We start from the raw sequence: 71778 nt of genomic DNA on the forward strand, positions 1-71778 counted from the left end.
GGCGTCATATGGCGGTATAATGTGTGTGGTATCACAGGATAAAGCCCGACCGGCTAATGACCTGACGGCACCGCATCCATAATGTGTCAGGCAGCACTCGCAGCTGTGCTGTGCTATGGCTTCTGGGCGCTGCGTGGCATCGTTTCCCTGTATGGGGCAGGAGTATGGAATCACATAGGGCAGGCGCCACGATGCCAGCATATACGGCAGTCAACCGATAGGCGGCAGCGGTCACAGGATCAGTAGGGAAGGAAGCAATGAATTCTGCAATCTTACTCCATTTACTGCTATTTCTCTTAGCCCCATTGGGGGGGGGGGGGGGGAGACTGCGCTCACCAACGGGGGAGGGGGGGTCTGGGTTCTCCGGACTATTGGGGAGGGGGGGCGCTCGCCGGGCTCTGCGGACGGTTTGGGGGGCGCTCGCCGAGTTCTCCGGATGGTTGAGGGATGGCGTTCGCCATTGAGGGTAGGAGGGCGCTTTCCGGAATGTCAGGGGGGCACTGTCCGGAGGCAGGGGGCGCTCTCTGGACTGTCGGAGGCGGGGGGGGGGGGGCGCTCTCTGGACTGTCGGAGGCGGGGGGGGCGCTCTCTGGACTGTCGGAGGCGGGGGGGGGCGCGCTCTCTGGACTGTCGGAGGCGGGGCGGGCGCTCTCTGGACTGTCGGAGGCGGGGGGGCGCGCTCTCTGAACTGTCGGAGGCGGGGGGGCGCGCTCTCTGGACTGTCGGAGGCGGGGGCGGGCGCTCTCTGGACTGTCGGAGGCGGGGGGGCGCGCTCTCTGGACTGTCGGAGGCGGGGGGGCGCGCTCTCTGGACTGTCGGAGGCGGGGGGGCGCGCTCTCTGGACTGTCGGAGGCGGGGGGGCGCGCTCTCTGGACTGTCGGAGGCGGGGGGCGCGCTCTCTGGACTGTCGGAGGCGGGGGGCGCGCTCTCTGGACTGTCGGAGGCGGGGGGCGCGCTCTCTGGACTGTCGGAGGCGGGGGGCGCGCTCTCTGGACTGTCGGAGGGGCGCGCTCTCTGGACTGTCGGAGGGCGCGCTCTCTGGACTGTCGGAGGGCGCGCTCTCTGGACTGTCGGAGGGCGCGCTCTCTGGACTGTCGGAGGGCGCGCTCTCTGGACTGTCGGAGGGCGCGCTCTCTGGACTGTCGGAGGGCGCGCTCTCTGGACTGTCGGAGGGCGCGCTCTCTGGACTGTCGGAGGGCGCGCTCTCTGGACTGTCGGAGGGCGCGCTCTCTGGACTGTCGGAGGGCGCGCGCTCTCTGGACTGTCGGAGGGCGCGCTCTCTGGACTGTCGGAGGGCGCGCTCTCTGGACTGTCGGAGGGCGCGCTCTCTGGACTGTCGGAGGGCGCGCTCTCTGGACTGTCGGAGGGCGCGCTCTCTGGACTGTCGGAGGGCGCGCTCTCTGGACTGTCGGAGGGCGCGCTCTCTGGACTGTCGGAGGGCGCGCTCTCTGGACTGTCGGAGGGCGCGCTCTCTGGACTGTCGGAGGGCGCGCTCTCTGGACTGTCGGAGGGCGCGCTCTCTGGACTGTCGGAGGGCGCGCTCTCTGGACTGTCGGAGGGCGCGCTCTCTGGACTGTCGGAGGGCGCGCTCTCTGGACTGTCGGAGGGCGCGCTCTCTGGACTGTCGGAGGGCGCGCTCTCTGGACTGTCGGAGGGCGCGCTCTCTGGACTGTCGGAGGGCGCGCTCTCTGGACTGTCGGAGGGCGCGCTCTCTGGACTGTCGGAGGGCGCGCTCTCTGGACTGTCGGAGGGCGCGCTCTCTGGACTGTCGGAGGGCGCGCTCTCTGGACTGTCGGAGGGCGCGCTCTCTGGACTGTCGGAGGGCGCGCTCTCTGGACTGTCGGAGGGCGCGCTCTCTGGACTGTCGGAGGGCGCGCTCTCTGGACTGTCGGAGGGCGCGCTCTCTGGACTGTCGGAGGGCGCGCTCTCTGGACTGTCGGAGGGCGCGCTCTCTGGACTGTCGGAGGGCGCGCTCTCTGGACTGTCGGAGGGCGCGCTCTCTGGACTGTCGGAGGGCGCGCTCTCTGGACTGTCGGAGGGCGCGCTCTCTGGACTGTCGGAGGGCGCGCTCTCTGGACTGTCGGGGGGCGCGCTCTCTGGACTGTCGGGGGGCGCGCTCTCTGGACTGTCGGGGGGCGCGCTCTCTGGACTGTCGGGGGGCGCGCTCTCTGGACTGTCGGGGGGCGCGCTCTGGACTGTCGGGGGGCGCGCTCTCTGGACTGTCGGGAGGGCGCGCTCTCTGGACTGTCGGGGGGCGCGCTCTCTGGACTGTCGGGGGGCGCGCTCTCTGGACTGTCGGGGGGCGCGCTCTCTGGACTGTCGGGGGGCGCGCTCTCTGGACTGTCGGGGGGCGCGCTCTCTGGACTGTCGGGGGGCGCGCTCTCTGGACTGTCGGGGGGCGCGCTCCTCTGGACTGTCGGGGGCGCGCTCTCTGGACTGTCGGGGGGCGCGCTCTCTGGACTGTCGGGGGGCGCGCTCTCTGGACTGTCGGGGGGCGCGCTCTCTGGACTGTCGGGGGGGCGCGCTCTCTGGACTGTCGGGGGGGCGCGCTCTCTGGACTGTCGGGGGGCGCGCTCTCTGGACTGTCGGGGGGCGCGCTCTCTGGACTGTCGGGGGGCGCGCTCTCTGGACTGTCGGGGGGCGCGCTCTCTGGACTGTCGGCCGCGAGGGGGGCGCTCTCTGGACTGTCGGGGGGCGCGCTCTCTGGACTGTCGGGGGGCGCGCTCTCTGGACTGTCGGGGGGCGCGCTCTCTGGACTGTCGGGGGGCGCGCTCTCTGGACTGTCGGGGGGCGCGCTCTCTGGACTGTCGGGGGGCGCGCTCTCTGGACTGTCGGGGGGCGCGCTCTCTGGACTGTCGGGGGGCGCGCTCTCTGGACTGTCGGGGGGGCGCGCTCTCTGGACTGTCGGGGGGCGCGCTCTCTGGACTGTCGGGGGCCGCGCTCTCTGGACTGTCGGGGGGCGCGCTCTCTGGACTGTCGGGGGGGCGCGCTCTCTGGACTGTCGGGGGGCGCGCTCTCTGGACTGTCGGGGGGGCGCGCTCTCTGGACTGTCGGGGGGCGCGCTCTCTGGACTGTCGGGGGGCGCGCTCTCTGGACTGTCGGGGGGCGCGCTCTCTGGACTGTCGGGGGGCGCGCTCTCTGGACTGTCGGGGGGCGCGCTCTCTGGACTGTCGGGGGGCGCGCTCTCTGGACTGTCGGGGGGCGCGCTCTCTGGACTGTCGGGGGGCGCGCTCTCTGGACTGTCGGGGGGCGCGCTCTCTGGACTGTCGGGGGGGCGCGCTCTCTGGACTGTCGGGGGGCGCGCTCTCTGGACTGTCGGGGGGGCGCGCTCTCTGGACTGTCGGGGGGGGGCGCGCTCTCTGGACTGTCGGGCGGGGGGCGCGCTCTCTGGACTGTCGGAGGCGGGGGGCGCGCTCTCTGGACTGTCGGAGGCGGGGGGGCGCGCTCTCTGGACTGTCGGAGGCGGGGGGCGCGCTCTCTGGACTGTCGGAGGCGGGGGGGCGCGCTCTCTGGACTGTCGGAGGCGGGGGGCGCGCTCTCTGGACTGTCGGAGGCGGGGGGCGCGCTCTCTGGACTGTCGGAGGCGGGGGGCGCGCTCTCTGGACTGTCGGAGGCGGGGGGGCGCGCTCTCTGGACTGTCGGAGGCGGGGGGCGCGCTCTCTGGACTGTCGGAGGCGGGGGGCGCGCTCTCTGGACTGTCGGAGGCGGGGGGCGCGCTCTCTGGACTGTCGGAGGCGGGGGGGCGCGCTCTCTGGACTGTCGGAGGCGGGGGGCGCGCTCTCTGGACTGTCGGGGGGAGGCGGGGGGCGCGCTCTCTGGACTGTCGGGGGAGGCGGGGGGCGCGCTCTCTGGACTGTCGGGGGGAGGCGGGGGGCGCGCTCTCTGGACTGTCGGGGGGAGGCGGGGGGCGCGCTCTCTGGACTGTCGGGGGGAGGCGGGGGGCGCGCTCTCTGGACTGTCGGGGGGAGGCGGGGGGCGCGCTCTCTGGACTGTCGGGGGGAGGCGGGGGGCGCGCTCTCTGGACTGTCGGGGGGAGGCGGGGGGCGCGCTCTCTGGACTGTCGGGGGGAGGCGGGGGGGCGCGCTCTCTGGACTGTCGGGGGGGAGGCGGGGGCGCGCTCTCTGGACTGTCGGGGGGAGGCGGGGGGCGCGCTCTCTGGACTGTCGGGGGGAGGCGGGGGGGCGCGCTCTCTGGACTGTCGGGGGGAGGCGGGGGGGCGCGCTCTCTGGACTGTCGGGGGGAGGCGGGGGGCGCGCTCTCTGGACTGTCGGGGGGAGGCGGGGGGCGCGCTCTCTGGACTGTCGGGGGGAGGCGGGGGGGCGCGCTCTCTGGACTGTCGGGGGGAGGCGGGGGGCGCGCTCTCTGGACTGTCGGGGGGAGGCGGGGGGCGCGCTCTCTGGACTGTCGGGGGGAGGCGGGGGGGCGCGCTCTCTGGACTGTCGGGGGGAGGCGGGGGGCGCGCTCTCTGGACTGTCGGGGGGAGGCGGGGGGGCGCGCTCTCTGGACTGTCGGGGGGAGGCGGGGGGGCGCGCTCTCTGGACTGTCGGGGGGAGGCGGGGGGGCGCGCTCTCTGGACTGTCGGGGGGAGGCGGGGGGCGCGCTCTCTGGACTGTCGGGGGGAGGCGGGGGGCGCGCTCTCTGGACTGTCGGGGGGAGGCGGGGGGCGCGCTCTCTGGACTGTCGGGGGGAGGCGGGGGGCGCGCTCTCTGGACTGTCGGGGGGAGGCGGGGGGGCGCGCTCTCTGGACTGTCGGGGGGGAGCGGGGGGGCGCGCTCTCTGGACTGTCGGGGGGGAGGCGGGGGGCGCGCTCTCTGGACTGTCGGGGGGAGGCGGGGGGCGCGCTCTCTGGACTGTCGGGGGGAGGCGGGGGGCGCGCTCTCTGGACTGTCGGGGGGAGGCGGGGGGCGCGCTCTCTGGACTGTCGGGGGGGAGGCGGGGGGCGCGCTCTCTGGACTGTCGGGGGGAGGCGGGGGGCGCGCTCTCTGGACTGTCGGGGGGAGGCGGGGGGCGCGCTCTCTGGACTGTCGGGGGGAGGCGGGGGGCGCGCTCTCTGGACTGTCGGGGGGAGGCGGGGGGCGCGCTCTCTGGACTGTCGGGGGGAGGCGGGGGGCGCGCTCTCTGGACTGTCGGGGGGAGGCGGGGGGGCGCGCTCTCTGGACTGTCGGGGGGAGGCGGGGGGCGCGCTCTCTGGACTGTCGGGGGGAGGCGGGGGGGCGCGCTCTCTGGACTGTCGGGGGGAGGCGGGGGGCGCGCTCTCTGGACTGTCGGGGGGAGGCGGGGGGCGCGCTCTCTGGACTGTCGGGGGGAGGCGGGGGGCGCGCTCTCTGGACTGTCGGGGGGAGGCGGGGGGCGCGCTCTCTGGACTGTCGGGGGGGAGGCGGGGGGCGCGCTCTCTGGACTGTCGGGGGGAGGCGGGGGGCGCGCTCTCTGGACTGTCGGGGGGAGGCGGGGGGCGCGCTCTCTGGACTGTCGGGGGGAGGCGGGGGGCGCGCTCTCTGGACTGTCGGGGGGAGGCGGGGGGCGCGCTCTCTGGACTGTCGGGGGGAGGCGGGGGGGCGCGCTCTCTGGACTGTCGGGGGGAGGCGGGGGGGGGGGCGCGCTCTCTGGACTGTCGGGGGGAGGCGGGGGGCGCGCTCTCTGGACTGTCGGGGGAGGCGGGGGGCGCGCTCTCCGGACTGTCGGAGGCGGGGGGGCGCGCTCTCCGGACTGTCGGAGGGCGGGGGCGCGCTCTCCGGACTGTCGGAGGCGGGGGGCGCGCTCTCCGGACTGTCGGAGGCGGGGGGGCGCGCTCTCTGGACTGTCGGAGGCGGGGGGCGCGCTCTCTGGACTGTCGGAGGCGGGGGGCGCGCTCTCTGGACTGTCGGAGGCGGGGGGGCGCGCTCTCTGGACTGTCGGAGGCGGGGGGGCGCGCTCTCTGGACTGTCGGAGGCGGGGGGCGCGCTCTCTGGACTGTCGGAGGCGGGGGGGCGCGCTCTCTGGACTGTCGGAGGCGGGGGGCGCGCTCTCTGGACTGTCGGAGGCGGGGGGCGCGCTCTCTGGACTGTCGGAGGCGGGGGGCGCGCTCTCTGGACTGTCGGAGGCGGGGGGGCGCGCTCTCTGGACTGTCGGAGGCGGGGGGGCGCGCTCTCTGGACTGTCGGAGGCGGGGGGGGCGCGCTCTCTGGACTGTCGGAGGCGGGGGGCGCGCTCTCTGGACTGTCGGAGGCGGGGGGCGCGCTCTCTGGACTGTCGGAGGCGGGGGGCGCGCTCTCTGGACTGTCGGAGGCGGGGGGCGCGCTCTCTGGACTGTCGGAGGCGGGGGGGCGCGCTCTCTGGACTGTCGGAGGCGGGGGGGCGCGCTCTCTGGACTGTCGGAGGCGGGGGGGCGCGCTCTCTGGACTGTCGGAGGCGGGGGGGCGCGCTCTCTGGACTGTCGGAGGCGGGGGGGCGCGCTCTCTGGACTGTCGGAGGCGGGGGGGCGCGCTCTCTGGACTGTCGGAGGCGGGGGGCGCGCTCTCTGGACTGTCGGAGGCGGGGGGCGCGCTCTCTGGACTGTCGGAGGCGGGGGGGGCGCGCTCTCTGGACTGTCGGAGGCGGGGGGCTGCTCTTCGGACTGTCGGAGGCGGGGGGGCGCGCTCTCTGGACTGTTGGAGGCGGGGGGGGCGCGCTCTCTGGACTGTCGGAGGCGGGGGGGCGCGCTCTCTGGACTGTCGGAGGCGGGGGGGGCGCGCTCTCTGGACTGTCGGAGGCGGGGGGCGCGCTCTCTGGACTGTCGGAGGCGGGGGGGGCGCGCTCTCTGGACTGTCGGAGGCGGGGGGGCGCGCTCTCTGGACTGTCGGAGGCGGGGGGCGCGCTCTCTGGACTGTCGGAGGCGGGGGGCGCGCTCTCTGGACTGTCGGAGGCGGGTGGGAGCTCTCTGGACTGTCGGAGGCGGGGTGGGAGCTCTCTGGACTGTCGGGGGGAGGCGGGGGCTGCTCTTCGGACTGTCAGCAGGGGGCGCTCTTCAGTCTTTTTTTTTTTTTACAGATTTAATAAGAACAGGTGACAGTGCACCGCGCAGCAGCTGGGGGGCTGCACCTGATCGCTGCTCACACCCGCGGACCCCGTGACGCCATTTTCGGCCACGGTCGTCAGTCGCCTCCGGCCGCTCCGCGTGTTTCCATCATTTCTGCTTAATAAACTTGTAAAAAGAAAAAAAAAGTTAAAGTGGATAAGAAAGGAAGAACTGACTTCAGCCTGGTGAATCGCTGAGGTGGAACTACAAGTCGCAGAGGGTGTGGCGAGACATGCTTGGCCTTGTAGTGCCACAGGCTTCCATCACATGAGGACTATGGCTGTGGACGATCAGTCACCTCCCTCCGGGCCCGCGGTAACGGATGGAGGCGGGGGGAGGGGGGTAACGGAGCACTCTACATGTACGGACTTACTACTTCCGGTGTCCTTCAGAAAACGAAACCCCAGAACATTAGTTCCTAAAGGATTCACGTTTCTTTCCTTCGCATGAACGTTGTTGTCCTTTTCTGCTTCCGCCTTCAGCCCCGTAGGTATTTTGGTGCTGACATCCCGGGAGCTATGGCAGTACTTGTGGTCCTTCCCAGTCCGCACAGAACAGCAGGTATGGCTGCGCCCACAGTAAAGATGGCGGCGCCAAGTCGGCGTCTGTTCCCTTCCGCACACGATAAGCGCATGCGTAGTGACACAGTAACGCTTCACTTCACCTTACATGGTGAGTGACAGGACTATGGACCAATCAGAGGCGGGCAGTGTCTGACATTGGGCGGGGTTAAGCAGTCTGTCACAGGAGGAGCCCGTGCCCCAATCCTCGGCTCGTGCGGAGACTCCGGACCGGGCCGGGCCCGAGCGGGGCCTCACAGCGGCGGCGGCGGCCGGAGCAGCTCCCGGAGCCAGGGGTGTGAGCCGAGCCCGCACACGGCGGCGGAACTACGAGTCCCAGCACGGCGTGCAGCCACGGTCAGTCTGCAGGTGCATGGACCGTAACGGAGAGCAGCTCTGCCCGTGTGCGACATCGTGTGCGACGGTCTGTGCGGGCTGCAGTCACCTCCGGAGCTGCGCTCCTTGTTATATCGTGTCTTATGCTGCAGTCACCTCCAGAGCTGCACTCCTTGTTATATCGTGTCTTATACTCCAGTCACCTCCGGAGCTGCGCTCCTTGTTATATCGTGTCTTATACTCCAGTCACCTCCGGAGCTGCGCTCCTTGTTATATCGTGTCTTATACTCCAGTCACCTCCGGAGCTGCGCTCCTTGTTATATCGTGTCTTATACTCCAGTCACCTCCGGAGCTGCGCTCCTTGTTATATCGTGTCTTATACTCCAGTCACTTCCAGAGCTGCGCTCCTTGTTATATCGTGTCTTATGCTGCAGTCACCTCCAGAGCTGCGCTCCTTGTTATATCGTGTCTTATGCTCCAGTCACCTCCAGAGCTGCGCTCCTTGTTATATCGTGTCTTATGCTGCAGTCACCTCCAGAGCTGCGCTCCTTGTTATATCGTGTCTTATGCTGCAGTCACCTCCAGAGCTGCGCTCCTTGTTATATCGTGTCTTATGCTCCAGTCACCTCCAGAGCTGCGCTCCTTGTTATATCGTGTCTTATGCTGCAGTCACCTCCAGAGCTGCACTCCTTGTTATATCGTGTCTTATGCTGCAGTCACCTCCGGAGCTGTGCTCCTTGTTATATCGTGTCTTATGCTGCAGTCACCTCCGGAGCTGCGCTCCTTGTTATATCGTGTCTTATGCTGCAGTCACCTCCAGAGCTGCACTCCTTGTTATATCGTGTCTTATGCTGCAGTCACCTCCTGAGCTGCGCTCCTTGTTATATCGTGTCTTATGCTGCAGTCACCTCCAGAGCTGCGCTCCTTGTTATATCGTGTCTTATGCTGCAGTCACCTCCAGAGCTGCACTCCTTGTTATATCGTGTCTTATGCTGCAGTCACCTCCTGAGCTGCGCTCCTTGTTATATCGTGTCTTATGCTGCAGTCACCTCCGGAGCTGCGCTCCTTGTTATATCGTGTCTTATGCTGCAGTCACCTCCTGAGCTGCGCTCCTTGTTATATCGTGTCTTATGCTGCAGTCACCTCCTGAGCTGCGCTCCTTGTTATATCGTGTCTTATGCTGCAGTCACCTCCTGAGCTGCGCTCCTTGTTATATCGTGTCTTATGCTCCAGTCACCTCCTGAGCTGCGCTCCTTGTTATATCGTGTCTTATGCTCCAGTCACCTCCAGAGCTGCGCTCCTTGTTATATCGTGTCTTATGCTGCAGTCACCTCCAGAGCTGCGCTCCTTGTTATATCGTGTCTTATGCTGCAGTCACCTCCTGAGCTGCGCTCCTTGTTATATCGTGTCTTATGCTGCAGTCACCTCCGGAGCTGCGCTCCTTGTTATATCGTGTCTTATGCTGCAGTCACCTCCGGAGCTGCGCTCCTTGTTATATCGTGTCTTATGCTGCAGTCACCTCCGGAGCTGCGCTCCTTGTTATATCGTGTCTTATGCTGCAGTCACCTCCGGAGCTGCGCTCCTTGTTATATCGTGTCTTATGCTGCAGTCACCTCCGGAGCTGCGCTCCTTGTTATATCGTGTCTTATACTCCAGTCACCTCCAGAGCTGCGCTCATTGTTATATCGTGTCTTATACTCCAGTCACCTCCAGAGCTGCGCTCCTTGTTATATCGTGTCTTATGCTGCAGTCACCTCCAGAGCTGCGCTCCTTGTTATATCGTGTCTTATGCTGCAGTCACCTCCAGAGCTGCGCTCAGTGTTATATCGTGTCTTATACTCCAGTCACCTCCAGAGCTGCACTCATTGTTATATCCTGTCTTATGCTCCAGTCACCTCCGGAGCTGCGCTCCTTGTTATATCGTGTCTTATGCTGCAGTCACCTCCGGAGCTGCGCTCCTTCTAATATCGTGTCTTATGCTGCAGTCACCTCCGGAGCTGCACTCCTTGTTATATCGTGTCTTATGCTGCAGTCACCTCCGGAGCTGCGCTCCTTGTTATATCGTGTCTTATGCTGCAGTCACCTCCGGAGCTGCGCTCCTTGTTATATCGTGTCTTATGCTGCAGTCACCTCCGGAGCTGCGCTCCTTGTTATATCGTGTCTTATGCTGCAGTCACCTCCGGAGCTGCGCTCCTTGTTATATCGTGTCTTATGCTCCAGTCACCTCCAGAGCTGTGCTCCTTGTTATATCGTGTCTTATGCTCCAGTCACCTCCAGAGCTGTGCTCCTTGTTATATCGTGTCTTATGCTGCAGTCACCTCCGGAGCTGCGCTCCTTCTAATATCGTGTCTTATGCTGCAGTCACCTCCGGAGCTGCGCTCCTTGTTATATCGTGTCTTATGCTGCAGTCACCTCCGGAGCTGTGCTCCTTGTTATATCGTGTCTTATGCTCCAGTCACCTCCAGAGCTGTGCTCCTTGTTATATCGTGTCTTAGGCCGGTTTCACACTAGCGCATTTTCAGCGCGCGCACGGCCGGGGTAGCTCCGCCCCCGATCCGGCTCTCTGCCCGGCGTGCCCGCCCCTTCCTTGTAGCGCCGCCTCCTAGCGGACAGCGGCGCCTGCGATCGGCGCACCCTATCTTTAGCATAGGGTGCGCCGATCGTGCGCTAGTTGCGCTTTGACCTGCGCTGCGCACTTTTGACGGTGCGCCGTGCGCGCCAAAATCAAACTTTTCGGATTTTGGCGCGCACGGCGCACCGTCAAAAGTGCGCAGCGCAGGTCAAAGCGCAACTAGCTGTCCGCTAGGAGGCGGCGCTACAAGGAAGGGGCGGGCACGCCGGGCAGAGAGCCGGATCGGGGGCGGAGCTACCCCCGGCCGTGCGCGCGCTGAAAATGCGCTAGTGTGAAACCAGCCTTATGCTGCAGTCACCTCCGGAGCTGCACTCCTTGTTATATCGTGTCTTGTGCTCCAGTCACCTCCAGAGCTGCACTCCTTGTTATATCGTGTCTTATACTCCAGTAACCTCCGGAGCTGCGCTCAGTGTTATATCGTGTCTTATACTCCAGTAACCTCCAGAGCTGTGCTCCTTGTTATATCCTGTCTTATGCTCCAGTCACCCCCAGAGCTGCGCTCCTTGTTATATCGTGTCTTATACTCCAGTAACCTCCAGAGCTGTGCTCCTTGTTATATCCTGTCTTATACTCCAGTCACCTCCAGAGCTGCGCTCAGTGTTATATCGTGTCTTATACTCCAGTCACCTCCAGAGCTGCGCTCAGTGTTATATCGTGTCTTATACTCCAGTAACCTCCAGAGCTGCACTCCTTGTTATATCCTGTCTTATACTCCAGTCACCTCCAGAGCTGCGCTCAGTGTTATATCGTGTCTTATACTCCAGTCACCTCCAGAGCTGCGCTCCTTGTTATATCCTGTCTTATACTCCAGTCACCTCCAGAGCTGCACTCCTTGTTATATCCTGTCTTATACTCCAGTCACCTCCAGAGCTGCGCTCCTTGTTATATCCTGTCTTATACTCCAGTCACCTCCAGAGCTGCACTCCTTGTTATATCGTGTCTTATACTCCAGTCACCTCCAGAGCTGCACTCCTTGTTATATCCTGTCTTATACTGCAGTCACCTCCAGAGCTGCGCTCAGTGTTATATCGTGTCATTCTCCAGTCACCTCCAGAGCTGCGCTCCTTGTTATATCGTGTCTTATACTCCAGTCACCTCCAGAGCTGCACTCCTTGTTATATCCTGTCTTATACTCCAGTCACCTCCAGAGCTGCACTCCTTGTTATATCCTGTCTTATGCTCCAGTCACCTCCAGAGCTGCACTTTGTTATATCGTCTTATACTCCAGAGCTGCACTCCTTGTTATATCGCGTCTTATACTCCAGTCACCTCCAGAGCTGCACTCCTTGCTATATCGTGTCTTATACTCCAGTCACCTCTAGAACCGCACTCACTCTGTATCACGTGTTATACTCCAGTCACCTCCAGAGCTGCGCTCCTTGTTATATCGTGTCTTATACTCCAGTCACCTCCAGAGCTGCGCTCCTTGTTATATCCTGTCTTATACTCCAGTCACCTCCAGAGCTGCGCTCAGTGTTATATCGTGTCTTATTCTCCAGTCACCTCCAGAGCTGCGCTCCTTGTTATATCGTGTCTTATGCTCCAGTCACCTCCAGAGCTGCGCTCCTTGTTATATCGTGTCTTATACTCCAGTCACCTCCAGAGCTGCACTCCTTGTTATATCCTGTCTTATACTCCAGTCACCTCCAGAGCTGCGCTCAGTGTTATATCGTGTCTTATACTCCAGTCACCTCCAGAGCTGCGCTCCTTGTTATATCGTGTCTTATACTCCAGTCACCTCCAGAGCTGCACTCCTTGTTATATCGTGTCTTATGCTCCAGTCACCTCCAGAGCTGCACTTTGTTATATCGTCTTATACTCCAGAGCTGCACTCCTTGTTATATCGCGTCTTATACTCCAGTCACCTCCAGAGCTGCACTCCTTGCTATATCGTGTCTTATACTCCAGTCACCTCTAGAACCGCACTCACTCTGTATCACGTGTTATACTCCAGTCACCTCCAGAGCTGCGCTCCTTGTTATATCGTGTCTTATGCTCCAGTCACCTCCGGAGCTGCGCTCCTTGTTATATCGTGTCTTATGCTCCAGTCACCTCCTGAGCTGCACTCCTTGTTATATGGTGTCTTATGCTCCAGTCACCTCCTGAGTTGCACTCCTTGTTCTATCGTGTCTTATGCTCCAGTCACCTCCTGAGCTGCACTCCTTGTTATATCGTGTCTTATGCTCCAGTCACCTCCTGAGTTGCACTCCTTGTTATATCGTGTCCAGTCACCTCCAGAGCTGCACTCCTTGCTATAACGTGTCTTATACTCCAGTTACCTCCTGAGCTGCACTCCTTGTTATATCGTGTCTTAGACTCCAGTCACCTCGAGAGCTGCACTCCTTGCTATATCGTGTCTTATGCTCCAGTCACCTCCAGAGCTGCACTTTGTTATATCGTCTTATACTCCAGAGCTGCACTCCTTGTTATATCGCGTCTTATACTCCAGTCACCTCCAGAGCTGCACTCCTTGCTATAACGTGTCTTATACTCCAGTTACCTCCTGAGCTGCACTCCTTGCTATAACGTGTCTTATACTCCAGTTACCTCCTGAGCTGCACTCCTTGCTATAACGTGTCTTATACTCCAGTTACCTCCTGAGCTGCACTCCTTGCTATAACGTGTCTTATGCTCCAGTCACCTCCTGATCTGCGCTCCTTGTTATATCGTGGCTTATGCTCCAGTCACCTCCAGAGCTGCGCTCCTTGTTATATCGTGTCTTATGCTCCAGTCACCTCCTGAGCTGCGCTCCTTGTTATATCCAGGGCTGTGGAGTCGGAGTTAGTTTTGGTTGGAGTCGGAGTCGGTAGAAATGTACCGACTCCAACTCCAGCTTTAAAAAAAATGTATTAATATTTCATAATTGAACTTTCATATGAATTTTATAAATGTTACTCAAATATATATGTTCTATCAAACTATGAACAACAGTGATAAGCAGTTCTGCTGGAGATAGATATTTCTTACTTCTTGTGTGTCACTGTTCTCCACTGCCCTTATCTAATCTTATACTTGGTTAACCTCATGCTGCCCCAACCCCCCTACTTACAATGTATGAAACTGAAAGTGAAAATGTGTTGCAAATTCTTAGTAGTAAAGCTCCTCCTCTAGACTAGATCATACTAGGTGTGCGTCTTCCAAGCATCTCACAGCTGCCTGCTACTCAGAAGAGGAAGACTGTAAGAAGTATTGTCCTTTCAACAAACTTTGCATCAGTTAACTGTGAGTACATGAGGAATAATAACAGTATTACTGACCACTATATCAGTTGCACGACCTGGCAATAATTTTGTACAATTGTTTTTAGGAAAAACAATTGTCATTTGGATTGTGAATGCAGAATTAAAAACCTGAGAATGTCAAAGAAGCATCACATTAAATCAGCTGTATTTGAACATTTCACCATCACTCAAGATAGAAAACATTATGTCTGTCAGTGTATGACAAATGATCCAGACGAAAACAAATGCTGTGAAGCCAAGATGAGTGCATATTCAGGCAAAGATAAAAATGCTCCTACCAGAGCTTCTAATCTAAAGAGACATTTACAGCGCTTTCATCCAGAAGTGCTGAAAGCAGTGGATGAGAAAGACTGCATCCAAACCAATGAACCAGTGCCCAGCTCTTCCAGCCAAACAAAGGAGCAGAGAACTTTGCAGCCATCAGTTGCAAGATATTTTGTCAGCGACAAAGTTACTGTGACAATGACAGTAGATACATTTAAAAAACATCATAGAGCTTGTTGTAAAGGATAGTGTGCCTATTTCATTATTTTCACGACCAGCTTTTATGTGTCTGAATGGGGAAATGGCCCGCAAGCTTGGTGTTTCTCTGGAGAGAGTATTAGAAAATTAGTAATCGAAGAAGCTTTTAAACAAAAGGAAGAACTTAAAAAAACTCTCAAGGGACGCTTTCTGTTTCTTAAAATGGATGCCTGCACACGTCACAGAGTGAACTATTTTGCCATCAATGTCCGATTTGTTTGTGACAAAAATGAAATAGTTACCAAGACATTGGCAGTAAAAGACACCAAAGCTCATCACACCAGTGAGTTTCTCCAGGTCTTGGTGGAAAAGGTTCTGCAAGACTATGAACTGAAAAAAGAGCAAGTTCTTTCTGTCGTAACTGACAATGCTTCAAATATGATAAGTCCTATTAAGCTAATGAATGAGAGTAATGATGGTGACCAGCAGCTAGAAGAACATTCTGGGTCCACAGACACAGAAATGTTTGAAATAGAGGAACACAGTATTGTAACTGAGGAGCAAACTGAAGTTGCTTCAGATGAACAGCAACATGATAGTTTAGATGATCTTGTTGAAACTGTGTCAATATGTTCTTTCATCACATGCGCTGTGTTGTGCATACGCTACAGCTGGCTATAAGAGACAGTCTGCAAGAAGGACATGCTGCTGCACTGATTGGCAAGGTGAGAAAATTGGCTACTGTTGCCAGAACCCCTAAAGTTGACTCAATTTTGAAGAGACGTGCTGGAAAAGGGGCAATTATTGATCAAGCCACACGATGGGGCAGTACTTACTTAATGATTCAGCGCTTGGTTGAACTGAAAACCTTTCTTGTAGACATGGCTAACCCTCAACTGACGCTAAATGAAAGTCAGTGGAATCAGGTGACTGAGCTGGAAAAATTGCTAGAGCACCCATTTACAGTGACTAAAAAATTACAAGCAGAGGACTTAACTCCAGGTATTTTCTTAAAGGAGTGGAAGAACCTGATGTTTCGCCTGTCCCAAAGAGGAGGGTTAATTGCAAGTGGCATTGCTACATCAATGAAACGGAGAGAGGAGCTACTATTACAAAATAACATTCTTTTGGCAGCTGTTTATGTAGACCCAATGCATCGGATTCTTCTAGATGATCAACAGCTAAGTAAAGGAAAAGAAGCTCTGTTTGAAATAGCAGTAAGGATGAAAGGGTTGCAGAACAGTCAGGAGGAACAAGAAGAATTTGGTCGTCCTGCCACATCTTCACCCTCATCATCAACTGATGAAGAATTTAATTTCGAAAAATATTTGGATCACAAGGACCGTGCAAAGCGTTCCCGCATAGAAGAAGAGTCATCCCCATCAAGGAACACAGCCAGTACATTTCAGCAGAATTTTTCATGTGCACTAAAAGAAATTGAGAAATTTGACCGTTCATCAAAAATAACAGTGCAACAAGCGATTCCTCTGTATCCTGACCTTGTCAGAGATGTTGCCCGAGTGGTTACTGCTTTGCCACCAACACAAGTTAGTGTAGAGAGGTTGTTCTCTGCTCTCAGAATAATTAGATCAGATTTGAGGGCATCCATGAAGGAGGATCTGACAGAGGCAATACTTTTTCTGAGGACAAATTTATAGATTTCTTCTTATTAACTGCATAAAAGTGTTTATTGCATATTTACTTACAGTTTAGAAAAGTTTATAAAAGTTATTTGCTATATTCTAATTGTATTCTAATAAATGTAGTTTTTGCTCTAAGTGGTCTGATTACTTATATGATGGTGAGAAACTGAATAAGCACGATGTTTAATATTTTACAACAGTAAATTTGTTGTTATGAATTGGCCATTTATGAAGGAGTCGGAGCCGGAGTCGGAGCCTGATAAAATCCAGGAGTCGGAGTCGCAACTGTGGCTTACCGACTCCACAGCCCTGGTTATATCGTGTCTTAGGCCTCTTTCACACTTCAGTTTTTTGCATCAGTTCAAATCCGCCAAAAACTCAGACAAGCGGATCCGTTGTCAACTGATGTGAACGGATGGCACAGGATACGTTTTTGGACGGATCCTGAAAATGAGGAAATTTAATTTTTTTTTTGTCCGGCACCCAGAAAGAATTTCGGGTTAAATGAGTGTCTGGAGGATCCGCCAGAGAAAAAAACGTTACAAGCTCCGTTTTGAAATCTTTGAGGATGGTGACGGACAACAATGTTTGGCGGATCCTCAAAAAAACCGGATGCAACGGACAGCAATCCGTCACAATCCGCCATTAATGCAAGTCAATGGGGAAAAAAAACGGATCATCAAAAAAAAATTGAGGATCCGTTTTTTTAAAAACCTGGCGGATTGTGACTGATTGTAAAAAACTGAAGTGTGAAAGAGGCCTTATGCTCCAGTCACCTCCGGAGCTGCGCTCCTTGTTATATCGTGGCTTATGCTCCAGTCACCTCCAGAGCTGCACTCCTTGTTATATCGTGTCTTATGCTCCAGTCACCTCCAGAGCTGCGCTCCTTGTTATATCGTCTTATACTCCAGAGCTGCACTCCTTGCTATATCGCGTCTTATACTCCGGTCACCTCCAGAGCTGCACTCGTTATATCGTGTGTCTATACTCCAGTCACCTCCTGAGCTGCGCTCCTTGTTATATCGTGTCTTATGCTCCAGTTACCTCCGGAGCTGCGCTCCTTGTTATATCGTGTCTTATGCTCCAGTCACCTCCAGAGCTGCGCTCCTTGTTATATCGTGTCTTATGCTCCAGTCACCTCCAGAGCTGCGCTCCTTGTTATATCGTGTCTTATGCTCCAGTCACCTCCTGAGCTGCGCTCCTTGTTATATCGTGTCTTATGCTCCAGTCACCTCCTGAGCTGCGCTCCTTGTTATATCGTGTCTTATGCTCCAGTCACCTCCTGAGTTGCGCTCCTTGTTATATCGTGTCCAGTCACCTCCAGAGCTGCACTCCTTGCTATAACGTGTCTTATGCTCCAGTCACCTCCAGAGCTGCACTCCTTGCTATATCGTGTCTTATGCTCCAGTCACCTCCAGAGCTGCACTCCTTGCTATAACGTGTCTTATACTCCAGTTACCTCCTGAGCTGCGCTCCTTGTTATATCGTGTCTTATGCTCCAGTCACCTCCAGAGCTGCACTCCTTGTTATATCGTGTCTTAGGCTCCAGTCACCTCCTGAGCTGCACTCCTTGTTATATCGTGTCTTATGCTCCAGTCACCTCCTGAGCTGCACTCCTTGTTATATCACGTCTTATGCTCCAGTCACCTCCTGAGCTGCACTCCTTGCTATATCGTGTCTTATACTCCAGTCACCTCTAGAACCGCACTCACTCTGTATCACGTGTTATACTCCAGTCACCTCCAGAGCTGCGCTCCTTGTTATATCGTGTCTTATGCTCCAGTCACCTCCGGAGCTGCGCTCCTTGTTATATCGTGTCTTACGCTCCAGTCACCTCCAGAGCTGTGCTCCTTGTTATATCGTGTCTTACGCTCCAGTCACCTCCAGAACTGCGCTCCTTGTTATATCGTGTCTTACGCTCCAGTCACCTCCAGAGCTGCGCTCCTTGTTATATCGTGTCTTACGCTCCAGTCACCTCCAGAGCTGCGCTCCTTGTTATATCGTGTCTTACGCTCCAGTCACCTCCAGAGCTGCGCTCCTTGTTATATCGTGTCTTACGCTCCAGTCACCTCCAGAGCTGCACTCCTTGTTATATTGTGTCTTATGCTCCAGTCACCTCCAGAGCTGCACTCCTTGCTATATCGTGTCTTATGCTCCAGAGAGAGAGAGGAGGAGGCGGCAGCGGCGGCACGGGGGGGATGCGGGAGAGGAGGAGGAGGCGGTGGTACGGGGGGGGGGGGGGGGGGGCGGGATGCGCGGGAGGAGGCGGTGGTACGGGGGGGGGGGCGGGATGCGCGGGAGGAGGCGGCGGTGGTACGGGGCGGGATGCGCGGGAGGAGGCGGCGGAGGTACGGGGGGGGTGCGCGAGAGGAGGAGGCGGCGGAACGGGGGGGGTGCGTGAGAGGAGGAGGCGGCGGCACGGGGGGGGGATGCGCGAGAGGCGGCGGCACGGGGTGGGGGGGATGCACGAGAGGAGGAGGAGGAGGCGGCACGGGGTGGGGGGGATGCACGAGAGGAGGAGGAGGCGGCACGGGGTGGGGGGGATGCACGAGAGGAGGAGGAGGAGGCGGCACGGGGTGGGGGGGATGCACGAGAGGAGGAGGAGGAGGAGGAGGCGGCACGGGGTGGGGGGATGCACGAGAGGAGGAGGCGGCGGCACGGGGGGGATGCGCGGGAGGAGGAGGCGGCGGCACGGGGTGGGGGGGATGCACGAGAGGAGGAGGAGGAGGAGGAGGAGGAGGCGGCGGCACGGGGTGGGGGGGGATGCACGGGAGGAGGCGGCGGCACGGGGTGGGGGGGATGCACGGGAGGAGGAGGAGGAGGAGGCGGCGGCACGGGGTGGGGGGGATGCACGAGAGGAGGAGGCGGCGGCACGGGGGGGATGCGCGGGAGGCGGCGGCAGGGGGGGGGGGATGCGCGGGAGGAGGAGGCGGCGGCACGGGGATGCGCGGGAGGAGGCGGCGGCACGGGGGGGGGATGCGCGAGAGGAGGAGGCGGCGGCGGCACGGGGGGGTGCGCGAGAGGAGGAGGAGGCGGCGGCACGGGGGGTGCGCGAGAGGAGGAGGAGGCGGCGGCGCGGGAGGAGGAGGCGGCGGCGGTGGCACGGGGTGGGGGGATGCGCGGGAGGAGGCGGCGGCGGCACGGGGGGATGCGCGAGAAGAGGCGGCGGCACGGGGGGATGTGCGAGAGGAGGCGGCGGCACGTGGGGGGGATGCGCGAGAGGAGGCGGCACGTGGGGGGGATGCGCGAGAGGAGGCGGCACGTGGGGGGGATGCGCGAGAGGCGGTGGCGGCGGCACGGGGTGGGGGATGCGCAGGAGGAGGAGGCGGTACGGGGTGGGGGGGATGCGCGGGAGGAGGAGGCGGTACGGGGTGGGGGGGATGCGCGGGAGGAGGCGGCGGTACGGGGTGGGGGGGATGCGCGGGAGGAGGAGGCGGCACGGGGTGGGGGGGATGCGCGGGAGGAGGAGGAGGCGGCGGCACGGGGGGGTGCGCGAGAGGAGGAGGCGGCGGCACGGGGTGGGGGGATGCGCGGGAGGAGGCGGCGGCACGGGGTGGGGGGATGCGCGGGAGGAGGCGGCGGCGGCGGCACGGGGGGGATGCGCGAGAAGAGGCGGCGGCACGGGGGGATGCGCGAGAGGAGGCGGCGGCACGTGGGGGGGGATGCGCGGGAGGAGGCGGCACGTGGGGGGGATGCGCGAGAGGAGGCGGCACGGGGGGGATGCGCGAGAGGAGGAGGCGGCGGTGGCACGGGGGTGCGCGAGAGGAGGAGGCGGCGGCGGCACGGGGTGGGGGGGATGCACGAGAGGAGGAGGCGGCGGCACAGGGGGGGGGATGCACGAGAGGAGGAGGCGGCGGCACGGGGGGATGCGCGAGAGGAGGAGGAGGCGGCGGCGGCACAGGGGGGGGGATGCGCGATAGGAGGAGGAGGCGGCGGCACGGGGGGGGATGCGCGAGAGGAGGAGGCGGCACGGGGGGGGGATGCGCGAGAGGAGGAGGCGGCACGGTGGAGGGGAGGATGTGAAACCATTTATTTTAGAGTTGAGTGACTTTGGTCGGATCGGGTTTCGTGAAACAAAATTTGTCTCAGATGAAACTGTTCCGACCAGGGCAAAAAAAGTCGGCACTTCGTCCGAAACCCGACCCCAATGCAAGTCAATGGGGAATAAAAGTCGGCAGTGAGCGGATGACTGTCCGTGTGCACATCGCCTTATACTTCACACCCCTCCACAGCTGCAGTCCGGAGTCTGCTGGTTTCCTGTCGGCTCTGCTCGCTGCTTGGAGCTGCTGGGTCTGTGCTCTGGGGGATCTGATGCATTCATTTTGTGTCTCTTGGTACAGTGCAGCGACAGAACCATGAATGCAGCTCTGGATATGACTGCAGCCATGATGTAGCTCAGGATCAGTAGGAGGTAGGTAAAGCACAGTGGACATGCCTAGTAACATACTTTTATCTTTTCTCCTGCAGGTTTCCTGTGGACTGTGACTATGCTTCCTGACCCACGGTGACGACCAAACCACCATGAGCAGTAATAGCAGCCTGGTGCCCCCTCTGTATCTGGGGGTAACTACAGAGTCGGGAACTGCCACTCCCCCCTATAACAACACAAGGGGGCTCATCACCACTGGAACAACCACTGTGGGCACCTGGCTCCTGTCCCTCGGCATCGTGACTGTCATTGGACTGGCGGTAGGGATGGTATGTAATGTATGTACATAGTGACTGCACCAGCAGAATAGTGAGTGCAGCTCTGGGGTATAATACAGGAGGTAACTCAGGATCAGTAATGTAATGTATGTACACAGTGACTGCACCAGCAGAATAGTGAGTGCAGCTCTGGAGTATAATACAGGAGGTAACTCAGGATCAGTAATGTATGTACACAGTGACTGCACCAGCAGAATAGTGAGTGCAGCTCTGGGGTATAATACAGGAGGTAACTCAGGATCAGTAATGTATGTACACAGTGACTGCACCAGCAGAATAGCGAGTGCAGCTCTGGAGTATAATACAGGATGTTTCTCAGGATCAGTAATGTATGTACACAGTGACTGCACCAGCAGAATAGTGAGTGCAGCTCTGGGGCATAATACAGGAGGTAACTCAGGATCAGTAATGTAATGTATGTACACAGTGACTGCACCAGCAGAATAGTGAGTGCAGCTCTGGGGCATAATACAGGAGGTAACTCAGGATCAGTAATGTAATGTATGTACACAGTGACTGCACCAGCAGAATAGTGAGTGCAGCTCTGGGGTATAATACAGGAGGTAACTCAGGATCAGTAATGTATGTACACAGTGACTGCACCAGCAGAATAGTGAGTGCAGCTCTGGAGTATAATACAGGAGGTAACTCAGGATCAGTAATGTATGTACACAGTGACTGCACCAGCAGAATAGTGAGTGCAGCTCTGGGGTATAATACAGGAGGTAACTCAGGATCAGTAATGTATGTACACAGTGACTGCACCAGCAGAATAGCGAGTGCAGCTCTGGAGTATAATACAGGATGTTTCTCAGGATCAGTAATGTATGTACACAGTGACTGCACCAGCAGAATAGTGAGTGCAGCTCTGGGGCATAATACAGGAGGTAACTCAGGATCAGTAATGTAATGTATGTACACAGTGACTGCACCAGCAGAATAGTGAGTGCAGCTCTGGGGCATAATACAGGAGGTAACTCAGGATCAGTAATGTAATGTATGTACACAGTGACTGCACCAGCAGAATAGTGAGTGCAGCTCTGGGGTATAATACAGGAGGTAACTCAGGATCAGTAATGTATGTACACAGTGACTGCACCAGCAGAATAGTGAGTGCAGCTCTGGAGTATAATACAGGAGGTAACTCAGGATCAGTAATGTATGTACACAGTGACTGCACCAGCAGAATAGTGAGTGCAGCTCTGGGGTATAATACAGGAGGTAACTCAGGATCAGTAATGTATGTACACAGTGACTGCACCAGCAGAATAGCGAGTGCAGCTCTGGAGTATAATACAGGATGTTTCTCAGGATCAGTAATGTATGTACACAGTGACTGCACCAGCAGAATAGTGAGTGCAGCTCTGGGGCATAATACAGGAGGTAACTCAGGATCAGTAATGTAATGTATGTACACAGTGACTGCACCAGCAGAATAGTGAGTGCAGCTCTGGGGTATAATACAGGATGTAACTCAGGATCAGTAATGTAATGTATATACACAGTGACTGCACCAGCAGAATAGTGAGTGCAGCTCTGGGGCATAATACAGGAGGTAACTCAGGATCAGTAATGTAATCTATGTACACAGTGACTGCACCAGCAGAATAGTGAGTGCAGCTCTGGAGTATAATACAGGAGGTAACTCAGGATCAGTAATGTATGTACACAGTGACTGCACCGGCAGAATAGTGAGTGCAGCTCTGGGGTATAATACAGGATGTAACTCAGGATCAGTAATGTAATGTATGTACACAGTGACTGCACCAGCAGAATAGTGAGTGCAGCTCTGGGGTATAATACAGGAGGTAACTCAGGATCAGTAATGTATGTACACAGTGACTGCACCGGCAGAATAGTGAGTGCAGCTCTGGGGTATAATACAGGATGTAACTCAGGATCAGTAATGTAATGTATGTACACAGTGACTGCACCAGCAGAATAGTGAGTGCAGCTCTGGAGTATAATACAGGAGGTAACTCAGGATCAGTAATGTATGTACACAGTGACCAGTAGAATAGTGAGTGCAGCTCTGGGGTATAATACAAGGTAAGTATTGTAGAGATAATTCTGTATGATTTGATAATTTTACATATTTGAGAATTTTTAACTTTATTTCTCCAGTTTTGAGCCCAATTTTCCCACCTACTACTTTGGCTTTTGCTTATTTTAATATCCTCTCTTATGCTCCGTTCACACCCTGAGCTGCATTCATGTGACTGCGTTTCGTTGACTCACATTGTTGGAGTATTTGCAATTTATATGTGTAGACGGAACTCCCATGTTGCAGTCCTGTGGGCGCAGCTCTGGAGGTCACTGGAGTATGAGCCGTGCAGTCAGTCGGCTGTGCTGTTTGCAGACTCCTCCGCTCTCTGTTTCGCTCCGGCTCTGTCTCATCCTCAGTTTCTCTTCTTTCTCTTCCTCCGCTGCCTCCAGGTTCTGTTCATCAGGAAGCAGAAGAGGTGAGCGTCCTGCGCTGCGTCACTTATTCTTTTCTGTGATTTTTCTTCCTTTCAGAATGGACCAAATTTGTGTCTGTATTTAAAGGGAATCTGTCCCCCCTTTTTTCGAATATGAGCTGCCGACACCACCATCCGGGGCTTATCTACAGCTTTCTGTAATGCTGTAGATAAGACGTCGGCTGTTTGGGACGAAGGAATCGCTTTCTGTTAATTTACAGAATTGATTGTATCTGCAATTTATGAGTAGCTGAAATTGGTTGTATTTGCTTTGTGCAGGTATATGATGGATTGCTTCGGCTGTTCTCGACTCGGATGCTTTGCTCGCGTCTGCTCCCTTTTCGGCTCGGATGCTTTGCTCGCGTCTACTCCCTTTTCGGCTCGGATGGGTTGCTCGCGTCTGCTCCCTTTTCGCCTCGGATGGGTTGCTCGCGTCTGCTCCCTTTTCGCTTCGGATGCTTTGCTCGCGTCTGCTCCCTTTTCGCTTCGGATGGGTTGCTCGCGTCTGCTCCCTTTTCGGCTCGGATGCTTTGCTCGCGTCTGCTCCTTTTTCGGCTCGGATGGGTTGCTCGCGTCTGCTCCTTTTTCGGCTCGGATGGGTTGCTCGCGTCTGCTCCTTTTTCGGCTCGGATGGATTGCTCGCGTCTGCTCCTTTTTCGGCTCGGATGGGTTGCTCGCGTCTGCTCCCTTTTCGGCTCGGATGCTTTTCTCGCGTCTGCTCCCTTTTCGGCTCGGATGCTTTTCTCGCGTCTGCTCCCTTTTCGGCTCGGATGCTTTGCTTGCGTCTTCTCTTTTTTCGGCTCGGATGCTTTGCTCGCGTCTTCTCTCTTTTCAGCTTGGATGCTTTGCTCGCGTCTGCTCCCTTTTCGCCTCGGATGCTTTGCTCGCCTCTGCTCCCTTTTCGGCTCGGATGCTTTGCTCGCGTCTGCTCCCTTTTCGGCTCGGATGCTTTGCTCGCGTCTGCTCCCTTTTCGGCTCGGATGCTTTGCTCGCGTCTGCTCCCTTTTCGGCTCGGATGCTTTGCTCGCGTCTGCTCCCTTTTCGGCTCGGATGCTTTGCTCACGTCTGCTCCCTTTTCGGCTCGGATGCTTTGCTCGCGTCTGCTCCCTTTTCGGCTCGGATGGGTTGCTCGCGTCTGCTCCCTTTTCGGCTCGGATGCTTTGCTCGCGTCTGCTCCTTTTTCGGCTCGGATGGGTTGCTCGTGTCTGCTCCTTTTTCGGCTCGGATGGGTTGCTCGCGTCTGCTCCTTTTTCGTCTCGGATGCTTTTGCTCGCGTCTGCTCCCTTTTCCGCTCGGATGCTTTGCTCGCATCTTCTCTTTTTTCGGCTCGGATGCTTTGCTCGCGTCTTCTCTCTTTTCAGCTTGGATGCTTTGCTCGCGTCTGCTCCCTTTTCGCCTCGGATGCTTTGCTCGCGTCTGCTCCCTTTTCGGCTCGGATGCTTCGCTCGCGTCTTCTCTTTTTTCGACTCGGATGCTTTGCTCGCGTCTGCTCCCTTTTCGCCTCGGATGCTTTGCTCGCATCTTCTCTTTTTTCGTCTCGGATGCTTTGCTAGCGTCTGCTCCCTTTTCGCCTCGGATGCTTTGCTCGTGTCTGCTCCCTTTTCGCCTCGGATGCTTTGCTCGCGTCTGCTCCTTTTTCGGCTCGGATGCTTTGCTCGTGTCTGCTCCCTTTTCGGCTCGGATGCTTTTCTCGCGTCTGCTCCCTTTTCGGCTCGGATGGGTTGCTCGAGTCTGCTCCTTTTTCGTCTCGGATGCTTTGCTCGCGTCTGCTCCCTTTTCCGCTCGGATGCTTTGCTCGCATCTTCTCTTTTTTCGGCTCGGATGCTTTGCTCGCGTCTTCTCTCTTTTCAGCTTGGATGCTTTGCTCGCGTCTGCTCCCTTTTCGCCTCGGATGCTTTGCTCGCGTCTGCTCTTTTTTCGGCTCGGATGCTTCGCTCGCGTCTTCTCTTTTTTCGACTCGGATGCTTTGCTCGCGTCTGCTCCCTTTTCGCCTCGGATGCTTTGCTCGCGTCTGCTCCCTTTTCGTCTCGGATGCTTTGCTCGCATCTTCTCTTTTTTCGTCTCGGATGCTTTGCTCGCGTCTGCTCCCTTTTCGCCTCGGATGCTTTGCTCGCGTCTGCTCCCTTTTCGCCTCGGATGCTTTGCTCGCGTCTGCTCCTTTTTCGGCTCGGATGCTTTGCTCGCGTCTGCTCACTTTTCGGCTCGGATGCTTTGCTCGCGTCTGCTCCCTTTTTGGCTCGGATGCTTTGCCCGCGTCTGCTCCCTTTTCGGCTCGGATGCTTTGCCCGCGTCTGCTCCCTTTTCGGCTCGGATGCTTTGCCCGCGTCTGCTCCCTTTTCGGCTCGGATGCTTTGCCCGCGTCTGCTCCCTTTTCGGCTCGGATGCTTTGCTCGCGTCTGCTCCCTTTTCGGCTCGGATGCTTTGCCCGCGTCTGCTCCCTTTTCGCCTCGGATGGGTTGCTCGCATCTTCTCTTTTTTCGGCTCTGATGCTTTGCTCGCGTCTTCTCTTTTTTCGGCTCGGATGCTTTGCTCGCGTCTTCTCTTTTTTCGGCTCGGATGCTTTGCTCGCGTCTGCTCCCTTTTCGCCTCGGATGCTTTGCTCGCATCTTCTCTTTTTTCGGCTCGGATGCTTTGCTCGCGTCTGCTCCCTTTTCGCCTCGGATTCTTTGCTCGCGTCTGCTCCCTTTTCGCCTCGGATGCTTTGCTCGCGTCTGCTCCCTTTTCGGCTCGGATGCTTTGCTCGCGTCTGCTCCCTTTTCGGCTCGGATGGGTTGCTCGCGTCTGCTCCCTTTTCGGCTCGGATGCTTTTCTCGCGTCTGCTCCCTTTTCGCCTCGGATGCTTTGCTCGCGTCTGCTCCCTTTTCGGCTCGGATGCTTTGCTCGCGTCTGCTCCCTTTTCCGCTCGGATGCTTTGCTCGCGTCTTCTCTTTTTTCGGCTCGGATGCTTTGCTCGCGTCTGCTCCCTTTTCGCCTCGGATGCTTTGCTCGCGTCTGCTCCCTTTTCGGCTCGGATGCTTTGCTCGCATCTTCTCTTTTTTCAGGTCGGATGCTTTGCTCGCGTCTGCTCCCTTTTCGCCTCGGATGCTTTGCTCGCGTCTGTTCCCTTTTCGGCTCGGATGCTTTGCTCGCGTCTTCTCTTTTTTCGGCTCGGATGCTTTGCTCGCGTCTGCTCCCTTTTCGCCTCGGATGCTTTGCTCGCGTCTTCTCTTTTTTCGGCTCGGATGCTTTGCTCGCGTCTGCTCCCTTTTCGCCTCGGATGCTTTGCTCGCGTCTGCTCCCTTTTCGCCTCGGATGCTTTGCTCGCGTCTGCTCCCTTTTCGCCTCGGATGCTTTGCTCGCGTCTGCTCCCTTTTCGCCTCGGATGCTTTGCTCGCGTCTGCTCCCTTTTCGCCTCGGATGCTTTGCTCGCGTCTGCTCGCTTTTCGGCTCGAATGCTTTGCTCGCGTCTTCTCCCTTTTTGGCTTGGATGCTTTGCCCGCGTCTGCTCCCTTTTCGGCTCGGATGCTTTGCCCGCGTCTGCTCCCTTTTCGGCTCGGATGCTTTGCTCGCGTCTGCTCCCTTTTCGGCTCGGATGCTTTGCCCGCGTCTGCTCCCTTTTCGGCTCGGATGGGTTGCTCGCATCTTCTCTTTTTTCGGCTCTGATGCTTTGCTCGCGTCTTCTCTTTTCTCGGCTCGGATGCTTTGCTCGCGTCTTCTCTTTTTTCGGCTCGGATGCTTTGCTCGCGTCTTCTCTTTTTTCGGCTCGGATGCTTTGCTCGCGTCTTCTCTTTTTTCGAATCGGATGCTTTGCTCGCGTCTGCTCCCTTCTGGGCTCTGGTGTCGTCCGCTCTCCCTTGAGTTCCTCCATCTTTTCCTCTTCCCTGCATTGCTCCTTAGTCGCCCGTTGTTCTCAGTTGTTCCTGATTTTTGTCGCGCTTCTGAAATGTACAAGAAGTGATAACGTTCCAGCCGAGGAATCGTTCTAAAGCAGAAACTGGTGAAGTCAGAATCAGATGGCTGCAGATCAGCCGCGTGTTTTTGTGGAGCCGCCTGGGCCGCTGCAGAGACGGTTTCTCCTCTTCTCCCGTCCTCCCTCGTCTTGCAGACATTTCCAGTTACTCTTCTTTCTCTGTGTCAGGCTGGAGAAGCTCCGCCATCAGCTGATGCCAATGTACAACTTTGACCCAGCCGAGGAACAGGAAGATTTGGAGCAAGAACTGCTGGAACCAAACCGAGATCTGCAGCCCCAGGGAAAGGTGAGCGCCCACAGTACAGACCTCGGAGTCACCGGAACGTGGGGGCAAAGGAGCAACTAAGACCCAGGGCAAACCCCCAACTATGGCGCATCACGTCGTGCTGATCCCCTCTGGTGGCACCATGAGTCTTCATGGTCTTCTAGGCCAGGTGCTAACATATATTGTACACGGCAGAAGGTGCAATCCCACTGCTGCAGCCTGTGCTTGTGGGGCACAGAGATGCCTGTAACATCCAGCGCTCCATCCACGGTGCACATGGACCCAGGATAACAGAGAACAGCTGTGACTTCAGTGTCATGCATTGTGCAAATACCGAGTGGAGATCACCTCTTGTGCCACCTGCTGGTTGCAGGGTGTCCTGCACACACTCTGGGCTCCGCTTCACTTCTTTTGTGTCAGCGCCACCTGCTGTCTGAGGATGTTTATTGCAGGCTGAGAACCACAGGACAAGTGCACAGGAAATAATCTGCATTTCCCCCCTTAGTGACCACCAATATGTCGTACTACTGACCTGCGATAGAAGAGACTAGCCTCCCCCGACGGGTGACAGTCCTATAGCTGACAGCTTGATGCATCAGCCACGATCAGTGTTGGCAATGACCATGGCCGTTTAACTCCTTATATACTGCTATCAATAGTGACTACGCCATCTAGATGGTTAACAGGGTGAGGGCTATCTCCTTCATCTCACACAGTGACTGCACCAGCAGAATAGTGAGTGCAGCTCTGGGGTATAATACAGGATGTAACTCAGGATCAGTAATGTAATGTATGTACACAGTGACTGCACCAGCAGAATAGTGAGTGCAGCTCTGGGGTATAATACAGGATGTAACTCAGGATCAGTAATGTATGTACACAGTGACTGCACCAGCAGAATAGTGAGTGCAGCTCTGGGATATAATACAGGAGGTAATTCAGGATCAGTAATGTATGTACACAGTGACTGCACCAGCAGAATAGTGAGTGCAGCTCTGGGGTATAATACAGGATGTAACTCAGGATCAGTAATGTATGTACACAGTGACTGCACCAGCAGAATAGTGAGTGCAGCTCTGGGTTATAATACAGGAGGTAACTCAGGATCAGTAATGTAATGTATGTACACAGTGACTGCACCAGCAGAATAGTGAGTGCAGCTCTGGGTTATAATACAGGAGGTAACTCAGGATCAGTAATGTATGTACACAGTGACTGCACCAGCAGAATAGTGAGTGCAGCTCTGGGGTATAATACAGGATGTAACTCAGGATCAGTAATGTATGTACACAGTGACTGCACCAGCAGAATAGTGAGTGCAGCTCTGGGTTATAATACAGGAGGTAATTCAGGATCAGTAATGTAATGTATGTACACAGTGACTGCACCAGCAGAATAGTGAGTGCAGCTCTGGAGTATAATACAGGATGTAACTCAGGATCAGTAATGTATGTACACAGTGACTGCACCAGCAGAATAGTGAGTGCAGCTCTGGAGTATAATACAGGAGGTAACTCAGGATCAGTAATGTAATGTATGTACACAGCGACTGCACCAGCAGAATAGTGAGTGCAGCTCTGAGGTATAATACAGGAGGTAATTCAGGATCAGTAATGTAATGTATGTACACAGTGACTGCACCAGCAGAATAGTGAGTACAGCTCTGGAGTATAATACAGGAGGTAACTCAGGATCAGTAATGTAATGTATGTACACAGTGACTGCACCAGCAGAATAGTGAGTGCAGCTCTTGAGTATAATACAGGATGTAACCCAGGATCAGTAATGTAATGTATGTACACAGTGACTGCACCAGCAGAATAGGGAGTACAGCTCTGGGGTATAATACAGGATGTACCTCAGGATCAGTAATGTATATACACAGCGACTGCACCAGCAGAATAGTGAGTGCAGCTCTGGGGTATAATACAGGAGGTAATTCAGGATCAGTAATGTATGTACACAGTGACTGCACCAGCAGAATAGTGCGTGCAGCTCTGGAGTATAATACAGGATGTAACTCAGGATCAGTAATGTAATGTATGTACACAGTGACTGCACCAGCAGAATAGTGAGTGCAGCTCTGGAGTATAATACAGGATGTAACTCAGGATCAGTAATGTAATGTATGTACACAGTGACTGCACCAGCAGAATAGTGAGTGCAGCTCTGGGGTATAATACAGGAGGTAACTCAGGATCAGTAATGTCTGTACACAGTGACTGCACCAGCAGAATAGTGAGTGCAGCTCTGGAGTATAATACAGCATGTAACTCAGGATCAGTAATGTAATGTATGTACACAGTGACTGCACCAGCAGAATAGTGAGTGCAGCTCTGGGGTATAATACAGGATGTAACTCAGGATCAGTAATGTATGTACACAGTGACTGCACCAGCAGAATAGTGCGTGAAGCTCTGGAGTATAATACAGGATGTAACTCAGGATCAGTAATGTAATGTATGTACACAGTGACTGCACCAGCAGAATAGTGAGTGCTGCTCTGGGGTATAATACAGGAGGTAACTCAGGATCAGTAATGTAATGTATGTACACAGTGACTGCACCAGCAGAATAGTGAGTGCAGCTCTGGAGTATAATACAGGATGTAACTCAGGATCAGTAATGTATGTACACAGTGACTGCACCAGCAGAATAGTGAGTGCAGCTCTGGAGTATAATACAGGATGTAACTCAGGATCAGTAATGTATGTACACAGTGACTGCACCAGCAGAATAGTGAGTGCAGCTCTGGAGTATAATACAGGAGGTAACTCAGGATCAGTAATGTAATGTATGTACACAGTGACTGCACCAGCAGAATAGTGAGTGCAGCTCTGGAGTATAATACAGGATGTAACACAGGATCAGTAATGTATGTACACAGTGACTGCACCAGCAGAATAGTGAGTGCAGCTCTGGAGTATAATACAGGAGGTAACTCAGGATCAGTAATGTAATGTATGTATACAGTGACTGCACCAGCAGAATAGTGAGTGCTGCTCTGGGGTATAATACAGGATGTAACTCGGGATCAGTAATGTAATGTATGTATACAGTGACTGCACCAGCAGAATAGTGAGTGCAGCTCTGGAGTATAATACATGATGTAACTCAGGATCAGTAATGTAATGTATGTGCACAGTGACTGCACCAGCAGAATAGTGAGTGCAGCTCTGGAGTATAATACAGGATGTAACTCAGGATCAGTAATGTAATGTATGTACACAGTGACTGCACCAGCAGAATAGTGAGTGCAGCTCTGGAGTATAATACAGGAGGTAACTCAGGATCTGTACGGCTATGGGGTAGAATACTGCAGATTACATATGTGGATATTTTCGGATTGGTTATCGGATGCTCGTTGCTTGCTGTGAATTGTAGTGACTGTGATCGGCGGCCCCTTATCTCTGCCGCTCAGAGTTGGGTGAATTTCTCCTGATCCGGGGTTTTCTCTGTATTTCAGGTTCTTCTCACCAGTCTGTGTCCTCTGCAGAGACCGACTCGTCTTGTGTTTACTGACGTTGCCAACTCTATCAGCGCCTGAGGAAGGTTCCTGACTCATCTGTTGGGGGGTCAGCGTCTTGACTCGCCGTCCTGTCTTTCGTCATCGCTCCCTCGAGAGGGAGATGTTGTCTCTTCTCGCCACTGCTGGGCCAGGAATGTGGGGACTGGTGTACGGCTCCGTGCCCTGCATCGTAATCCGCAGCCTACAGCATCTGTAGGTTGACGTGACAAATCATCCTGTACATCCCTCCTGTATCTGAGATCCCACACACAGAGCGCTCCGCCCCTAGAGTGATATCCTACACACACAGAGCGCTCCGCCCCTAGAGTGATATCCTCCGCCCTCAGAGCGCTCCGCCCCTAGAGTGATATCTCCCACGCTCAGAGCGCTCCGCCCCTAGAGTGATATCCTCCACGCTCATAGCTCTCCGCCCCTAGAGTGATATCCTCCGCCCTCAGAGCGCTCCGCCCCTAGAGTGATATCTCCCACGCTCAGAGCGCTCCGCCCCTAGAGTGATATCCTCCGCCCTCAGAGCGCTCCGCCCCTAGAGTGATATCCTCCGCGCTCAGAGCGCTCCGCCCCTAGAGTGATATCCTCCGCGCTCAGAGCGCTCCGCCCCTAGAGTGATATCCTCCGCGCTCAGAGCGCTCCGCCCCTAGAGTGATATCCTCCGCGCTCAGAGCGCTCCGCCCCTAGAGTGATATCCTCCGCGCTCCTCCCCTAGAGTGATATCCTCCGCGCTCATAGCTCTCCGCCCCTAGAGTGATATCCTCCGCGCTCAGAGCGCTCCGCCCCTAGAGTGATATCCTCCGCGCTCAGAGCGCTCCGCCCCTAGAGTGATATCCTCTGCGCTCGGAGCGCTCTGCCCCTAGAGTGATATCCTCCACGCTCGGAGCGCTCTGCCCCTAGAGTGATATCCTCCACGCTCGGAGCGCTCTGCCCCTAGAGTGATATCCTCCAGGCTCGGAGCGCTCTGCCCCTAGAGTGATATCCTCCGCCCCTAGATTGATATCCTCCGCGCTCAGAGCACTCCTCCCCTAGAGTGATATCCTCCACGCTCAGAGTGCTCCGCCCCTAGAGTGATATCCTCCGCGCTCTGAGTGCTCCGCTCCTAGAGTGATATCCCCTGCGCTCGGAGCGCTCTGCCCCTAGAGTGATATCCTCCACGCTCGGAGCGCTCTGCCCCTAGAGTGATATCCTCCAGGCTCGGAGCGCTCTGCCCCTAGAGTGATATCCTCCGGCCCTAGATTGATATCCTCCGCGCTCAGAGCACTCCTCCCCTAGAGTGATATCCTCAGCGCTCAGAGTGCTCCGCCCCTAGAGTGATATCCTCAGCGCTCAGAGTGCTCCGCTCCTAGAGTGATATCCCCTGCGCTCAGAGCGCTCTGCCTCTAGAGTGATATCCCCCGCGCTCAGAGCGCTCTGCCCCTAGAGTGATATCCCCCGCGCTCAGAGCGCTCTGCCCCTAGAGTGATATCCCCCGCGCTCAGAGCGCTCTGCCCCTAGAGTGATATCCCCCGCGCTCAGAGCGCTCTGCCCCTTGAGTGATATCCCCCGCGCTCAGAGCGCTCTGCCCCTAGAGTGATATCCCCCGCGCTCAGAGCGCTCTGCCCCTAGAGTGATATCCCCCGCGCTCAGAGCGCTCTGCCCCTAGAGTGATATCCCCCGCGCTCAGAGCGCTCTGCCCCTAGAGTGATATCCCCCGCGCTCAGAGCGCTCTGCCCCTAGAGTGATATCCCCCGCGCTCAGAGCGCTCTGCCCCTAGAGTGATATCCCCCGCGCTCAGAGCGCTCTGCCCCTAGAGTGATATCCCCCGCGCTCAGAGCGCTCTGCCCCTAGTGATATCCTCCGCGCTCAGAGCGCTCCTCCCCTAGAGTGATATCCTCAGCGCTCAGAGCGCTCTGCCCCTAGAGTGATATGCTCTGCACTCAGAGCGCTCTGCCCCTAGAGTGATATCCCCCGCGCTCAGAGCGCTCTGCCCCTAGTGATATCCTCCGCGCTCAGAGCACTCCTCCCCTAGAGTGATATCCTCAGCGCTCAGAGCGCTCTGCCCCTCGAGTGATATCCTCTGCACTCAGAGCGCTCCACCTGTTACACATGGCTTCCCTCGCACAGGTGGGTTGGGGGGGTCACACGTTGCCTATGGCTCCGTGTGCTCTCTGGTGATTTTTGCCCCTTGGGCGCTGACTATATCTCTATATATTGCTGTCCGCAGTGTGTTGGTGAGACCCTGACTGTGCTGGCATCGGGCAGGACCCTCTCCTGTGCATATGCCTTAATATCACTACCATGCACCTCGCCCCTTGGTATGCAGACCCCACCCTCCGTTAGAGTTTCCGTTGCTTTGTGTCTGTCCAGTCTCTCACTTTTGGACACGGCTAAGCGGTTTAACCCCTTGGTTGCTGCTAGACTGACACCACAACCAGGCAGTGAGGCCTTTCCTCCGCCTCGGATTCTCTGCAGCGCCATTTTGTACGGTTCCTATTTGATATTTGTTTGAATCTTTTGTGCATCATTAATAAATTCTTCAGACCCCCCGAGGACGGTGACGGGTGGATGCTCAGCGTTCCTGTGCGTCAGACATCCCCGGAGGCCGCCTGGAAGAAAGAAGGCCTCGCCATTCAGATAGGAGGACAGCGTCCATCATGGCTTCACGGGGACTCGGAATAGTAAAATAATAATTGTAATCCGCAGAGGGGGGCCGCGCTCCAGTATTGGGTGCAGTGTAATCTTCTGTAGCTGCGGATTAAAGAGATTAATGGTGAAATAAGCAGATTCCACATTCTCTGTTCAGTCTGGACCGCAGCTGTCAGTCCGGGGCACAGTGACCTCAAAATAATCCCAATCCAGTGCACGCAGGGCCGGACACTGCATTCATGTCTCCGGAGGAGCGGTTTTATCTGCACTGATACATTGTAACAAAGGCTAGATGTGTCTATTGTGCTACGTTGTAGCAAACCCTCTACTGACCTGATTTGTGCAGATGCTCAGTCCTCATTCACGGACAGCTCGTGGGTCCCGGGGACGGAGGGAGGGGGTGCCTCGTAGTCCCGGGGACAGATGTTGCACTGGACATTGTAGCGTCACTTGGAGCAGTGCAGATCTCCACTCCGGACACTTGGCTGCACTGGTGTCACCCGGTCACTGGCAGTTTTGGTTTGGTTTCCTGGTACTTTTTCTGGGGGTTCGTTGATGTAGACTCCAGCTGGCTGTCATCTACCGCCCCCTAGAACTAGCCATCTCCACCTTTCTCAACCACTTCACCACCTGGCTACTTAATTTCCTTTCTGCTGACATCTCCACTATCATCATGGGTGACTTCAACATCCCCATCGACACTTACACCTCAGCTGCCTCTTATCTTTTGTCACCGACTGCCTCCTTATGCCTAACTCAAGATGGCCATACGCTGGACCTTATCTTCACCCGTCTCCACACTCACTGCTGCAAAACAAACTTCTCATCTCTCATATCCTCCCTGTCTCACAACCCTAAACAGCTTTTCAAGACTTTCATTTATCCACTCCGTCCCACAGCACCTCCTCCCCCTCCTCTCATTTCTGCTGAAGACTTTGCCTCTTTCTTTAAGCAGAAGATCGATAACATCAGATGAAGCTTTGGCCCGCAGCCCCCAATGCCCCTCCTCTTAAGTGCTCAGCCCTGTTTTTCCAAAACCAGCTTCTCCACCATGACAGATGATCTGCTCTCCACCCTTTTGTCAAGATCACATCTCACCACTTGCGCGCTTGACCCGCTCCCGTCTCACCTCATCCCTAACCTCGCCACAGTCTTCAGCCCAACCCTAACCCACCTCTTCAACGTCTGACTTACAAATGGTGTCTTCCCCTCATCCTTCAAACATGCCTCAATCACACCCATCCTCAAAAAGCCCTCCCTTGATCCTTCCTCTGTGTCTGACTATCGCCCGATATCTCTTTTTGCCTTAAAACTACTGGAACAGCATGTATATCTTGACCTGTCCTCCCACCTCTCCTCCTGTTCCCTCTTTAACCGGTTACAATCTGGCTTCCGACCGCATCACTCAACTGAAACTGCCCTAACTAAAGTCACCAACGACTTACTAACCGCCAAGAGCAAGCGACACTACTGTCCTGCTGGACCTGTCCTCTGCCTTTGATACTGTGGACTATTACTCCAGACCCTCTCATCTCTTGGCATCACAGACTTGGCCCTATCCTGGATCTCATCATACCTAACAGACCGGACATTTAGTGTCTCCCTCTCACACACCACCTCCTCACCTCGCCCCCTCTCTGTCGGTGTTCCTCAAGGCTCTGTCCTAGGACCCCTACTCTTCTCCATCTACACCTTCGGCTTGGGACAGCTCATAGAATCCCACGGTTTGCAGTATCACCTCTATGCCGATGACACACAGATCTACCTATCTGGACGCAACCTCGCCTCCTTACTTATCAAATTCCCACAATGTCTGTCTGCTACTTCAGCCTTCTTCTCTGCTCGCTTTCTCAAAATGAACATGGACAAAACAGAACTCATCATCTTTCCCCCATCTCACTCTACCCCTCCACCAGACCTATCCCTCAATGTCAACGACTGCTCACTTTCCCCAGTCCCGCACGCTCGGTGCCTTGGGGTGATCCTCGACTTTTTCTCTTTCTAGCCACATATCCAAGCCCTTGCCTCCTCCTGCCGATTCCAACTCAAAAATATTTCCTAGATCCATACGTTCCTTGACTAAGAAACTGCAAAAATGCTTGTGCATTCCCTCATCATCTCCCGCCTCGACTATTGTAACCTCCTACTCTGGCCTTCCCTCTAGCACTCTTGTACGCCTCCAATCTATCCTACACTCTGCTACCCGACTAATCCACCTGTCTCCCCTCTACTCCCCAGCCTCCCCCCTATAACAGGCCCTTCACTGGCTTCCTAGTGTCCAGAGGCTCCAGTTCAAAACCCTAACCATGACATACAAAGCCATCCACAACCTGTCTCCTCCATACATCTGTGACCTCGTCTCCCGATACCTACCTGCACGCAACCTTGGATCCTCTCAAGATCTCCTTCTCTTCTTCCCACAACCGCATACAAGACTTCTCCCGTGCTTCCCCCATACTCTGGAACTCTCTGCCGCAACACATCAGACTCTCACCATCAACGGAAAACTTCAATAAGAACCTGAAGACCCACCTGTTCCGACAAGCCTACAGACTGCAATGATCCTCGGTCTACTGAACCACCGCACAACCTGCTCTACCCTCTCCTACTGTGTCCTCACCCTCCCTGTAGACTGTGAGCCTTCGCGGGCAGGGTCCCCTCTCCTCCTGTACTTGTGTGTGCCTTGTCTTGCACATGTTTATTGTCCTTGTCTATGTATGCCTCTTTCACATGTGAAGCGCCATGGAACAAATGGCGCTATAAAAATGAATAATGTAGAGGAGGAGAAGCAGAACTCCATCATTGAAGGCGTGTTCGTCACCCTGCCCCGCTGTGTGCGGACCTGTTCCAGGGCTCTGGGGTCACCAGAGGGTCCACATGTGCTCACGGGTCGTGTTCCAGGGCTCTGGGGGGCATTAGAGGGGCAGTTTCCAGAGCTCCACTGCTGCTAATTCTCAATTCCCCAAACTCTAGCCTCCCCCTCCCCTCACCCGCCGGGTTGTGCTGGGACTTGTCCTACTTCCCTGACATGAGGACAGACCGGCCCTAGATCTGATGTGGAATGTGACCTTTCATCTCGGAAGGGAGGGGTTGTAGTCCTGACAAGGCAGAAGCTGAGCTGCCAGGAGGAGAAGCTGCTAAGTCTGTATGTGGAAGAGGAGACTCAGACCCCAGAGGAGCACGATTACCAAAGGGCAGGTATGTCCGCGATGGGTGTGCGGGGCGAGGAGTGTGCGGCCGGGGCAGTGATGTGCTGCAGGTTGCGCTTCACTTCCTCGTCAGTCGCCATGTTACCAGGTGAGTATTCAGGAGCCATGACTGCGGGATCTGCGGCCAGAGACATCGCTGCTGGAAGTCTGCATGAGATGTGTCTGATTACATAACAAGTCCTTTATGGATCTTCTGCTAAGTATTTACTGGAGCCATTCTTCTGCTCCGCATCTTTCTGTCGTGTCTGCACCGCGCCACTCTTCTGCTCCGCATCTTTCTGTCGTGTCTGCACCGCGCCACTCTTCTGCTCCGCATCTTTCTGTCGTGTCTGCACGGCGCTGCTCTTCTGCTCCGCATCCTTCTGTCGTGTCTGCACCGCGCCCCTCTTCTGCTCCGCATCTTTCTGTTGTCTGCACTGCGCCGCTCTTCTGCTCCTCGTCTTTCTGTCGTTTCTGCACCGCGCCGCTCTTCTGCTCCGCGTCTTTCATTCGTGTATGCACCGCGCCGCTCTTCTGCTCCGCATCTTTTCGTCGTGTCTGCACCGCGCCGCTCTTCTGCTCCGTGTCTTTCTGTTGTGTCTGCACCGTGCCGCTCTTCTGCTCCGCATCTTTCTGTTGTGTGTGCACCGCGCCGCTCTTCTGATCCGTGTCTTTCTGTCGTGTCTGCACCGCGCCGCTCTTCTGCTCCGTGTCTTTCTGTCGTGTCTGCACGGCGCCGCTCTTCTGCTCCGCGTCTTTCTGTCGTGTCTGCACCGCGCCACTCTTCTGCTCCGTATCTTTCTGTCGTGTCTGAACGGTACCGTTCTTCTGCTCCGCGTCTTTCTGTCGTGTCTGCACCGCGCTGCTCTTCTGCTCCGTATCTTTCTGTCGTGTCTGAACGGTACCGCTCTTCTGCTCCGCGTCTTTCTGTTGTGTCTGCACCGCGCCGCTCTTCTGCTCCGCGTCTTTCTGTCCTCTGCACGGCACCGCTGTTCTGCTCCTTGTCATTGTCGTGTCTGCACGGCGCCACTCTTCTGCTCCTCGTCTTTCTGTCGTGTCTGCACGGCGCCGCTATTCTGCTCCTCGTCTTTCTGTCGTGTCTGCATGGCGCCGCTCTTCTGCTCGTCTTTCTGTCATGTCTGCACCGCGCCGCTCTTCTGCTCCGCGTCTTTCTGTCGTGTCTGCACCGCGCCGCTCTTCTCGTCTTTCTGTCGTGTCTGCATCGCGCCGCTCTTCTGCTCCGCGTCTTTCTGTCGTGTCTGCACCGCGCCGCTCTTCTGCTCCGTATCTTTCTGTCGTGTCTGAACGGTACCGCTCTTCTGCTCCGCGTCTCTGTCGTGTGTGCACCGCGCCGCTCTTCTGCTCCGTATCTTTCTGTCGTGTCTGAACGGTACCGCTCTTCTGCTCCGCGTCTTCCTGTCGTGTCTGCACCGCGCCGCTCTTCTGCTCCGCGTCTTTCTGTCCTCTCTGCACGGCACCGCTGTTCTGCTCCTTGTCATTGTCGTGTCTGCACCGCGCCATTCTTCTGCTCCGCGTCTTTCTGTCGTGTCTGCACGGCGCTGCTCTTCTGCTCTGCGTCTTTCTGTCGTGTCTGCATGGCGCTGCTCTTCTGCTCGAAGTCTTTCTGTCATGTCTGGACGGCGCCGCTCTTCTGCTCCACGTCGTTCTGTTGTGTCTGCACGGCGCTGCTCTTCTGCTCTGCGTCTTTCTGTTGTGTCTGCATGGCGCTGCTCTTCTGCTCGAAGTCTTTCTGTCATGTCTGGACGGCGCCGCTCTTCTGCTCCGCGTCTTTCTGTCGTGTCTGCACGGCGCTGCTCTTCTGCTCCGCGTCTTTCTGTCATGTCTGGACGGCGCCACTCTTCTGCTCCGCGTCTTTCTGTCATGTCTGCACGGCGCCGCGTCTTTCTGACGTGTGTGCACCGCGCCACTCTTCTGCTCCGTATCTTTCAGTCGAGTCTGCACAGCGCCACTCTTCTGCTCCGCGTCTTTGTCGTGTCTGCACCGCGCCGCTCTTCTGCTCAGCATCTTTCTGTTGTGTCTGCACGGCGCTGCTCTTCTGTGCCGCATCTTTCTGTCATGTCTGGACGGCGCCGCTCTTCTGCTCCGCATCTTTGTCATGTCTGCATGGTGCCGCTCTTCTGCTCCGCATCTTTCTGTCCTGTCTGCACCGTGCCACTCTTCTGCTCTGCATCTTCCTGTCGTGTCTGCACCGCGCTGCTCTTCTGCTCCGCATCTTTCTGTCGTGTCTGCACCGCGCCGGTCTTCTGCTCCGCATCTTTTTGTCGTGTCTGCACCGCGCCACTCTTCTGCTCCGCATCTTTCTGTCGTGTCTGCACCGCGCCTCTCTTCTGCTCTGCATCTTTCTGTTGTCTGCACCGCGCCGCTCTTCTGCTCCGCGTCTTTGTCGTTTCTGCACTGCGCCGCTCTTCTGCTCCGCGTCTGTCGTTTCTGCACCGCGCTGCTCTTCTGCTCCGCGTCTTTCTGTCGTGTATGCACCGCGCCGCTCTTCTGCTCCGCGTCTTTGTCGTTTCTGCACTGCGCCGCTCTTCTGCTCCGCGTCTTTCTGTCGTGTATGCACCGCGCCGCTCTTCTGCTCCGCGTCTTTCTGTCCTGTCTGCACGGCGCCGTTCTTCTGTTCCACATCTTTCTGTTGTGTCTGCATGGCACCGCTCTTCTGCTCTGCGTCTTTCTGTCGTGTCTTCACAGCGCCGCTCTTCTGTTCCACATCTTTCTGTCGTGTCTGCACGGCACCGCTCTTCTGCTCCGCGTCTTTCGGTCCTGTCTGCACGGCGCCGCTCTTCTGTTCCACATCTTTCTATTGTGTCTGCGCGGTACCACTCTTCTGCTCCGCGTCTTTCTGTCGTGTCTTCACAGCGCCGCTCTTCTGTTCCACATCTTTCGGTCCTGTCTGCACGGCGCCACTCTTCTGCTCTGCGTCTTTTGGTCCTGTCTGCACAATGAATTATCTGTAATGAGACTGCTGATGGGCGGCCACAAGACCACACTCCAAATTTAGCCTCCTCCAGAAATATACGGCACGGATGCAGCGCCGGCCATAAGAAATTTACGCCTCTGAATGGAGGAGGGTCGATGAAGTTCTTAGAAAATGGTGCAGAATTTGAGTAATGGATATACACTGCTCAAAAGGATAAAAGGAACACTACAATGCCACATCCTAGATATCGCTGCATGAAATATTCCACTTACAGATCTTTGATCATTTTTATGTTTTAATGAATAATGTAAATCACAATATCCCTTGGAGGCCTGGATGTGGAATGATGCTCAAAATCAAATTGCAGGCTGATACAACTTCAGTGGAAATGACTCAAGACAAGGAAATGATGTGTGTGGGGCCTCCCTACCAGGCCTGGCCATGCTCCTGATGAGGCAGAGGGTGTTCTCCTGAGAGATCTCCTCCCAGACCTGGATTAAGCATCTGTCACTTCCTGGGCAGTCTGGTGCAACGTGACGTTGGTGGATGGAGCGAGACATGATGTCCTAGATGTGCTCAATCGGATTCAGGTCTGGGGAGCGGGCTGGCCAGTCCATAGCATCAATGCCTTCATCTTGCAGGAACTGCTGACACTTCAGCCACATTATGCCTAGCATTGTCATGTGTCAGAAGGACCCCAGAGCCAACCGCACCAGCATTTGGTCTCACAATGGGTCTGAGGATCTCATCACGGTAGCTAATGTCAGGCTACCTCTGGTGAGCATATGGAGGGCTGTGCGGCCCTCCAAAGAATTGCTTCCCCACACCATTACTGATCCACTGCCAAGTCGGTCATGCTGGAGGATGTTGCAGGCAGCAGAACGTTCTCTGTGGCGTCTTCAGACTCTTGTCACGTCTGTAACGTGCTCAGTGTGAACCTGCTCTCATCTGTGAAGAGCACAGGGCGCCAATGTTGAATCTGCCATCTGGGTGTTCTCTGGCTATTGCCAATCGGCTTCACAGTGTTGAGCCGTGAGCACAACACCCACTTGTTGAGGTCGGGCCCTCATTCCACCTCATGAAGTCTGTTTCTGACAGTTTGAGCAGACACATGAATGTTAGAGGCTGCTGAAGGTCATTTTGCAGGGCTGTGGCAGTGCTCCTCTTGTTCCTTCTTGCTCAAAGGGGAAGGTAGGGGTCCTGCTGCTGGGTTGTTGCCCTCCTAATGCCCCCTCCACGTCTCCTGGTATACTGGCCTGGCTCCTAGTATCTGCTCCATGCTCTAGACACTGCTGACAGACAAAGCTAGCCTTGCCACAGCTCGCATTAATGTGCCATCCTGGATGAGCTGCACTACCTGAGCAACTTCTGTGGGTTGTATAGTAGACACTGCCTCATGCTATGGTACCTCTAGGGAGGAGAGCAATGACAAAATGCAAAAGTGACCAACACAAGAGCCAAAAGGATGAGAACAGAGAAATGGTCTGTGGTCCCCACTGCTCCTCTCCTTTATAGGGGTTGTCTTGCTGATTGCCGATCATTTCTACTTGCTATTTGCAGCAGGAGAATTTGATTCCCAATCGGTGTTGCTTCATAACTGGACAGGCTGATTTCACAGAAGTGTGATGGACGTGGAGTTACATTGTAACACAGAAAAACACGGTATAACAAACGTATAAAAATACTCTGTTGTAAAAAAGTAACAGTAAACAGCAAGTGCTAGTAAAAAGATGATAAAACGGTATTTGGTTGATATGTTTTTTGCAAAAAATTTATTCTAAGCCGCTCTACCAAACGTCAAGGAATACCCACATCAGAGCAGTCCCTAACCGATGTTTTTAAAAACCTGACCATGTGTATGGTACCTATATAGAGCAGGATTCAGAAAGGTAATGTCCGATGTGGACACGCTGCAGAAGACTGCTTATATGTGCACGGCCCACGTCTCCTGGTGTACTGGCCTGTCTCCTGGTATCTGCTCCATGCTCTGGACACTGCTGACAGACACAGCTACCCTTCTTGTCACAGCTCGCATTGATGTGCCATCCTGGATGAGCTGCACTACCAGAGCAACTTCTGTGGGTTGTATAGTAGACACCGCCTCATGCTACAGTACCTCTAGGGGAAGAGCAATGACAAAATGCAAAAGTGACCAACACAACAGCCAAAAATTATGAGAACAGAGAAATGGTCTGTGGTCCCCCCTGCTCCTCTCCTTTATAGGGGTTGTCTTGCCTAATTGCCGATCATTTCTACCTGCTGTCTGCTCCATTTGCAGCAGGAGAAATTGATTCCCAATCGTGTTGCTTCATAACTGGACAGGCTGATTTCACAGAAGTGTGATGGACCTGGAGTTACGGTACATTGTGTTGTGCTTTCCCTTTATGTTTATGAGCAGTGTATTAATGAATGCGCTTCCATTTTGATGATCAGCTACAATGTGGCCCTTCCCTAACCATGTTATAGCCGTGCGCCGTTTGTCGCAGTTAGGAGCCGGGCAGTGTCTCGGCAGCACATCTGCAGCGCAGCCTGTGAGTCTGCATCACTTCATCATTGGATTGTGAATTTCTTTTTCACCATTGATGTGAAGGTGCCACGATTTCTGTGCAGAATTCCTCAGCGTGTGGATAAGATTTGTAAAATGTCGCCTGTGCGCACTGCAGATTCCACCTGTGCAACTCCACATCGCAAGCCTAGAGCAGTTCTGTCTTGGGTGGATTTTGTCTAAGGCTGTGTTCACAGATTGTCTCCAGTTTTTACCTTCTGTTGCCGTCCGCTGTGAATTACCATGTATAACAGGCGCAACTGTACAAAATCTGCTCCACGTGCTGAGGAAAGTTTCCACGCAGAAGTCAGGTAGTGCTGCAGATTGTCAGATCGCGGCTCGTCGTGTTGTGGATGTGTGTCACGGCGCCTGTCAGGCCGCTCTCACCTGGGGGCGGGGCCCTGCGCCCGAAGTCACCACTACCGGTGCCGCGGTTGCTCCGGGGTTCACGTCGGGTATGCACGTGCACCTCTTATACTTAGTTCCATGGCTGCACGACGTTCTCGATTCTAGATGCAGCCTTGCCCTTGTAACGGGGTCTTCCAAGCTGGGGTACCTCTTTCAGTACCACCCCGTGTTTTCGGAGGTCCGCTCTGCGTTGGCTGGAGTCTGAATGAATGACGCTGGCTGGAATCCCTAGGTTACATGGGCGCATATAAAAGATCACTGCTTCTCCATGTAGTTCCAGTCTGACAACACTTTACTCACAGGACACAGAATATATCACACAGATACAGAGGGCAGGCCAATAGAAAAGCGGCAGGCCAGACATGCATTACAAAAGCCGCAGGTGGCCGGAGCCGTTCCACACAGGCCGTTCCTGTGCTCTGCCTTGTGCTCCGTTCCTGTACTCTGCCTTGTGCTCCGTTCCTGAACTCTGCCTTGTCCTCCGTTCCTGTGCTCTGCCTTGTGCTCCGTTCCTGTGCTCTGCCTTGTGCTCCGTTCCTGTGCTCTGCCTTGTGCTCCGTTCCTGTGCTCTGCCTTGGCCTCCGTTCCTGAGCTCTGCCTTGTGCTCCGTTCCTGTGCTCTGCCTTGTGCTCCGTTCCTGTGCTCTGCCTTGTGCTCCGTTCCTGTGCTCTGCCTTGTGCTCCGTTCCTGTGCTCTGCCTTGTGCTCCGTTCCTGTGCTCTGCCTTGTGCTCCGTTCCTGTGCTCTGCCTTGTGCTCCGTTCCTGTGCTCTGCCTTGTGCTCCTGTTCCTGACGTGCTTCCCAGCACATGCTCTGTGCATACACTCTGCTCTGTGTTCTATCATACTACTTTGCACACGCTCAGCTCCTTCCTTGTTCCTGTCGTGCTTCTCAGCACACCCTCTGTCTAACCTTGCTCTCAGGCGTGCTCCTTTCACGTGCCCTGCTTTGCTCGCACCCGGGTGTGCTTGTCCGTGCACGCCATACGTGCCCTTGTGTACCCGCCTTGCACTATCCTGCATCTAGCGCACTCCCGTGTACACGCCTTGTATTGTCCTGTACTCTCCATGCTCCTATCAACTCGCCCTGTACCCTGCGTGTCCCTGTGTCCACGCTTTGCACACTTGTGTACTCTGCCCATTCCCTGTTGCTAGACACTCGTGTCTCCTGTGAGCCGGCCACCCGGTTCCAGCAGTCGTGGTACCTTACCCCCATGGGCTTGCCCCTGACACTCCCTGTATAGAGGGTGGTCCTCACTAGGTCAGCTCGCCCTAGGTGGGTTGGTGCCATGACCCAGAGGATCCACTCCAGGAGTCGTCACAACGTGCTGCAATTGTCAGATCGCGGCTCGTCGTGTTGTGGATGTGCTGCGGATTGTCAGATCACGGCTCGTCGTGTTGTGGACGTGCTGCAGATAGTCAGATCTCGGCTCGTCGTGTTGTGGACGTGCTGAGGATTGTCAGATCTCGGCTCGTCGTGTTGTGGACGTGCTGCGGATTGTCAGATCTCGGCTCGTCGTGTTGTGGACGTGCTGCGGATTGTCAGATCACGGCTCGTCGTGTTGTGGACGTGCTGCAGATAGTCAGATCTCGGCTCGTCGTGTTGTGGACGTGCTGAGGATTGTCAGATCTCGGCTCGTCGTGTTGTGGACGTGCTGCGGATTGTCAGATCTCGGCTCGTCGTGTTGTGGACGTGCTGCGGATTGTCAGATCACGGCTCGTCGTGTTGTGGACGTGCTGCGGATTGTCAGATCACGGCTCGTCGTGTTGTGGACGTGCTGCGGATTGTCAGATCACGGCTCGTCGTGTTGTGGACGTGCTGCAGATTGTCAGATCTCGGCTCGTCGTGTTGTGGACGTGCTGCAGATTGTCAGATCTCGGCTCGTCGTGTTGTGGATGTGCTGCAGATTGTCAGATCACGGCTCGTCGTGTTGTGGACGTGCTGCGGATTGTCAGATCTCGGCTCGTCGTGTTGTGGACGTGCTGCGGATTGTCAGATCTCGGCTCGTCGTGTTGTGGACGTGCTGCGGATTGTCAGATCTCGGCTCGTCGTGTTGTGGACGTGCTGCGGATTGTCAGACCTCGGCTCGTCGTGTTGTGGACGTGCTGCGGATTGTCAGATCTCGGCTCGTCGTGTTGTGGACGTGCTGCGGATTGTCAGATCTCGGCTCGTCGTGTTGTGGACGTGCTGCTGATTGTCAGATCTCGGCTCGTCGTGTTGTGGACGTGCTGCTGATTGTCAGATCTCGGCTCGTCGTGTTGTGGACGTGCTGCAGATTGTCAGATCACGGCTCGTCGTGTTGTGGACGTGCTGCAGATTGTCAGATCACGGCTCGTCGTGTTGTGGACGTGCTGCAGATTGTCAGATCACGGCTCGTCGTGTTGTGGACGTGCTGCAGATTGTCAGATCTCGGCTCGTCGTGTTGTGGACGTGCTGCAGATTGTCAGATCACGGCTCGTCGTGTTGTGGACGTGCTGCAGATTGTCAGATCACGGCTCGCCGTGTTGTGGACGTGCTGCAGATTGTCAGATCTCGGCTCGTCGTGTTGTGGACGTGCTGCAGATTGTCAGATCTCGGCTCGTCGTGTTGTGGACGTGCTGCAGATTGTCATCTCGGCTCGTCGTGTTGTGGACGTGCTGCAGATTGTCAGATCTCGGCTCGTCGTGTTGTGGACGTGCTGCAGATTGTCAGATCTCGGCTCGTCGTGTTGTGGACGTGCTGCAGATTGTCAGATCTCGGCTCGTCGTGTTGTGGACGTGCTGCAGATTGTCAGATCTCGGCTCGTCGTGTTGTGGACGTGCTGCAGATTGTCAGATCTCGGCTCGTCGTGTTGTGGACGTGCTGCAGATTGTCAGATCTCGGCTCGTCGTGTTGTGCACGTGCTGCAGATTGTCAGATCTCGGCTCGTCGTGTTGTGCACGTGCTGCAGATTGTCAGATCTCGGCTCGTCGTGTTGTGCACGTGCTGCAGATTGTCAGATCTCGGCTCGTCGTGTTGTGCACGTGCTGCAGATTGTCAGATCTCGGCTCGTCGTGTTGTGCACGTGCTGCAGATTGTCAGATCTCGGCTCGTCGTGTTGTGCACGTGCTGCAGATTGTCAGATCTCGGCTCGTCGTGTTGTGCACGTGCTGCAGATTGTTAGATCTCGGCTCGTCGTGTTGTGCACGTGCTGCAGATTGTCAGATCTCGGCTCGTCGTGTTGTGCACGTGCTGCAGATTGTCAGATCTCGGCTCGTCGTGTTGTGCACGTGCTGCAGATTGTCAGATCTCGGCTCGTCGTGTTGTGGATGTGCTGCAGATTGTCAGATCTCGGCTCGTCGTGTTGTGGATGTGCTGCAGATTGTCAGATCACGGTTCGTCGTGTTGTGGATGTGCTGCAGATAGTCAGATCTCGGCTCGTCGTGTTGTGCATGTGCTGCAGATTGTCAGATCTCGGCTCGTCGTGTTGTGGACGTGCTGCAGATTGTCAGATCTCGGCTCGTCGTGTTGTGCATGTGCTGCAGATTGTCAGATCTCGGCTCGTCGTGTTGTAGACGTGCTGCAGATTATCAGATCTCGGCTCGTCGTGTTGTAGACGTGCTGCAGATTGTCAGATCTCGGCTCGTCGTGTTGTGGACGTGCTGCAGATTGTCAGATCTCGGCTCGTCGTGTTGTGGACCTGCTGCAGACTGTCAGATCTCGGCTCGTCGTGTTGTGGACGTGCTGCAGATTGTCAGATCTCGGCTCATCGTGGACGTGCTGCAGATTGTCAGATCTCGGCTCGTCGTGTTGTGGACGTGCTGCAGATTGTCAGATCTCGGCTCGTCGTGTTGTGGACGTGCTGCAGATTGTCAGATCTCGGCTCGTCGTGTTGTGGACCTGCTGCAGACTGTCAGATCTCGGCTCGTCGTGTTGTGGACCTGCTGCAGACTGTCAGATCTCGGCTCGTCGTGTTGTGGACGTGCTGCAGATTGTCAGATCTCGGCTCGTCGTGTTGTGGACGTGCTGCAGATTGTCAGATCTCGGCTCGTCGTGTTGTGGACGTGCTGCAGATTGTCAGATCTCGGCTCGTCGTGTTGTGGACGTGCTGCAGATTGTCAGATCTCGGCTCGTTGTGTTGTGGACGTGCTGCAGATTGTCAGATCACGGCTCGTCGTGTTGTGGATGTGCTGCAGATTGCCAGATCACGGCTCGTCGTGTTGTGGACGTGCTGCAGATTGTCACATCTCGGCTCGTCGTGTTGTGGATGTGCTGCAGAATGATCAGTGCAGGTTTCACCGTCGGGGGTAACGGGTGGTTTGCTGGGTGTCGCTGTGGCTATCGCTCAGATATTACAGGACTGTGGCTAATAAGCCCTCTCTTCTTTTTCCTTACAGTCGAGGCTCGGTACGTTGTGAAGATTTGTGATGTCGATATCCATCGTTCATTTCGGGGACTCCCCAGGTCCTAATTAACACCTTGGTGACCGCTCAGTCAGCAGATCACCATGCTGGAGCCGTATCTCGCCTCAGACGTGGATGAGCCGCACACGTTACGTTCTGATCTGCCGATCAATGGGATTGTGCTGCCGGAGTCACCGGACACGAGTTCTCCATCTTGTGCATCTTATTCATTGCAGATCAGTAAATCACACAGTGCAGAACTCGTAACGGGGGCACACAAGAGCCAATGCGAGGCGAACGGCGGCCTCAAAAAAGACCCTTCACCCTGCTGCTCCAGCCCTTCAGAGGCGTCTGATCTGCCATGTGCCGCAAAGCCAACAGCAACGGCATCAAAGACATTCAGTGAGACGGAGAGCGCAACGGAGGAGCTGGAACATGAAGGCGAAGCACGAGCTGAAGACATCAGAGATTCCCTCCACCCTGCTGCATTATGCCATGCCCGGGGCAGCCACGTGGGCACTATGTCTCCAGTACCTCCAGCTGGCTTCTCTGTCGCTGATTTACCCCCTTCTGTCGCTAATTTACCCCACTCCGTCTCTGGTTTACCTCCCTCCGTTTCTGGTCTACCCCCCTCCGTCTCTGGTTTCCCCTCCTCCGTCTCTGGTCTACCCCCCTCAGTCTCTGGTTTCCCCTCCTCCGTCTCTGGTCTACCCCCCTCCGTCTCTGGTTTCCCCTCCTCCGTCTCTGGTCTACCCCCCTCAGTCTCTGGTTTCCCCTCCTCCGTCTCTGGTCTACCCCCCTCCGTCTCTGGTTTCCCCTCCTCCGTCTCTGAGTTACCATACTCCGTCTCTGAGTTACCCCCCTCCGTCTCTGGTCTACCCCCCTCCGTCTCTGGTCTACCCCCCTCCGTCTCTGGTTTCCCCTCCTCCGTCACTAATTTACCCCCCTCCGTCTCTGGTTTCCCCTCCGTCTCTGAGTTACCCCCCTCCGTCTCTGGTTTCCCCTCCTCCGTCTCTGAGTTACCCCCCTCCGTCTCTGGTTTCCCCTCCTCCGTCTCTGGTCTACCCCCCTCCGTCTCTGGTATACCCCCCTCCGTCTCTGATTTTCCCCCCTCCGTCTCTGGTCTACCCCCCTCCGTCTCTGATTTTCCCCCCTCCGTCTCTGGTCTACCCCCCTCCGTCTCTGATTTTCCCCCCTCCGTCTCTGATTTTCCCCCCTCCATCTCTGATTTTCCCCCCTCCGTCTCTGATTTTCCCCCCTCCGTCTCTGATTTTCCCCCCTCCATCTCTGATTTTCCCTCTTTCCCTCCATATTTGGTGCCGTCTTCTGAAAAGTTTTTCAGCTTTGTGATACTCCACGTCCCGGAGGATGAGGAGGAAGCTCGGAGGATCTGCGCGATTCTGCAAGATCTGCAGATCATGAACGGCACAACATATTGTGAAGGTTTTGAGACTGCAGGACAGAGTCCTCTCCGATGCCTTGAAGATGCCGTGGAGAACTCTGCCTATGTCGTTCTTCTGCTCACTGACCATTTTCTGTCCAGATGGGGCGAGTTCCAGACCAACGTCGTCCTTATGAACTCAATCCAAGACCAAACCAAGTGCGGCTCGGTCATTCCTCTTATTCCAAGGTTCAACCCTGCAAAAAGGACCATGCCTCTGTCACTGAGAGCGTTAACGCGCCTGGAGGAGACGTCTCCTCTCTTCGAGACCAGAGTCCAGAAAACATTCAAAGAAAATGTTATCAAAACCCAACGAGAAGAATGGGAAAGAGAACAGGCAAAACGATTGTCCAAAAAACAGCTGGAAGATGCGGCACGCATGTCACATGCTCTGGGGGAGATACGGCGTAACCAGGAGGAGCTGCGCGCCGTCAGCGCTCATCTCTGTCAGCAGTTATCGCTGCACCCGACCTAATATTTCCAGGAGAAGGATCCATCACTGACATCCACGCTGCAAGAAATATCCAGAGAGGAAACCCAACATGGGTGCCCCCGAGAGAAGAGGCAGAGGATAGGTGTTCCCCCGAGAGAAGAGACAGAGGACAGGTGTTCCCCCGAGAGAAGAGGCAGAGGACAGGTGTTCCCCCGAGAGAAGAGGCAGAGGACAGGTGTTCCCCCGAGAGAAGAGACAGAGGACAGGTGTTCCCCCGAGAGAAGAGACAGAGGACAGGTGTTCCCCCGAGAGAAGAGGCAGAGGACAGGTGTTCCCCCGAGAGAAGAGGCAGAGGACAGGTGTTCCCCCGAGAGAAGAGGCAGAGGACAGGTGTTCCCCCGAGAGAAGAGGCAGAGGACAGGTGTTCCCCCGAGAGAAGAGGCAGAGGAGAAACATTCCCCCAAGAGAAGAGACAGAGGAGAAATGTTCCCCCAAGAGAAGAGACAGAGGATAGGTGTTCCCCCGAGAGAAGAGAGAGAGGAGAAATGTTGCCCCCGAGAGAAGAGACAGAGGACAGGTGTTCCCCTGAGAGAAGAGACAGAGGACAGGTGTTCCCCTGAGAGAAGAGACCGAGGCGAGGTGTGCCCCCCAGACAAGAGACACAGGAGAGTTGTGCCCCAAGATAAGAGACAGATGACAGGTGTGCCCCGAGAAAAGAGACAGAGGAAAAATGTTCCCTCAAGAAAAGAGAGAGAGGACAGATATACCCATGAGAGAAGAAGAGACAGAGGACAGGTGTTCCCCCAAAGGAAGAGACAGAGGACAGGTGTTCCTCCGAGAGAAGAGACAGAGGCGAGGTGTGCCCCCAGAGAAGAGACAGAGGCCAGGTGTTCCCCAGAGAGAAGAGACAGAAGAGAGGTGTTCCCCCGAGAGAAGAGACAGAGGCGAGGTGTGCCCCCAGAGAAGAGACAGAGGACAGGTGTTCCCCCGAGAGAAGAGACAGAGGCGAGGTGTGCCCCCAGAGAAGAGACAGAGGACAGGTGTTCCCCAGAGAGAAGAGACAGAAGAGAGGTGTGCCCCCCAGAGAAGAGACACAGGACAGGCATGCCCCCAAGAGACAGAGGAGAGGTGTCCCCCCCCCCAGAGAAGAGACAAATGACAGGTATGCCCCTGAGAGAAGAGACAGAGGACTGGTGTTCCCCCGAGAGAAGAGACAGAGGAGAGGTGTTCCCCCCAGAGAAGAGACAGAAAATCGGCGTGCCCCCACGACGAGACAGAGGATAGCTGTTCCCCCGAGACAAGAGGCAGAGGACAGGCGTGTCCCAGCGACAAGAGACATGGGATAGGTGTGCCCCCCAGAGAGTGCTGCGCTGTCGGTGGGGTCACAGTGCTGTTATTGGGGGGCATTCATGGTGGAGGAAATATTAAAAAGGTTGTACAAGACTAGATAAACATGACTCCTTTATTCCAAACTGTGCCTGACATTGGCCTTCTTACTAGGGACCCTGTGCCTGGGCCACCTTTATGCCATGTGCAATCTTGGTGGAGCAGTATCTGGTACGGGCACCTGGTGGCGCCATTGTCTCACAGTCGTCCCCTCGTCTGCAGCAGGTCCACCATGCGCTGCACATCGATGGCAGCTCAGAGGGTCAGTGGACCCTAAATAAAGACACAAAGAGGAAGCCATATTGTGATGCAAGTCATAGAATCCTAGAATGTCAGAGGTGGAAGGGCCCTCTGAGGTCCTCATGTCCATCCCCCTCTCAATGCAGGAGACACTAAACCATCTCAGACAGATGTCTGTCCAGCATCTGTGAGAAGACTTCCATTGAAGGAGAACTCACCACTTCTCGTGGCAGCCTGTTCCACTCATTGATCACCCTCACTGTCCAAAAGTTTTTTCTAATATCTGTGTCTCCTCCCATTCAGTTTCATCCCATTGCTTCTCCTGTTTTCATGTGAAATGAGAATAATGATGGTCGCTCTACACTATGACAGCCCTTCAGATATTTGTAGACAGCTATTAAGTCTCCTCTCAGTCTTCTTTTTTGCAGCAAAACATTCCCAAATCCTGTAACCGTTCCTTGTAGGACAGGGTTTGCAGACCGGTCACCATTCTGGTCGCTCTTCTCTGAACTCTCTCAAGTTTTTCAATGTTATTTATACAATGTGGCGCCCAGAACTGGACACAGTATTCCAGATGAGGCCTGACCAAGGAGGAGGAGAGGGGATAATTACTTCACGTGATCTAAACTCTATGCTTCTCACTATACATCCTAGAACTGTGTTTGCCTTTTTTTAAAGCTGAATCACACAGCTGACTCCTATGTAGTCTGTGATCTATTAGTATACCCAAGTCTTCTTCACACGTGCTGTTGCTTAGTTCTGTTCCTCCCATTCTATAGATGTAATTTTCCTTTTTCTTGCCCAGATGTAGAATCTTTCATTTCTCCCTGGTAAATACCATTGTCATCCAGTCACCATTGTTACTAACCGTCCTGATATCGGCCATCACGCCTAACTAGGGGCATTGATTTCCTATTCATAGTCCTCTGCACAGTATCGCCTCCTGCTGAGCACTGCAGTCTCATAGTTCCTGACTTGCACTTCGAGTTGTCACTGGTGGCACATGCTCTGGTTACAGCGGGGTCACCCCTGCACTGATAATTGCAGCAGCACTATGCGTAGTTAAGACAATGTTTTTTGTAATGAGATATGACAGCATTGTGTGAATAAGCCCTAAGATGTCAGGAAGCGCGGCCACCAACATGGGACGGGGGGGGCCTGGAGACACATCACCTGGACTGACGGTCTCCGTCTCTGCTGCACAAGGAACAGAATCACCCGTCTGTATTTATCCTACTTACAGTTGAAACCAGAAATTTCCATCCACTATATATAAAGACATTTCATGTTTTTCTCAAAATCTGACATGAAATCAGAATAAACCTTTCCCGTTTTAGGACAATTAGGATTACCATCATTATTAATATTTGCTAAATGCCAGAATAATGAGAGAGAGAGAGAGAATGTTTTAAGGCATTATATTACTTACTGCAAAGTCAGAAGTTTCCATACAGTAAGATTACTATGCCTTTAAACAATTCTGGACTGCCCATATGATGATGTCATGTTTGGAGGCTTCTGTTTTTTTTTGGCAACATCTGAGTTAATTAGAGAAACACCTGTGGATGTATTTTAATGCACACCTGAAACACACTGCTTCTTTGTGTTGCATCATGGGAAAGTCTCAAGAAATCAGCAAAGATATCAGGAAGAGAATTGTAGCCTTGCACAAGTCTGGCTCATCCTTGGGTACAATTTCAAGATACCTGAAGGCGCCTTGTTCATCTGTTCAAACAATTATACGCAAGTAAAAACAAGATGGGAATGTCCAGCCATCACACGGCTCAGGAAGGAGAAGGGTTCTGTGTCCCAGAGATGAACGTGCTTTGGTCTGACGTGCATATCAACCCAAGGACAAAAGCAAAAGATCTTGTGAAGATGATGGCGGAAACTGGAAAGATTGTGTCAATATCCACAGTGAAACAAGAACTCTATCAACGTGGGCTGAAAGACCACTCTGCCAAGAATAAGCCATTAATCCAAAAGAAACCTAAAAAAGCACACAGGAACAAAGACCTTAATTTTTGGAGACACATCCTGTGGTCTGATGAAACTAAAATTGAACATTTTGGGCATAATGACCATCGTTACGTTTGGAGGAAAAAGGAAGAAGCTTGGAAACCGAAGAACACCATCCCCTCTGTGAAACATGGTGGTGGCAGTATCATGTTGTGGGGTTGTTTTGCTGCAGGAGAAACTGGTGCACTTCACAAAATAGATGGCATCATGAGAAAAGAAGATTATGTGTCTATACTAAAGCAACATCTTGAGACATGAGCCAGGAAGTTAAAGCTTGGGCGGAAATGGGCTTCTCCTCGCCCGCTCTGCTTGATTGACAGGTGTCTGCGATGTGTGACGATCTGACAGTGTTCACACGAGGCTGCCGTCTGTGCTTTTTGGCTGGTGTCTGTGCTTCTCTGGCTGCCGTCCGTGCTTCTCTCTGGCCGCCGTCCGTGATTCTCTCTGGCCGCCGTCCGTGATTCTCTCTGGCCGCCGTCCGTGATTCTCTCTGGCCGCCGTCCGTGATTCTCTCTGGCCGCCGTCCGTGCTTCTCTCTGGCCGCCGTCCGTGCTTCTCTCTGGCCGCCGTCCGTGCTTCTCTCTGGCTGGTGTCCGTGCTTCTCTCTAGCCTCCGTCCGTGCTTCTCTCTGGCTGGTGTCCGGTGTTGCACAGCTCAGATGTTTCAGTCTGGCTGCTGCTTCTCCCTCTGACTTTGCATCTAGTATCGTATTTATTTTGTATTTCTTTTGCTCACTTTCGTAGCACTATTCCACAGCGCAGAGCACTTTCCTTCCCTGTTGTGCAACCTTCTTTACATTCCTGCACTGACTTCCAGCCCTCTCGCAGCAGTGAGGGGTTAAAAGGGTCTTCCAGTTTGGATAAACCTCTGTTCCCTAAATGCAATATCGTTACTCTCCCCATGTCCAGTGCCGAGTCTCTACCGCTGCTCCTGGTGTCTGCTATTACCTGCAGAGCTGACATCTAATTGACAGCACTGCAGCCAATCACTAAGCTCCACAGTCATGTGCTGATGTGCTTACCACAAAGTATTCCCCAGACTTATACACTGTAACAAACTCTCAGCTTATAGACAAACACTCTGAGCAAAAGCAGCAGAACAAAGACCAGAAGAGCTGCCGGAGTATACATCACCAACAAACTGGGGATAGTGAGAGATTTCTGCTCTGAAGACAACAGAATAGTGAGTGCAGCTCTGGGGTATAATACAGGATGTAACTCAGGATCAGTAATGTAATGTATGTACACAGTGACTGCGTCAGCAGAATAGTGAGTGCAGCTCTGGGGTATAATACAGGATGTAACTCAGGATCAGTAATGTAATGTGTGTACACAGTGACTGCACCAGCAGAATAGTGAGTGCAGCTCTGGGATATAATACAGAATGTAACTCAGGATCTGTAATGTATGTACACAGTGACTGCGTCAGCAGAATAGTGAGTGCAGCTCTGGGGTATAATACAGAATGTAACTCAGGATTAGTAATGTAATGTATGTACACAGTGACTGCACCAGCAGAATAGTGAGTGCAGCTCTGGAGAATAATACAGGATGTAACTCAGGATCAGTAATGTAATGTATGTGCACAGTGACTGCACCAGCAGAATAGTGAGTGCAGCTCTGGAGTATAATACGAGAAGTGGTGAGTTCTCCTTCAATGTAAGTCTTCAAACAGAGGCTGGACAGACATCTGACTGGGATGATTTAGCGAATCCTGCTTTGAGCAGGGGGTTGGACCAGATGGCCCAGGAGGTCCCTTCCAACTCTACGATTCTATGATTCTACAGGATATAACTCAGGATCAGTAATGTAATGTATGTACACAGTGACTGCACCAGCAGAATAGTGAGTGCAGCTCTGCAGTATAATACAGGATGTAACTCAGGATCAGTAATGTAATGTATGTACACAGTGACTGCACCAGCAGAATAGTGAGTGCAGCTCTGGAGTATAATACAGGAAGTAACTCAGGATCAGTAATGTAATGTATGTACACAGTGACTGCACCAGCAGAAAAGTGAGTGCAGCTCTGGAGTATAATACAGGATGTAACTCAGGATCAGTAATGTAATGTATGTACACAGTGACTGCACCAGCAGAATAGTGAGTGCAGCTCTGGAGTATAATACAGGAGGTAACTCAGGATCAGTAATGTAATGTATGTACACAGTGACTGCACCAGCGGAATAGTGAGTGCAGCTCTGGAGGATAATACAGGATGTAACTCAGGATCAGTAATGTAATGTATGTACACAGTGACTGCACCAGCAGAATAGTGAGTGCAGCTCTGGGGTATTATACAGGATATAACTCAGGATCAGTAATGTATGTACACAGTGACTGCACCAGCAGAATAGTGAGTGCAGCTCTGCAGTATAATACAGGATGTAACTCAGGATCAGTAATGTAATGTATGTACACAGTGACTGCACCAGCAGAATAGTGAGTGCAGCTCTGTAGTATAATACAGGAAGTAACTCAGGATCAGTAATGTAATGTATGTACACAGTGACTGCACCAGCAGAAAAGTGAGTGCAGCTCTGGAGTATAATACAGGAGGTAACTCAGGATCAGTAATGTAATATATGTACACAGTGACTGCTCCAGCAGAAAAGTGAGTGCAGCTCTGGAGTATAATGCAGGATGTAACTCAGGATCAGTAATGTAATGTGTGTACACAGTGACTGCACCAGCAGAATAGTGAGTGCAGCTCTGGGGTATAATAGAGGCGGTAACTCAGGATCAGTAATGTAATGTATGTACGCAGTGACTGCACCAGCAGAATAGTGAGTGCAGCTCTGGAGTATAATACAGGAAGTAACTCAGGATCAGTAATGTAATGTATGTACACAGTGACTGCACCAGCAGAATAGTGAGTGCAGCTCTGGAGTATAATACAGGAAGTAACTCAGGATCAGTAATGTAATGTATGTACGCAGTGACTGCACCAGCAGAATAGTGAGTGCAGCTCTAGAGTATAATACAGGAAGTAACTCAGGATCAGTAATGTAATGTATGTACGCAGTGACTGCACCAGCAGAATAGTGAGTGCAGCTCTGGAGTATAATACAGGAAGTAACTCAGGATCAGTAATGTAATGTATGTACACAGTGACTGCACCAGCAGAATAGTGAGTGCAGCTCTGGAGGATAATACAGGATGTAACTCAGGATCAGTAATGTAATGTATGTACACAGTCACTGCACCAGCAGAATAGTGAGTGCAGCTCTGGAGGATAATACAGGATGTAACTCAGGATCAGTAATGTATGTACACAGTGACTGCGTCAGCAGAATAGTGAGTGCAGCTCTGGGGTATAATACAGGAAGTAACTCAGGATCAGTAATGTAATGTATGTACACAGTGACTGCACCAGCAGAATAGTGAGTGCAGCTCTGGAGGATAATACAGGATGTAACTCAGGATCAGTAATGTATGTACACAGTGACTGCGTCAGCAGAATAGTGAGTGCAGCTCTGGGGTATAATACAGGATGTAACTCAGGATCAGTAATGTAATGTATGAACTCAGTGACTGCACCAGCAGAATAGTGAGTGCAACTCTGGGGTATAATGCAGGATGTAACTCAGGATCAGTAATGTAATCTATGTACACAGTGACTGCACCAGCAGAATAGTGAGCGCAGCTCTGGCATATAATACAGGATGTAACTCAGGATCAGTAATGTAATGTATGTACACAGTGACTTCACCAGCAGAATAGTGAGTGCAGCTCTGGGGTATAATACAGGATGTAACTCAGGATCAGTAATGTAATGTATGTACACAGTGACTGCACCAGCAGAATAGTGAGTGCAGCTCTGGAGAATAATACAGGATGTAACTCAGGATCAGTAATGTAATGTATGTACACAGTGACTGCACCAGCAGAATAGTGAGTGCAGCTCTGGGGTATAATACAGGATGTAACTCAGGATCAGTAATGTATGTACACAGTGACTGCACCAGCAGAATAGTGAGTGCAGCTCTGGGGTATAATACAGGATGTAACTCAAGATCAGTAATGTATGTACACAGTGACTGCACCAGCAAAATAGTGAGTGCAGCTCTGGAGTATAATACAGGATGTAACTCAGGATCAGTAATGTAATGTATGTACACAGTGACTGCACCAGCAGAATAGTGAGTGCAGCTCTAGGGTGTAATACAGGATGTAACTCAGGATCAGTAATGTAATGTATGTACACAGTGATAGCACCAGCAGAATAGTGAGTGCAGCTCTGGAGTATAATACAGGAGGTAACTCAGGATCAGTAATGTAATGTATGTACACAGTGACTGCACCAGCAGAATAGTGAGTGCAGCTCTGGAGTATAATACAGGAGGTAACTCAGGATCAGTAATGTAATGTATGTACACAGTGACTGCACCAGCAGAATAGTGAGTGCAGCTCTGGAGTATAATACAGGAAGTAACTCAGGATCAGTAATGTAATGTATGTACGCAGTGACTGCACCAGCAGAATAGTGAGTGCATCTCTGGAGTATAATACAGGAAGTAACTCAGGATCAGTAATGTAATGTATGTACACAGTGACTGCACCAGCAGAATAGTGAGTGCAGCTCTGGAGTATAATACTGGATGTAACTCAGGATCAGTAATGTAATGTATGTACACAGTGACTGCACCGGCAGAATAGCGAGTGCAACTCTGGGGTATAATACAGGATGTAACTCAGGATCAGTAATGTAATGTATGTACACAGTCACTGCACCAGCAGAATAGTGAGTGCAGCTCTGGAGGATAATACAGGATGTAACTCAGGATCAGTAATGTATGTACACAGTGACTGCATCAGCAGAATAGTGAGTGCAGCTCTGGGGTATAATACAGGAAGTAACTCAGGATCAGTAATGTAATGTATGTACACAGTGACTGCACCAGCAGAATAGTGAGTGCAGCTCTGGAGGATAAAACAGGATGTAACTCAGGATCAGTAATGTATGTACACAGTGACTGCGTCAGCAGAATAGTGAGTGCAACAATGGGGTATAATACAGGATGTAACTCAGGATCAGTAATGTAATGTATGTACACAGTCACTGCACCAGCAGAATAGGGAGTGCAGCTCTGGAGGATAATACAGGATGTAACTCAGGATCAGTAATGTATGTACACAGTGACTGCGTCAGCAGAATAGTGAGTGCAGCTCTGGGGTATAATACAGGAAGTAACTCAGGATCAGTAATGTAATGTATGTACACAGTGACTGCACCAGCAGAATAGTGAGTGCAGCTCTGGAGGATAATACAGGATGTAACTCAGGATCAGTAATGTAATGTATGTACACAGTGACTTCACCAGCAGAATAGTGAGTGCAGCTCTGGGGTATAATACAGGATGTAACTCAGGATCAGTAATGTAATGTATGTACACAGTGACTGCACCAGCAGAATAGTGAGTGCAGCTCTGGAGAATAATACAGGATGTAACTCAGGATCAGTAATGTAATGTATGTACACAGTGACTGCACCAGCAGAATAGTGAGTGCAGCTCTGGAGAATAATACAGGATGTAACTCAGGATCAGTAATGTAATGTATGTGCACAGTGACTGCACCAGCAGAATAGTGAGTGCAGCTCTGAGGTATAATACGAGAAGTGGTGAGTTCTCCTTCAATGTAAGTCTTCAAACAGAGGCTGGACAGACATCTGACTGGGATGATTTAGCGAATCCTGCTTTGAGCAGGGGGTTGGACCAGATGGCCCAGGAGGTCCCTTCCAACTCTACGATTCTATGATTCTACAGGATATAACTCAGGATCAGTAATGTAATGTATGTACACAGTGACTGCACCAGCAGAATAGTGAGTGCAGCTCTGCAGTATAATACAGGATGTAACTCAGGATCAGTAATGTAATGTATGTACACAGTGACTGCACCAGCAGAATAGTGAGTGCAGCTCTGGAGTATAATACAGGAAGTAACTCAGGATCAATAATGTAATGTATGTACACAGTGACTGCACCAGCAGAAAAGTGAGTGCAGCTCTGGAGTATAATACAGGATGTAACTCAGGATCAGTAATGTAATGTATGTACATAGTGACTGCACCAGCAGAATAGTGAGTGCAGCTCTGGAGTATAATACAGGAGGTAACTCAGGATCAGTAATGTAATGTATGTACACAGTGACTGCACCAGCGGAATAGTGAGTGCAGCTCTGGAGGATAATACAGGATGTAACTCAGGATCAGTAATGTAATGTATGTACACAGTCACTGCACCAGCAGAATAGTGAGTGCAGCTCTGGAGGATAATACAGGATGTAACTCAGGATCAGTAATGTATGTACACAGTGACTGCGTCAGCAGAATAGTGAGTGCAGCTCTGGGGTATAATACAGGAAGTAACTCAGGATCAGTAATGTAATGTATGTACACAGTGACTGCACCAGCAGAATAGTGAGTGCAGCTCTGGAGGATAATACAGGATGTAACTCAGGATCAGTAATGTATGTACACAGTGACTGCGTCAGCAGAATAGTGAGTGCAACTCTGGGGTATAATACAGGATGTAACTCAGGATCAGTAATGTAATGTATGTACACAGTCACTGCACCAGCAGAATAGTGAGTGCAGCTCTGGAGTATAATACAGGAGGTAACTCAGGATCAGTAATGTATGTACACAGTGACTGCTCCAGCAGAAAAGTGAGTGCAGCTCTGGAGTATAATACAGGACGTGTGTTTGCATGTTAATAGTAGTATTCTATGTTGTATTCCATGCTTGTGAGTCGATCACTATGAGTAGTAATGGTGGGGTGCTTTGTTTTTCTCCTGTGGTCACCACACTGTGTCTCTCCTAATGGCTTAATATTGGCAGCATTATCACCTGGAGAAATGCAGGGTTACACGTTGGATTGTAGATTTGATCCTTTGGAGTCAGTGGAGCGGTTGGAGAAGTGATAAATCCTGTTGCTTGTTTCTCATTTGTGTGTTAATTGCCTGCCTGCTGTGCAATTTTGCTAAAGTGCTGCAGAGAAGGCGAGCATGAAAAAGAGGGACTGCGTCATAGCCCCTCGCTCTGCTAATTGGAATCACTTACAGAAATGTGCATGTTGCTATACAGAGTGAACACCAGGTGGTGCTGTCGTGTGTCAGAATTTTGGTGGTCACCTGTGATGTATGGAAAATCCCTTTAAAAAAAAAAAATCTTATTTAGATATGCAAATAACCGCTGCCGTTAATCACTCTTGAAATTCAGAAATATAAACTACTAGCTGAAGAGCCCGGCGCTGCCCGGACATAGAAACTAACTACGGTTAGCTATAACAAATTATAATGATTATATATATAAAGCTGAGTGTATAGCCCCGCCCACTCCGCATAGCCACATTCATTATAATATCCCACATCATCCCGTCAGCCAGAGCCACCGGACTACTACCCCTAATATCCCACATCATCCCGTCAGCCAGAGCCACCGGACTACTACCCCTAATATCCCACATCATCCCGTCAGCCAGAGCCACCGGACTACTACCCCTAATATCCCACATCATCCCGTCAGCCAGAGCCACCAGACTACTACCCCTAATATCCCACATCATCCCGTCAGCCAGAGCCACCGGACTACTACTCCTAATATCCCACATCATCCCGTCAGCCAGAGCCACCGGACTACTACCCCTAATATCCCACATCATCCCGTCAGCCAGAGCCACCGGACTACTACCACTAATATCCCACATCATCCCGTCAGCCAGAGCCACCGGACTACTACCCCTAATATCCCACATCATCCCGTCAGCCAGAGCTACCGGACTACTACCCCTAATATCCCACATCATCCCGTCAGCCAGAGCCACCGGACTATTACCACTAATATCCCACATCATCCCGTCAGCCAGAGCCACCGGACTACTACCCCTAATATCCCACATCATCCCGTCAGCCAGAGCTACCGGACTACTACCCCTAATATCCCACATCATCCCGTCAGCCAGAGCCACCGGACTACTACCCCTAATATCCCACATCATCCCGTCAGCCAGAGCCACCGGACTACTACCACTAATATCCCACATCATCCCGTCAGCCAGAGCCACCGGACTACTACCCCTAATATCCCACATCATCCCGTCAGCCAGAGCCACCGGACTACTACCACTAATATCCCACATCATCCCGTCAGCCAGAGCCACCGGACTACTACCCCTAATATCCCACATCATCCCGTCAGCCAGAGCTACCGGACTACTACCCCTAATATCCCACATCATCCCGTCAGCCAGAGCCACCGGACTATTACCACTAATATCCCACATCATCCCGTCAGCCAGAGCCACCGGACTACTACCCCTAATATCCCACATCATCCCGTCAGCCAGAGCCACCGGACTACTACCCCTAATATCCCACATCATCCCGTCAGCCAGAGCTACCGGACTACTACCCCTAATATCCCACATCATCCCGTCAGCCAGAGCCACCGGACTATTACCACTAATATCCCACATCATCCCGTCAGCCAGAGCCACCGGACTACTACTCCTAATATCCCACATCATCCCGTCAGCCAGAGCCACCGGACTACTACCACTAATATCCCACATCATCCCGTCAGCCAGAGCCACCGGACTATTACCACTAATATCCCACATCATCCCGTCAGCCAGAGCCACCGGACTATTACCCCTAATATCCCACATCATCCCGTCAGCCAGAGCCACCGGACTACTACCACTAATATCCCACATCATCCCGTCAGCCAGAGCCACCGGACTACTACCACTAATATCCCACATCATCCCGTCAGCCAGAGCCACCGGACTATTACCACTAATATCCCACATCATCCCGTCAGCCAGAGCCACCGGACTATTACCCCTAATATCCCACATCATCCCGTCAGCCAGAGCCACCGGACTACTACCACTAATATCCCACATCATCCCGTCAGCCAGAGCCACCAGACTACTACCCCTAATATCCCACATCATCCCGTCAGCCAGAGCCACCGGACTATTACCACTAATATCCCACATCATCCCGTCAGCCAGAGCCACCGGACTACTACCACTAATATCCCACATCATCCCGTCAGCCAGAGCCACCGGACTACTACCCCTAATATCCCACATCATCCCGTCAGCCAGAGCCACCGGACTATTACCACTAATATCCCACATCATCCCGTCAGCCAGAGCCACCGGACTACTACCACTAATATCCCACATCATCCCGTCAGCCAGAGCCACCGGACTACTACCACTAATATCCCACATCATCCCGTCAGCCAGAGCCACCGGACTATTACCCCTAATATCCCACATCATCCCGTCAGCCAGAGCCACCGGACTATTACCACTAATATCCCACATCATCCCGTCAGCCAGAGCCACCAGACTACTACCACTAATATCCCACATCATCCCGTCAGCCAGAGCCACCAGACTACTACCCCTAATATCCCACATCATCCCGTCAGCCAGAGCCACCGGACTATTACCACTAATATCCCACATCATCCCGTCAGCCAGAGCCACCGGACTACTACCCCTAATATCCCACATCATCCCGTCAGCCAGAGCCACCGGACTACTACCACTAATATCCCACATCATCCCGTCAGCCAGAGCCACCGGACTATTACCACTAATATCCCACATCATCCCGTCAGCCAGAGCCACCGGACTACTACCCCTAATATCCCACATCATCCCGTCAGCCAGAGCCACCGGACTACTACCACTAATATCCCACATCATCCCGTCAGCCAGAGCCACCGGACTACTACCACTAATATCCCACATCATCCCGTCAGCCAGAGCCACCGGACTACTACCACTAATATCCCACATCATCCCGTCAGCCAGAGCCACCGGACTATTACCCCTAATATCCCACATCATCCCGTCAGCCAGAGCCACCGGACTATTACCACTAATATCCCACATCATCCCGTCAGCCAGAGCCACCGGACTACTACCCCTAATATCCCACATCATCCCGTCAGCCAGAGCCACCGGACTACTACCACTAATATCCCACATCATCCCGTCAGCCAGAGCCACCGGACTACTACCACTAATATCCCACATCATCCCGTCAGCCAGAGCCACCGGACTACTACCCCTAATATCCCACATCATCCCGTCAGCCAGAGCCACCGGACTATTACCACTAATATCCCACATCATCCCGTCAGCCAGAGCCACCGGACTACTACCACTAATATCCCACATCATCCCGTCAGCCAGAGCCACCGGACTACTACCCCTAATATCCCACATCATCCCGTCAGCCAGAGCCACCGGACTACTACCCCTAATATCCCACATCATCCCGTCAGCCCGAGCCACCGGACTACTACCCCTAATATCCCACATCATCCCGTCAGCCTGGGGTCAGTACCAAAACACTGAGTGGATTTGCCCTAAATTCTAAACCAATGATCCCTTTAAGAGGGAAGATTTGACTTTGAAATGGAGGATGTGTGATGGTATATGGGCACGGGAGGGGGGGGAATCATTTCTGTCATGTGCTCTCTGCTCTTTTCTGGGGGCAGACAATCGCTGGGAGCTTATGTTCCCGAGGATACTAGATTTCTCCCACCATGTCAGTGTAGGTGTTGTCAAGTGGGAAAACTTGCTCATAGCAACCAATCACAGCTCAGCTTCTTTTAACTACCTCTGATGAAATGAGAGATGCTTACTGATCGGTTGCAAGGAAAACTGTTGATCATAGCAACCAATCAGAGCTGAGCTTCTTTTGAACAGCTCTGGTGAAATGAAAGATACTTCGTTATTGGTTCGTGATACACACATATATTCATTTTATATATAGAGATAGGCTATATAAGGTTACTGCACTAGCGGACACAGGCTGATGTGGCCCCTGCGCAAGTACTGTATAGCCCTTTGGAGTCCAATAGTTCCTCATTATGCACAACACCATGTTCTTGAAAATGTGACCCTTGACCTCCTAGACTCATGCAGCTGCATGGGTTGCACAAATGCTATGTCTGTCCCGAGGTTAATGGATCCTCTGCATCCACCTGCACAATTTGTAAAGCCCCGACATCACTGAGAATGCCTCCTATCCATCATCAGAGATCAGCGGTGACATCACTGAGAATGTCTCCTATCCATCATCAGAGATCAGAGGTGACATCACTGAGAATGTCTCCTATCCATCACTAGAGATCAGCGGTGACATCACTGAGAATGTCTCCTATCCATCACCACAGATCAGCGGTGACATCACTGAGAATGCCTCCTATCCATCACCAGAGATCAGCGGTGACATCACTGAGAATGTCTCCTATCCATCACTAGAGATCAGAGGTGACATCACTGAGAATGTCTCCTATCCATCACCACAGATCAGCGGTGACATCACTGAGAATGCCTCCTATCCATCACCAGAGATCAGCGGTGACATCACTGAGAATGTCTCCCATCCATCACTAGAGATCAGCGGTGACATCACTGAGAATGTCTCCTATCCATCACTAGAGATCAACGGTGACATCACTGAGAATGCCTCCTATCCATCACTAGAGATCAACGGTGACATCACTGAGAATGCCTCCTATCCATCACTAGAGATCAGCGGTGACATCACTGAGAATGTCTCCCATCCATCACTAGAGATCAGCGGTGACATCACTGAGAATGTCTCCTATCCATCACTAGAGATCAGAGGTGACATCACTGAGAATGTCTCCTATCCATCACTAGAGATCAGCGGTGACATCACTGAGAATGTCTCCCATCCATCACTAGAGATCAGCGGTGACATCACTGAGAATGCCTCCTATCCATCACCAGAGATTAGAGGTGACATCACTGAGAATGTCTCCTATCCATCACTAGAGATCAGCGGTGACATCACTGAGAATGTCTCCTATCCATCACTAGAGATCAGAGGTGACATCACTGAGAATGCCTCCTATCCATCACCAGAGATCAGAGGTGACATCACTGAGTGCCTCCTATCCATCACTAGAGATCAGCGGTGACATCACTGAGAATGTCTCCTATCCATCACCAGAGATCAGAGGTGACATCACTGAGAATGTCTCCTATCCATCACCAGAGATCAGAGGTGACATCACTGAGAATGTCTCCTATCCATCACTAGAGATCAGCGGTGACATCACTGAGAATGTCTCCCATCCATCACTAGAGATCAGCGGTGACATCACTGAGAATGTCTCCTATCCATCACCAGAGATCAGAGGTGACATCACTGAGAATGTCTCCTATCCATCACCAGAGATCAGAGGTGACATCACTGAGAATGTCTCCTATCCATCACTAGAGATCAGCGGTGACATCACTGAGAATGTCTCCCATCCATCACTAGAGATCAGAGGTGACATCACTGAGAATGTCTCCTATCCATCACCAGAGATCAGAGGTGACATCACTGAGAATGTCTACTATCCATCACCAGAGATCAGAGGTGACATCACTGAGAATGTCTCCCATCCATCACTAGAGATCAGCGGTGACATCACTGAGAATGCCTCCTATCCATCACCAGAGATTAGAGGTGACAGCACTGAGAATGTCTCCTATCCATCACTAGAGATCAGAGGTGACATCACTGAGAATGCCTCCTATCCATCACCAGAGATCAGAGGTGACATCACTGAGTGCCTCCTATCCATCACTAGAGATCAGCGGTGACATCACTGAGAATGTCTCCTATCCATCACCAGAGATCAGAGGTGACATCACTGAGAATGCCTCCTATCCATCACCAGAGATCAGAGGTGACATCACTGAGTGCCTCCTATCCATCACTAGAGATCAGCGGTGACATCACTGAGAATGCCTCCTATCCATCACTAGAGATCAGAGGTGACATCACTGAGTGCCTCCTATCCATCACTAGAGATCAGCGGTGACATCACTGAGAATGTCTCCCATCCATCACTACAGATCAGAGGTGACATCACTGAGTGCCTCCTATCCATCACCAGAGATCAGAGGTGACATCACTGAGTGCCTCCTATCCATCACTAGAGATCAGCGGTGACATCACTGAGAATGTCTCCTATCCATCACTAGAGATCAGAGGTGACATCACTGAGTGCCTCCTATCCATCACTAGAGATCAGCGGTGACATCACTGAGAATGTCTCCCATCCATCACTAGAGATCAGCGGCGACATCACTGAGAATGCCTCCTATCCATCACCAGAGATTAGAGGTGACATCACTGAGAATGTCTCCTATCCATCACCAGAGATCAGCGGTGACATCACTGAGTGCCTCCTATCCATCACCAGAGATCAGAGGTGACATCACTGAGAATGTCTCCTATCCATCACTAGAGATCAGAGGTGACATCACTGAGAATGTCTCCTATCCATCACCAGAGATCAGCGGTGACATCACTGAGAATGTCTCCTATCCATCACCAGAGATTAGAGGTGACATCACTGAGAATGTCTCCTATCCATCACCAGAGATCAGCGGTGACATCACTGAGTGCCTCCTATCCATCACCAGAGATCAGAGGTGACATCACTGAGAATGTCTCCTATCCATCACTAGAGATCAGAGGTGACATCACTGAGAATGCCTCCTATCCATCACCAGAGATCAGCGGTGACATCACTGAGAATGTCTCCTATCCATCACTAGAGATCAGAGGTGACATCACTGAGAATGCCTCCTATCCATCACCAGAGATCAGAGGTGACATCACTGAGAATGTCTCCTATCCATCACTAGAGATCAGAGGTGACATCACTGAGAATGCCTCCTATCCATCACCAGAGATCAGCGGTGACATCACTGAGAATGTCTCCTATCCATCACTAGAGATCAGAGGTGACATCACTGAGAATGCCTCCTATCCATCACCAGAGATCAGTGGTGACATCAGTGAGAATGTCTCCTATCCATCACTAGAGATCAGAGGTGACATCACTGAGAATGTCTCCTATCCATCACTAGAGATCAGAGGTGACATCACTGAGAATGCCTCCTATCCATCACCAGAGATCAGAGGTGACATCACTGAGAATGCCTCCTATCCATCACCAGAGATCAGAGGTGACATCACTGAGAATGTCTCCTATCCATCACTAGAGATCAGAGGTGACATCACTGAGAATGCCTCCTATCCATCACCAGAGATCAGCGGTGACATCAGTGAGAATGCCTCCTATCCATCACTAGAGATCAGAGGTGACATCACTGAGAATGCCTCCTATCCATCACTAGAGATCAGAGGTGACATCACTGAGAATGTCTCCTATCCATCACTAGAGATCAGAGGTGACATCACTGAGAATGCCTCCTATCCATCACTAGAGATCAGAGGTGACATCACTGAGAATGCCTCCTATCCATCACCAGAGATCAGAGGTGACATCACTGAGAATGTCTCCTATCCATCACTAGAGATCAGAGGTGACATCACTGAGAATGCCTCCTATCCATCACCAGAGATCAGCGGTGACATCACTGAGAATGTCTCCTATCCATCACTAGAGAACAGAGGTGACATCACTGAGAATGCCTCCTATCCATCACCAGAGATCAGTGGTGACATCACTGAGAATGTCTCCTATCCATCACTAGAGATCAGAGGTGACATCACTGAGAATGCCTCCTATCCATCACTAGAGATCAGAGGTGACATCACTGAGAATGCCTCCTATCCATCACTAGAGATCAGCGGTGACATCACTGAGAATGTCTCCTATCCTCACTAGAGATCAGAGGTGACATCACTGAGAATGCCTCCTATCCATCACTAGAGATCAGAGGTGACATCACTGAGAATGCCTCCTATCCATCACTAGAGATCAGAGGTGACATCACTGAGAATGCCTCCTATCCATCACCAGAGATCAGTGGTGACATCAGTGAGAATGTCTCCTATCCATCACTAGAGATCAGAGGTGACATCACTGAGAATGTCTCCTATCCATCACTAGAGATCAGAGGTGACATCACTGAGAATGCCTCCTATCCATCACCAGAGATCAGAGGTGACATCACTGAGAATGTCTCCTATCCATCACTAGAGATCAGAGGTGACATCACTGAGAATGCCTCCTATCCATCACCAGAGATCAGCGGTGACATCAGTGAGAATGCCTCCTATCCATCACTAGAGATCAGAGGTGACATCACTGAGAATGCCTCCTATCCATCACTAGAGATCAGAGGTGACATCACTGAGAATGTCTCCTATCCATCACTAGAGATCAGAGGTGACATCACTGAGAATGCCTCCTATCCATCACTAGAGATCAGAGGTGACATCACTGAGAATGCCTCCTATCCATCACCAGAGATCAGAGGTGACATCACTGAGAATGTCTCCTATCCATCACTAGAGATCAGAGGTGACATCACTGAGAATGCCTCCTATCCATCACCAGAGATCAGCGGTGACATCACTGAGAATGTCTCCTATCCATCACTAGAGATCAGAGGTGACATCACTGAGAATGCCTCCTATCCATCACCAGAGATCAGTGGTGACATCACTGAGAATGTCTCCTATCCATCACTAGAGATCAGAGGTGACATCACTGAGAATGCCTCCTATCCATCACTAGAGATCAGAGGTGACATCACTGAGAATGCCTCCTATCCATCACTAGAGATCAGCGGTGACATCACTGAGAATGTCTCCTATCCTCACTAGAGATCAGAGGTGACATCACTGAGAATGCCTCCTATCCATCACTAGAGATCAGAGGTGACATCACTGAGAATGCCTCCTATCCATCACTAGAGATCAGAGGTGACATCACTGAGAATGCCTCCTATCCATCACTAGAGATCAGAGGTGACATCACTGAGAATGCCTCCTATCCATCACTAGAGATCAGAGGTGACATCACTGAGAATGTCTCCTATCCATCACCAGAGATCAGTGGTGCATCACTGAAAATGTCTCCTATCCATCACTAGAGATCAGAGGTGACATCACTGAGAATGTCTGCTATCCATCACTAGAGATCAGAGGTGACATCACTGAAAATGTCTCCTATCCATCATCAGAGATCAGAGGTGACATCACTGAGAATGTCTCCTATCCATCACTAGAGATCAGCGGTGACATCACTGAGAATGTCTCCTATCCATCATCAGAGATCAGAGGTGACATCACTGAGAATGCCTCCTATCCATCACTAGAGATCAGTGGTGACATCACTGAGAATGCCTCCTATCCATCATCAGAGATCAGAGGTGACATCACTGAGAATGCCTCCTATCCATCACTAGAGATCAGAGGTGACATCACTGAGAATGTCTCCTATCCATCACTAGAGATCAGAGGTGACATCACTGAGAATGCCTCCTATACATCACTAGAGATCAGAGGTGACATCACTGAGAATGTCTCCTATACATCACCAGAGATCAGTGGTGCATCACTGAAAATGTCTCCTATCCATCACTAGAGATCAGAGGTGACATCACTGAGAATGTCTGCTATCCATCACTAGAGATCAAAGGTGACATCACTGAGAATGTCTCCTATCCATCATCAGAGATCAGAGGTGACATCATTGAGAATGTCTCCTATCCATCACTAGAGATCAGAGGTGACATCACTGAGAATGCCTCCTATCCATCACTAGAGATCAGAGGTGACATCACTGAGAATGTCTCCTATCCATCACTAGAGATCAGAGGTGACATCACTGAGAATACCTCCTATCCATCACCAGAGATCAGCGGTGACATCACTGAGAATGTCTCCTATCCATCACTAGAGATCAGAGGTGACATCACTGAGAATGCCTCCTATCCATCACTAGAGATCAGCGGTGACATCACTGAGAATGTCTCCTATCCATCACTAGAGATCAGAGGTGACATCACTGAGAATACCTCCTATCCATCACCAGAGATCAGCGGTGACATCACTGAGAATGTCTCCTATCCATCACCAGAGATCAGCGGTGACATCACTGAGAATGCCTCCTATCCATCACCAGAGATCAGAGGTGACATCACTGAGAATGCCTCCTATCCATCACTAGAGATCAGAGGTGACATCAGTGAGAATGCCTCCTATCCATCACTAGAAATCAGAGGTGACATCACTGAGAATGCCTCCTATCCATCACTAGAGATCAGAGGTGACATCACTGAGAATGTCTCCTATCCATCACTAGAGATCAGAGGTGACATCACTGAGAATGCCTCCTATCCATCACTAGAGATCAGCGGTGACATCACTGAGAATGTCTCCTATCCATCATCAGAGATCAGAGGTGAAATCACTGAGAATGCCTCCTATCCATCACTAGAGATCAGCGGTGACATCACTGAGAATGCCTCCTATCCATCACTAGAGATCAGAGGTGACATCACTGAGAATGCCTCCTATCCATCACTAGAGATCAGAGGTGACATCACTGAGAATGTCTCCTATCCATCACTAGAGATCAGCGGTGACATCACTGAGAATGTCTCCTATCCATCACTAGAGATCAGCGGTGACATCACTGAGAATGCCTCCTATCCATCACTAGAGATCAGCGGTGACATCACTGAGAATGTCTCCTATCCATCACTAGAAATCAGAGGTGACATCACTGAGAATGTCTCCTATCCATCACTAGAGATCAGCGGTGACATCACTGAGAATGTCTCCTATCCATCACTAGAGATCAGAGGTGACATCACTGAGAATGTCTCCTATCCATCACTAGAGATCAGCGGTGACATCACTGAGAATGTCTCCTATCCATCACTAGAAATCAGAGGTGACATCACTGAGAATGCCTCCTATCCATCACTAGAGATCAGAGGTGACATCACTGAGAATGTCTCCTATCCATCACTAGAGATCAGAGGTGACATCACTGAGAATGCCTCCTATCCATCACTAGAGATCAGCGGTGACATCACTGAGAATGTCTCCTATCCATCATCAGAGATCAGAGGTGACATCACTGAGAATGTCTCCTATCCATCACTAGAGATCAGAGGTGACATCACTGAGAATGTCTCCTATCCATCATCAGAGATCAGAGGTGACATCACTGAGAATGTCTCCTATCCATCACTAGAGATCAGAGGTGACATCACTGAGAATGCCTCCTATCCATCACTAGAGATCAGCGGTGACATCACTGAGAATGTCTCCTATCCATCATCAGAGATCAGAGGTGACATCACTGAGAATGTCTCCTATCCATCACTAGAGATCAGAGGTGACATCACTGAGAATGTCTCCTATCCATCATCAGAGATCAGAGGTGACATCACTGAGAATGTCTCCTATCCATCACTAGAGATCAGAGGTGACATCACTGAGAATGCCTCCTATCCATCACTAGAGATCAGCGGTGACATCACTGAGAATGTCTCCTATCCATCACTAGAGATCAGCGGTGACATCACTGAGAATGCCTCCTATCCATCACTAGAGATCAGAGGTGACATCACTGAGAATGTCTCCTATCCATCACTAGAGATCAGAGGTGACATCACTGAGAATGTCTCCTATCCATCACTAGAGATCAGAGGTGACATCACTGAGAATGCCTCCTATCCATCACTAGAGATCAGAGGTGACATCACTGAGAATGTCTCCTATCCATCACTAGAGATCAGCGGTGACATCACTGAGAATGTCTCCTATCCATCACTAGAGATCAGCGGTGACATCACTGAGGATGCCTCCTATCCATCACTAGAGATCAGAGGTGACATCACTGAGAATGCCTCCTATCCATCACTAGAGATCAGCGGTGACATCACTGAGAATGTCTCCTATCCATCATCAGATATCAGAGGTGACATCACTGAGAATGTCTCCTATCCATCACTAGAGATCAGCGGTGACATCACTGAGAATGTCTCCTATCCATCATCAGAGATCAGAGGTGACATCACTGAGAATGCCTCCTATCCATCACTAGAGATCAGCGGTGACATCACTGAGAATGTGTCCTATCCATCACTAGAGATCAGCGGTGACATCACTGAGAATGTCTCTTATCCATCACTAGAGATCAGCGGTGACATCACTGAGAATGCCTCCTATCCATCACTAGAGATCAGAGGTGACATCACTGAGAATGTCTCCTATCCATCACTAGAGATCAGCGGTGACATCACTGAGAATGTCTCCTATCCATCACTAGAGATCAGCGGTGACATCACTGAGAATGCCTCCTATCCATCACTAGAGATCAGAGGTGACATCACTGAGAATGTCTCCTATCCATCACTAGAGATCAGCGGTGACATCACTGAGAATGTCTCCTATCCATCACCAGAGATCAGCGGTGACATCACTGAGAATGCCTCCTATCCATCACTAGAGATCAGAGGTGACATCACTGAGAATGCCTCCTATCCATCACTAGAGATCAGAGGTGACATCACTGAGAATGTCTCCTATCCATCACTAGAGATCAGCGGTGACA

The 71778-nt window shown here is 53.2% G+C and overlaps 1 protein-coding gene across 6 annotated transcripts; it reads left to right on the forward strand.

Annotated features, from left to right (window-relative positions):
- Positions 1-7781: 7781 nt before the first annotated feature.
- On the forward strand, positions 7782-50185 carry CUNH3orf18 (chromosome unknown C3orf18 homolog). Of its 6 annotated transcripts, none has more exons than XM_073564430.1 (5): positions 7782-7961; positions 20375-20605; positions 23051-23076; positions 27191-27308; positions 30754-33565. In XM_073564430.1, the coding sequence occupies exons 2-5, from the start codon at positions 20429-20431 to the stop codon at positions 30832-30834; spliced, it is 402 nt and encodes a 133-aa protein (XP_073420531.1). In that variant the 5' UTR covers positions 7782-7961; positions 20375-20428; the 3' UTR covers positions 30835-33565. The 6 variants fall into 6 exon arrangements, 4 of the variants coding, with proteins under 4 accessions (XP_073420531.1, XP_073420532.1, XP_073420530.1 ...); XM_073564431.1 differs by having other exon boundaries at positions 7783-7949; positions 20375-20596; XM_073564429.1 differs by having other exon boundaries at positions 7785-7949.
- Positions 50186-71778: the final 21593 nt, after the last annotated feature.

This window comes from Dendrobates tinctorius, unplaced genomic scaffold, assembly GCF_039654945.1.
Source record: "Dendrobates tinctorius isolate UK_male_01 unplaced genomic scaffold, ASM3965494v1 ptg000455l, whole genome shotgun sequence".
NCBI classification, from domain to species: domain Eukaryota; kingdom Metazoa; phylum Chordata; class Amphibia; order Anura; family Dendrobatidae; genus Dendrobates; species Dendrobates tinctorius.

Bases quoted from the DNA above. Each gene is read 5' to 3' on its own strand.
- CUNH3orf18 (XM_073564427.1), top strand. From the start codon at position 46,973: ATGCTGGAGCCGTATCTCGCCTCAGACGTGGATGAGCCGCACACGTTA.